General features: G+C 36.9%; 2 non-coding genes and 3 pseudogenes across 2 annotated transcripts; 1 reads left to right on the top strand and 4 right to left on the bottom strand.

Moving 5' to 3' along the window:
* Nucleotides 1-25801: 25801 nt before the first annotated feature.
* Nucleotides 25802-25875, bottom strand: TRNAD-GUC (transfer RNA aspartic acid (anticodon GUC)). The gene has a single exon. It is a non-coding gene; the product is annotated as a tRNA-Asp (tRNA).
* A 12803-nt stretch (nt 25876-38678) lies between these two features.
* TRNAW-CCA (transfer RNA tryptophan (anticodon CCA)) lies at nt 38679-38752 on the bottom strand. The gene has a single exon. It is a non-coding gene; the product is annotated as a tRNA-Trp (tRNA).
* Nucleotides 38753-39700: 948 nt separating this feature from the next.
* On the bottom strand, nt 39701-40319 carry LOC126670157 (NADH dehydrogenase [ubiquinone] iron-sulfur protein 3-like; annotated as a pseudogene).
* A 256-nt stretch (nt 40320-40575) lies between these two features.
* On the top strand, nt 40576-42303 carry LOC126668445 (DNA-directed RNA polymerase subunit beta''-like; annotated as a pseudogene).
* Nucleotides 42304-59797: 17494 nt separating this feature from the next.
* On the bottom strand, nt 59798-60247 carry LOC126668444 (ribosomal protein S7, mitochondrial-like; annotated as a pseudogene).
* Between the last annotated feature and the right edge of the window lie 11842 nt (nt 60248-72089).

Genomic DNA, 72089 nt, shown 5'->3' with positions numbered 1-72089 from the left:
TAAAATTTTAAAATACATGAATTTCATTTTACTGGCAAGATACAGAAAATAATATTTTAGGGTGTCGTGTCCGGACTACCTATTTGATTTTTTTTTTGCGTCAAAACATCGGTAAGGCCCAAAAAAAAATTCTTAAGGTAATTTAAAACCAATACGTGGTCAGCAACATAAATCACAAAACGTGATAAAAATGATTCTATCAAAATCATTTGAACCCGAAACAACGTCAGAGCCTAACAAAATTCCATCTCATCATATTTTTTTTCTAAAAAAAAAACAAGCTCTCGACCAAAATAATATTACTCACCAATAATCCACCGTAAACAATTTCATTAAAGGCATAGAAGCCAAAATATTATCACCTAGTAAAACGCATCAACAATATGATAAGGAAAATAACATCATGCCCAATCATGAATTAAAGCAAATTACCAAATCAAGATTTCAAAAACGCAAGAATTCCTCTTTACTAGAGACTTAACCAAAATCACACTTTTTAAGAATTTAAAACCAAACTTCTCTTCTGATTGTGGGTCAAAACACAAATTGAATAAACAAAAATTTCTTAAAAAAATCTTTAAAACAACACGTGGTCAAACAATGTATGACCACAAAACACGTTTTAATGTTTAACCCAAATATTTCTTTTACTAGAAAAACAAGGCTGACGCCCATTATACGATCATACTTTAAATCAACAATCGAGGCCAAAGTCAATATGTGCTTTATCAATAAGACAAAAGCAATCCAACGCATCATGTAAAATAACCGTAAACATAACGTATACTAAAAATCGTTTCAGGCATAAACGCCAAAGTTTATCAAACAACATCTTACCCAAGTATAAATTTAGGAAAATTACCAACATAAAATTTCCCGAGAAATCAAAAACAATTAAAATCATCCAAGGAAAATATCATCAACATGATAAAATATAGCAAGTAACATCCAAATGAAATTAATTGTCAGTCATAACATCAACATTAACTAAAGATTGACACACATCACCTATAGGATGTAGGTTGAACATTTGAAAACAAAAGATGACGTTATAAAAGACAAGATACAAATCATAATTCCACAGTAGTACTTTTGACTCATTAACGACTTAACAGAGTAAACACATAGCATGCAAATGACCTTTGTTTGAAACTAAAGCTCTGATACCAAGTTTGTCACGACCCTATTTCATGGATCGCGACCGGCGCTAGGGTATGGGTATGGTTGTACCAGAAACCGTAGAAAGCCTTGCAGATAACAAAAAAATACATATACCTACAAGAAAACTAATGCTCAGAGGCAACCTAGACTTCATCCTATTTCTAGCAGTTCATAAGATTCAACATTTTATATAAAGTGTTCAGCCAACTCTGAGTCTTAAACATGGCGGAAATACAGATTAACCCAAGTTAATAAAAGAATGCCAAAACAACAATAATCCATTGAATAAGTATATAACAAGTATTAGACATATAAGACTTCTAATTACTACTGCGATCTAAGAATAAAATCAGTTCAATAAACTTTATTAAATAAAGTAAAACCTCCGAGGAAATAAAGAATCGGAGAGCAGCTGACTCGCTCATATCATAACCCTGGAAAAATTGGAAAAACAACGAGGTAAGATATACTGAGATGAGTTCATACCACTATTTACATTTATCAAGTGGAAAACCATTAAAACATTTAACATAAACATTACATATAATAGTTGCAACCCTAATCCACAATACTAAAAATATCCATAATTCAATAGGTCTGGTCCCGAGAGCTGAGTTACACCGAGTTACCACCGACCACTCTTAATCCATAAAGAGAGTCCCGAGAGCTGAACTACACTGAGTTACTCTACTAGTTCCGAGAGCTATGCTCATACCGAGTTACCACCACATATCACATACCTTATCTAGATCAATACCGGTGCGCACGCAGTCCTAATGATGCCCAATAGGTAGCATGTTCCAACTAAAAGCGATAATGATGAAAACAGTTTGCAATATACATATACAGTACTATATAAATATCAAAATAACAATTTACTTAATAAAGCGGTAAATAGTAAGTACAAACTCACTACTTGCTAATCCACGTGAAAACCTGGCAAGCGACAACACCTGATTTGACTCCGAAACACAAATAGTCGACGAGTCTAAGAATAGGGTAAAACCGATATTAAAATCAACCCCTAACTCTAGAGAGTACTATACACCACAAAGTACTAGCACAATGTCAAGTCAAGCACAACATAGCTAGAACAGAACAGTCAATTAATTATATAATGCCCCGAGCCAGAACACGAACCACATAGCAACACAATACTCAAATAATTAACAAGTCAAGATCTACTGAGTTCCCGTTTTAAAATCTGATCCGGAAAATATTACAGAAATAATAACTTAAATCAATTCCTCAAATAGTGGGTTATCCGAGTTACCAATAACTAACAAGCTATTCACATGTCGGGTGACCCAAATCTAACCCAACCCAAAATATTTTATCAAAAATATAAACTAGAGTTTATAATTCCCAAAAACAACTTTGATAAAATAAATATATTTACATTCTATTATAAACCATAGTTTATAATTATAGAAACAACTTTGATAAAATAATAATCCAAATCTAACACGGAACTCAATATCTTAAAATCCAAGTAACTAATAGTTATTAACAATTACTTAATTAAGGTAAATTAAGAAACGTTTAAAATCTAAAACGTCAAATTGACACGTCTAGTCAGAGTAATTCTCCGATTAAAAGGTTAAAATAAAATATTGTTTCCTGATTATAATAATCAAACAAATTTAAATTATGATCGAATCAGTAGTATATTTTTATTAATAAAATAATGTTAACAAATAGGAATTTAGATATTATAAGATAATTGAAGTCTGGTTTAAATAATTGGTTTATAATAAATCAATGCCCTTTGAATAATAATAAAAAACTAACCAATAGAAATTAGAGAATTTAAAATGGCCCAATCAAATTCAAATAAAGGCTCTACCGCCCATTAATGAAGCCCACAAACCATAGCAATCCAATAAGCATAAGGGAAACCAAACTGAGCCAACATTTCCAGCCAATTTGAAATACATAAATTAAAAAATAAAGAAACAAACAATTTATTTTGAATATGAGCATGTTGCCGCCCACAATCAAACATTAAATCATAGGAAATCAAAACCAAAAGAAGAACCACAGAAGAGAATCGGGTGGCCAATGGAATTAAACATAAAAGTTTGCCACTGTAAGCAAATTAAGAATTCAAACTAAAGAGAAAGGATTTAAAGGATTCTTGGCGGGGACATGAGTAAACCAAAAGATTGCAGTGCATGAAAAACCATGGACAACGCAATTGTTCACACTGTCACGAACATAATCATGAACAAAGTACAACAGCAAGCTCCAAGGCAAAACGAGCAAACCAATTATGATCTCTCTAAATAACCATAACCTTAGGTAATTCTTAATAACACAAGAAGAAATCAATAAGAATAATGAACAAGAACAGTGAACCAAAACAAAGCATGGCATCAAACGATAGCACAAAAAGAGAACGATGATCAAACCAAAGAACAACATTAGATTATAGCCTAAGCATAACAAGAATTACATTAGATGATATTCCTAAGAACACACATGAAGTCCAAGCAATATATGAACCATTGGGAGAAAGTTAACAACAAAACAATCAACAATAACTTCCAAAAACGATAAATTGGCGGCGCGAATAACGAAAAGATTAACGTACCTAATAACGAAATTTGAAGCGTTGAATCGAAGAACACCGAGTTAGCTACGACATCAAACAAACAGATCTTCATTTGGTGCTAAAACGAATGAGAATGGATCAATGAACGGAAGTGTCGATTATGAATAAACCATGAACAAAAGATATAACTTACCCACTTTTTTGCAGTTAAAAGAAGGGATGAATTGAACGTAAGATTCAGTGAGTTTAAGAGTCTTTGAGACGGCTAGGCAATACTAATAATGATATGGAAATTTAGGGTTTGGAAAACACTTTATAAAATATGAAATAATTAAGGAAAGGAAGTAGAGTTGCAGTACGCAACAGAAGTAACAAATCGGGTAATAAATCAAACAGGTCTCGCCTGTTGTAGGAAAAAGGTGTGTGTAATACCCCAAAATAATTAAGTATTTAATTGGACCAAAAGTCTAGTTCTGATTCGCCAGGGTGGCAATATCGAAAATAATTTCCAAGAAATTAAAGTAAATAAGCCTTTAGTAGGTTGGTTTTGGGAAAGTAATTATGCGGAATTTAATATCATATTCCAATTCCAAAGTTGGAATTTTTATTTAAAAGGAAAAATGTCAAGAAAAGTCCCAAACCATAGCTCAGGGACAAAAGTGGTAATTTAACTAGTTAAGTACCGAAAAGGGAAATTATTTCCCCAAGTTCCGCGAAATGTTTTATAGTATATGTGGTAAAAGTTTCGGGTCAATCCAGACCTTTTAAAATTTGGACGCGGATGCGTTTTGGGCTAAATTGCAATTTTTGAAAAGTTCAAGGACCAAATTGTAAATTAGCCAATTAAGCCTCGAGAATAGCAATTGGAAGATTATTGACGAAAAGTACTAATCTTGTGCTAGTATTATTTATTTGAATATAAATAATACGTATGTAATTGAGTTAAAGAGAATAATTAACCATTTGGTTAATTATTAAAGTTTAAAAGAGAAATGGTTTAAGTGAAAGAAATGAAGGATTAAAGTGGATCATTGGCCATATATGTATATACAAGCTGATCACTCATTTGAATGATCCATAAGGTGAAGAAAGGGAGCATATGGCGAGAGAAAAAGAAATGACAATCGATTTGATTCGTCGCCGCTTCGCCGTTTCTCGTCCGTTTATGACGTTCCATAGCTCGAATTGATCGTATTTCAATGGCGAATCACGGTAAGCTTGACGTTTTACCTTTATAATGGATGAATTGGATTATATATCGAGTTAAAGTTTTAGGCCACGAAACGATTTAATCGTTTTAATGGTTTTTAGATTGAATTATAGTGTTCTGAACTTAAATTAAGTGTTATTAACACGTTTGGAGCGTTTTCACGCCGGAAGCACGTCGGAATGGCCGAGGAAGAATATTAGGCGGACGCGCAATCACGTTACGCGAGCGCGCAATCACGTTACGCGGGCGCGCAATCACGTTACGCGGGCGCGCAATCACATTACGCGAGCTCGCAACTATACTACGCGTGCGCGCATCAAGACTATGCGGGCGCATAGCTTATGTGAAGCACTTATAAGGTATTTTCACCCCGCTATGACCCCGTTTTCCGACTTTAAGAGTGTCGAACATCGAAAAGGAAATACGGACCCCGAAAATGATAAATTTGGATATCGAACATTACGTATTTGATTAGGGTTTCGAGATATAAGGAACCTAAGTTTAAGAATCGATGAATAAAAGATATAACGAATATCTCGACTAAGTATTAGAACACGAACAAAATTAAAAGACGTATTTAGAATAAGATCGTGTTAACCTAAGTTTATAACTAAGGGTTTTAGAACTAAGCCTACGTTTATGAATTAAACGTACAGGTGATTCAGATAAGAAACTGAAGTATCAACGAGCTACCAGGCCGACGAGCTGGAATAGCTATGTGATCAAACGACAAATGGAAGTTCATGGGATCTTTATATTATTATATTTCGGAAAGCGATTACTGTGAGTTTGTTTATTATGCTTGCGTATTATTGTTACAAATTGATTATCGTCTTACTGAGCTGTTGATTTCATTATTTATGATATGAATTGTATTATGATGTGATCGTGAATAGCTGACATTATGATATGATCGCGAAAAACTTATTTCTGATTGTGGTTGCGGTTCTAATGATCCGATGAAACGTGCTAGCTATTGGGCGTCAATAGGACTGGGTGATCACCGGTAGATATGTCAGTCTAGTGTATCTAGATTGTTATCATATTATGGAATTATATCGAATATCGAATATCGAATATCAAACATAGAATATCGTTTATCGTATCGTATTATATCGAAGTTGGAATATATATATCGAATTGGATACGAGGTTTAACTCGGTTGAACTATCTCGAGACCCGTATCCAGTGGGTTTAACTCGGTTGAACTATCTCGGGACCCACACATTAAGATTAAGAGACAGTAGTTGTTTAACTCGGTTGAACTATCTCGGGACCCTGCCAATTGGATCGATCGAATTGATTATTATCATAAATAAGTTATAGATCGCATCATGTTTCAGGATTAGGGTTTCTATCGGATCGGATTATTGATGTGCTGTGTAAACGCTTGATTTGTTGATCGAACAATTGTTTTGTTAGCCAGAAGATGGTTTCACTCATCGGTTAATGTTTTGATTGTTTAGTCATATGTTTTTTGAGTAAGCAAATTATATATTTAATACCTTCCATAATTGCAAACTCACTCAGTATTTTCCCAAATACTGACCCCTCACTCTGATGTTTTCAGGTAGTCGGAGTCGGATCAGACAGAGCACCTTCATTGTGCCTGAAGTCGTTGGACTTGCACAAGTATGAGTTCCTAGAGTTGCAGTAGTCAGTATGTGTTGATATAAGATTTGTAAATCGATTTCAAATAAGGGATTTTGAATGTAAACTCTGATACGATATTTTAATATATATAAATATTATCTAAAAGAGTTTCCTAAAAACATTTTATATATAATATTACGTTTTTAATTGCGAAAAATTTATAACTGTTTTAGGCTTGCTACGGGTTTCGGAGCTACCACTCCCATTCCCTAGCGCCGGTCTCAGCTCAATATTTTGGGTCGTGACAATTGTGGTATCAGAGCAGTTTGTCCAGTTACCTTTGCTAAGATGAGTTTGTTGGTTAAGTAACCTAGGAACTACTGCAGCTATAGAGTTGAATTTTGTCTGATCCAAGTCACTTATATGATGTGTTTTGGAATAAGTATGATAAGTTAAGTTGTGAAATGATTGTTTGCTTCTTGTGACATGTGTATATGAGATACATACACGTATTTCGTTTGCGATTGGATAGGCACGCATAATATGCCTATTCAGATGAAACTTCTAGGAGATGTAATGCCTCCTATGAATAGAACATAGTTGATATAGCTATAATTTGATAGTAATACGTACGTGGTTAGCATCGAATAACGGGAGAGATGCTATTGAAATCAATCGATAGAAATTTCAGAAAGAGTATGAAGAAGGAATGCAAAGTTGCAGAAGTGGAAAAACTTGCCAAGTACAGAGTTTAAAGGTCTAGAGAACTTACAAAACTCGAAGTTCATAATTTTTAAAAGTTGTTTGTTTAACGATTCTGAAAGCATAATTGTGCCTAGACCCGATACAAAAATACATGATTGCCACGACATTGATAGAAACGCATCACTACATACATCAACACATGTATTAATAGGACATGCATCATATGCATTATGTTCAGACGAGGAGGTGAGATGTGGCAACTCTTTGGGGATGAGAGACGTCATCACCCTAATGCACAATTTTGCTAAGATTTAAATGGAATTTTCAAATGAGTCGTTTTATTTGAAAGAGTTTTCAAGGAGTTTTGTTTTTAGAGTGAGTATATCTAGGCCAGAACTCTGTAACGGAAGTAAAATACTCAAGATCAAGTTACGATCAAGGCAATGAGAAGAACGAATACGTGTAGTCGCGAGAACATAGGATATGTGCCTCTAGTTAATGAACTTAGCCTTGATTGAACAAACTAGTACACGATCAGAATAGTAAATGTGTTCGGGTAATAATTTATATCTGATTAATAATGTATAGAACATGTATGATATGTTTTGATACTCATGATGTTTGATTAAGTCCATGTGAGCGGAATGCTCGCAAGACTTAAGATGCGATACGTAATCAAGAAAATCTAGGGGACACTGATTTTCTTTAATCCGGTTAATATAGATGCTTTAGCTACGATAGTAATATGCGTTTAACATATACGACGCGAGTATATGTTTTGATAATTTGCTAAGTCTACAATGAGTCAGGGCACTCAGAAGACTTGCAATAAGAGACGTAATCGTAGAAGGCCTAAAGGAAGGAGACGTTCCTAAAGTCCAGCTTACGTGGACAACGGTTAGTTGTGATGACTAGTAGGTGATATATTTTAAGGAATTCATTAGTATTCCTTTATATAACCGCTATACTATGAACAAAGAACTGCGCGAACACGTGTCGTTACACAGTAAGTGTATGAGGCGCGAGAAGAAGATCAAAGTGATGAAGGCAAACGCAACCAGTCCATTTGGACAGTAGGGGCCAGGAATGAGATGAAGGTCAATGGGAACCTAGCAGGACAAAGTAGGAATGTACAGGCATTGGGAATGTTGTAACAACCCAACGTCAATATGAATCAGTTAGCAGTAAAGGCAACTGATATATGGAATTGTATGCCAATAATAGCATGATGGATACAAAGACAGGAATCCCTATAGAGGTTTGATATTTGTATACATAAGTTAAGACGCAAAGAGTGTGATGGATTAAGTGGTATGATAGATCTTCTAGAGGAATTAAAGTAAGATGCTCGTATACATCGAGCGGATAAAGGACAAACAGTAATGTCGAATTAGGGTGTCGATGAAAGGTTCAACCCATGATTAGTTTCGACAAACAATTAGAGCAGTGATAGACCAAATAATATGAAATAAGTTTGTGACCCAATTTGGGAAATTCTTTTGACTATTAGCGCCGATAAAGGATAATCGAAAAGATCAAGGTAATTAGATCAGAAGATACGATGAGAATGAATAATTGAAGTATACGATAAGAAAGATCGAAACATAAACGACAAGTACAACAATAAGTGGATTAAGAGTTAAAACTTCCACCTCAATATTTCAATTATGAAATGGAATAAGTGAGACGTGAAAGGTATACATGAAGTAAACGATTAAGAGGTGGCGAACCTTAAATTTTAAGTTTGATTAACAAAGAGTCAAAGCGTAACGCGATCGTTATGGAAGGTTAGTAATGACCTTCAAAGGAATAACATAGATACGTGTGTGGAGGATTAAGACGCGCTATACAGTATCGAATGTACTTGATATGTGATTAAGAGTTTGTGCATCGAGATACATGAAAGGATGTGAAGAAGAAATTCAATATCAAAACTGAGCCGTACCAAAGAAAGTAATAACATATAGACCGAGACAGAAGATAAGAGATGAAGGTAAAGTATGCCAAAGGTATACGACATGCATGATAAGATAATAGGAGTTGAGAAAGTACGAACAACTTGCGTATGTCGCAAGAAACTTGATAAGAGTTATTGAGAAACGAAAAAAGAGAAAGTCACGTGGAAAGATGACGAGAGGATCAGATGGATTGAATTCTATGTAGTCGTAAACGCATAGAAACAAATAGGGATAAAGATGACAGAGTCATAGAATTGGATCCACTGACAGTTAAGATGTCAGTAAGGGTACAATGAGACGATATATATACGATTAAGAACGCACTACATCGGGAAATTCAGATGAAGAAGGCCACAACTCTCAATTAATGATCGATGTTGTGGATATTAAAAGCAAATAGTACACAATGTACAAAAGGCGCTGAGGAGGAAAGCAAAGGATGCAATAGATGATGATCAAGAAACACGATAAGAACGTGAATAAGGAACAAAAGAAGAATACCATAGGATCATAACATTTAGACTATTAATCCTATTGGTTAACTAAGGACAAGAAGTCAAAGAAAAATTACGAAAAAGTACGTCTGCGATATGGACAAAAGTAGAAATAACAAATGGAATAGCAAGATCGTGGATAGTAATGAGAAATAAGTTTAACACTACTTGATAGTAAAGAGAAATGATTTGGAAGCTAAAAGCCAAACTAAGATTGTGAATTGAAAGAAAGACACAGATGAGAAAGAATTGGATTATGACGATAAATGCAAAAAGCATTTTTGAAGGTCAAAAGACGAATAATGTCAAGAAGGTGATAGAGAAAAGAAAAACGTAGACGAAATGAGAAAGGATGATGAGTAAAAAGATCAAGCATGGAGCAAAGAAAGCTTATAGAGCATTGGTCACACGCTGTCTTATTAAGATAAGAATCCAGCGACCAATATAATAATCATATCAGGTTGAAAACCAGATTGATGAAACAGATCGGTGTGAAGTAATAAGGGATAAGGAGTTTCAAAAATAGCACGTTACGCTAAAGAAAAAGAAGTAGGCCAATAAACATCAAGATATATATTCACACAAGAAGTAAGGCAAGTAAGCCCTACAAGGAAAGTAAACAAAGACCTTATAAGGATACGTTATGAGAATTCACCTCATGGATAATCATGATAAGCGGCAATAACAAAAGAAATTTCGTACGAAAAGTGAAGTGACGAGACCAAAGAGGATAACAGATAAGGGATAAAGATCCCAGTGCCATGATAAACAAAGATCAAACCGTGATGACGGCCATATAAAAGAGGCTACACAAATAAAGAAGCATGAGCTAATTGAGTACTCACATTACTCAACAAGGAATGATAATGGGATTAGACGTATTGAACAAAAGTAAAGAATTAAGGACAGAGAATGGTAAATACATATGAATACTACTAGTTTCGTCATCTTTGATGATAAGACGTCATTAAGACGAACTACCATTGGGTATCAGTAAGGGACTGAAAGTTCAAAGAGAATAAATCAAAAGTAAGGTTGACAGTGTTAACTGACATCAAAGTGTAAGAAGTACAGAAATTCGAATACCGATTTCATGTGCTGACTAATGTCGTAGGATGAACACGGTATCCCTACGATAAAAAAAAAATCTAGAAGTAAAGGGGATTAAAGTAAGAAAAAGAATATGAAAATTCGAGTGCGAATTTTTATAAGGGGGGAAGAATGTAATACCCCAAAATATTTAAGTATTTAATTGGACCAAGTGTCCAGTTCTGATTCGCCAGGGTGGCAATATCAGAAATAATTTCCAAGAAATTAAAGTAAATAAGCCTTTAGTAGGTCGGTTTTGGGAAAGTAACTATGCGGAATTTAATATCATATTCCAATTCTAAAGTTGGAATTTTTAATTAAAAGGAAAAATGTCAAGAAAAGTCCCAAACTAGAGCTCAGGGACTAAAGTGGTAATTTAACCACTTAAGTCCCGAAAAGGGAAATTATATCGCCAAGGGCCGCGAAATGTTTTGTAGTATATGTGGTAAAAGTTTCAGGTCAATCGGGGACCTTTTAAAATTTGGACGCGGATGCGTTTTGGGCTAAATTGTAATTTTTGAAAAGTTCAAGGACCAAATTGTAAATTAGCCAATTAAGCCTCGAGAATAGCAATTGGAAGATTATTGACGGAATGTAATAATCTTGTGTTAGTATTATTTATTTGAATATAAATAATACGTGTGTAATTGAGTTAAAGAGAATAATTAACCATTTGGTTAATTATTAAAGTTTAAAGGCCTAATTACTTAAAAACCACCCACCTTGTAACTTTTTTTCATTTATACCATGACCTAGGAAAATTTTCAATTGTACCATATTTTCGATTTTTATGTTTCATTTGTACCCCAAAATTTAATAATTTAATTGATTTAAGGATGAAAATATTAAAAACAAGATATATAAATGATTAACATTAACGTTTTATCAGAATATAGGTTAAAAATGAAGGACTAATTTAAACTCTTTTTCAAAAGAAAATTGGTCAATTCAACTCATTAGGGTAGAGATGAATTATAAAAATCGAAAATAGGGTACAATTGAAAACTTTCCTAGGTCATGGTATAAATGAAAAAAAATTACAAGGTGGGTGGTTTTTAAGTAATTAGGCCAAGTTTAAAAGAGAAATGGTTTAAGTGAAAGAAATGAAGGATTAAAGTGGATTATTGGCCATATATGTATATACAAGCTGATCACTCATTGGAATGATCTAGAAGGTGAAGAAAGGAAGCAGATTGCGAGAGAAAAAGAAATGACGATCGATTCGATCCGTTGCCGCTTCGCTATTTCTCGTCCGTTTTTGACGTTCCATAGCTCGAATTGATCGTATTTCAATGGCGAATCACGATAAGCTTGACGTCTCGTCTTTTTAATGGATGAATTGGATTATATATCGAGTTAAAGTTTTAGGCCACGAAACGATTTAATCGTTTTAATGGTTTTCAGATTGAATTATAATGTTTTGAACTTAAATTAAGTGTTATTAACAAGTTTGGAGCGTTTTCACGCCGCAAGCACGTCGGAATGGCCGAGGGCGAATATTGCGCGGGCGCGTAAGCACGTTACGCGGGCGCGTAAGCACTTTATGCGGGCGCGCAGCTAGACTATGCGGGCGCATAGCTTATGTGAAGCACCTATAAGGTATTTTCACCCCGCTATGACCCCGTTTTCCGACTTTAAGAGTGTCGGACATCAAAAAGGAAATACGGACCCCGAAAACGATAAATTTGGATATCGAACATGACGTATTCGATTAGGGTTTCGAGATATAAGGAACCAAAATTTAAGAATCGATGAATAAAAGATATAACGAATATATCGACTAAGTATTAGAATAAGATCGTGTTAACCTAAGTTTATAACTTAGGGTTTTAGAACTAAGCCTACGTTTATGAATTAAACGTACAGGTGATTCAGATAAGAAACTGAAGTATCAACGAGCTACCAGGCTGACGAGCTGGAATAGATATGTGATCAAACGACGAATGGAAGTTCATGGGATCTTTATATTATTATATTTCGGAAAGCAATTACTATGAGTTTGTTTATTATGCTTGCATATTATTGTTAAAAATTGATTATCGTCTTGCTGAGCTGTTGATTTCATTATTTATGATATGAATTGTATTATGATGTCATCGTGAATAGCTAACATTATGATATGATCGTGAAAAACTTGTTTGTGATTGTGGTTGCGGTTCTGATGATCCGAAGAAACATGCTACCTATTGGGCGTCAATAGGACTGGGTGATTACCGTTAAATATGTCAGTCTAGTGTGTCTAGATTGTTATCATATTATGGAATTATATCGAATATCGAACATCGAACATCGAATATCGTTTATCGTATCGTATTATATCAAAGTTGGAATATATATATATCGAATTGGATACAAGGTTTAACTCGGTTGAACTATCTCGGGACCCGTATCTAGTGGGTTTAACACGGTTGAACTATCGCGGGACCCACACTTTAAGATTAAGAGACGGTAGTGGTTTAACTCGGTTGAACTATCTCGGGACCCTGCCAATTGGATCGATCAAATTGATTATAATCATAAATAAATTATAGATCGTATCGAGTTTCAGGATTAGGGTTTCTATCAGATCAGATTATTGATTTGCTTTGTAAACACTTGATTTGTTGATCGAACAATTGTTTTGTTAACTAGATGATGGTTTCACTCATCGGTTAATGTTTTGATTGTTTAGTCATATGTTTTCTGAGTAAGCAAATTACATATATAATACCTTCCATAATTGCAAACTCACTAAGTATTTTCCCAAATACTGACCCCTCACTCTGATGTTTTCAGGTAGTCGGAGTCGAATCAGACAGACCACCTTCATTGCGCCTGAAGTCGTTGGACTTGCACAAGTATGAGTTCCTAGAGCTGCAGTAGCCAGTGTGCGTCGATATAAGATTTGTAAATCGATTTCAAATAAGGTATTTTGAATGTAAACTTTGATACGATATTTTAATATCTATAAATATATTATCTAAAAGAGTTTCCTGAAAACGTTTTATATATAATATTACGTTTTTAATTGCAAAAAATTTATAACTGTTTTAGGCTTGCTACGGGTTTCGGAACTACCACTCTCATTCCCTAGCGCTATCTCGGCTCAATATTTTGGGTCGTGACAGTGTGCATGGGCCACCAACAAGGCCCATGGAAGGAAAAGATTATTCCTTGGGCCAACCAATGAGCCCCTGTCCGAGAAAATTAAATAAGACATAGGCCAAACCGACTCAACACAATACAAACACGAATCGATCCACGACCAAATCAACAAACGACTAAAATTTATTATGGAAACCGATAGGAAATTTTTTTAAAAACAAATACGGGATATTACACAAACGTTACGAAACAAATCAAAATGTTTCACCTTTTTAGAAATTTAAGCCAAACATTTACAAATATTATGAAACAAAGCCAAACGTTTGCTCTTTTTAGCGATTTAAGTCAAACGTTTACAAACGTTACGGAACAAAAACAATAGTTTCACCTTTTTTACGATTTAAGCCAAACGTTTAAAAACGTTATGAAACAATTCCAAAAGTTTCACCATTTTAGCAATTTAAGCCAAACGTTTACAAACATTACGAAACAAATCCAAACGTTTTACCTTTTTAGCGAATTAAGCCAAACGTTTACAAACGTTACGAAACAAATCCAAATTTTTCCCATTTTTGCGATTTAAGCCAAACGTTCACAAACGTTACGAAACAAATCCAAGCGTTTCACCTTTTTAGCAATTTAAGCGAAACTTTTACAAACGATACGAAACAAAAGAAAACGTTTAAAACATTAGGAAACAAATCCAAACGTTTCACCTTTTTTAGCAATTTAAGCCAAACGTTTACAAACGTTACGAAACAAAGCCAAACATTTATAAACATTACGAAACAAATCCAAGCGTTTCACCATTTTAGCAATTTAAGCCAAAACGTTACGAAAAAATCCAACTGTTTCCCCATTTTAGCGATTTAAGCCAAACGTTGAAAATGTTATGAAAAGAATCCAAACGTTTCCCCTTTTTAGCAATTTAAGCCAAACGTTTACAAACGTTACGAAACAAATCCAAACCTTTCACCTTTTTAGAAATTGAGCCAAATGTTTACAAACATTGCGAAACAAATCCAAGCGTTTCATCTTTTTAGTAATTTAAGCCAAACGTTTACAAACGTTACGAAACAAATCCAAGTGTTTCATCTTTTTAGAAATTTAAGCCAAATGTTTACAAACATTACGAAACAAATCCAAACGTTTCACTTTTTTAGCGATTGAAGCCAAACGTTTACAATCGTTAAGAAACAAAGCCAAACGTTTACAAACGTTACTAAACAAATCCAAGCGTTCCACCTTTTTAGCAATTTCAGCCAAACGTTTACACTTTTTTAGTGATTTAAGCCAAAAGTTTAAAAAATATTAGTTATTGAAGCCAAACGTTTACAAACGTTACAAAACAAATCCAAACGTTTCACCTTTTTAGAAATTGAAGCAAAACATTTACAACAGTTACAAGATAAATCAAATCGTTTCACCTTTTTAGCGATTTAAGCCAAACGTCTACAAACGTTATGAAACAAATCCAAACGTTTCCCTATTTTAGCGATATAAGCCAAATGTTTACAAACGGTACGAAACAAATCCAAATGTTTCACCTTTTTAGCGATTTAAGCCAAACGTTTACAAACGTTATGAAACAAATCCAAACATTTCACCTTTTTAACGATTTAGGCCAAACGTTTACAAACGTTAAAAAACAAAACCAAACTTTTAAAACGTTACAAAACAAATCCAAACGTATCACATTTTTAGCGATTTCAGCAAAACGTTTACAAACATTTCAGAACAAAACCAAACATTTCAAATTTTTAGTGATATAAGCCAAACGTTTACAAACGTTACGAAAAAAATCCAAGCGTTTCATCTTTTTAACGATTATAGCCAAATGTTTACTAGGAAACAAATCCAAAAGTTTCACCTTTTTAGCAATTTAAGCCAAACGTTTACAAACATTACGAAACAAATCCAAACATTTCACCTTTTTAGTGATTTAAGCCAAACGTTTACAAACGCTACGAAACAAAACCAAATGTTTAACCTTTTTAGCGATTTAAGCCAAATCTTTAAAACGTTACGAAATAAATCCAAACGTTTACAAAAAATACAGAACAAAAACAAACGCTTCCCATTATTAGCAATTTAAGCCAAACACTTACAAACGTTTCACCTTTTTAAAGATTGAAGCCAAATGTTTACAAACGTTACGAAACAAATCAAAATGTTTATAAACGTTACGAAACAAAACCAAACGTTTACCAACTCTACGAAACAAATCCAAACGTTTACAAACGATACGAAACAAATCCAAACGTTTCCCTATTTTAGCGATTTAAGCCAAACGTTTACAAACATTACGAAACAAATCCAAACGTTTCATCTTTTTAACGATTTAAGGAAAACGTTTACAAACGTTACGAAACAAATCCAAGCGTTTTCACGTTTTTAGCAATTTAAGCAAAATGCTTACAAACGCTATGAAACAAAACAAAATGTTTCCCTATTTTAGCGATTTAAGCCAAACGTTTACAAACATTACGAAACAAATCCAAACGTTTCACCATTTTAACAATTTAAGCCAAACATTTACAAACGTTAAGAAACAAAACCAAACGTTTAAACCGTTACGAAACAAATCCAAACGTTTCACATTTTTAGCGATTTAAGCCAAACGTTTACAAACGTTAGGCTAACAAATCCAAGCGTTCCATCTTTATAGCGATTTATGCAAAATGTTTACAAACATTACGAAACAAATCCAAGCGTTTCACCTTTTTAGAAATTTAAGCCAAACGTTTGCAAACATTACGAAAGAAATCCAAGCGTTTCACCTTTTTTGCAATTTAAGCCAAACGTTTACAAACATTACGAAACAAATCCAAACATTTCACCTTTTTAGCGATTTATGCCAAACGTTTACAAACGTTACGAAACAAAACCAAACATTTAACCTTTTTAGCAATTTAAGCCAAACCTTTAAAACGTTATAAAATAAATCCAAACGTTTACAAACATTACGGAACAAAAAGAAATATTTCCCATATTTATTAATTTAAGACAAATGTTTACAAATGTTACCAAACAAATCCAAATGTTTCCCCTTTTTATAGCGAGTGATCTTTTATACGAAACCGCTAAACGCTTCGTAAGCAAGATAAAAGCTATTATGTCAACTATATGGGACCTTGCCAATTATAAACTTGATTAAGTCTAGCTATCGGATAACAAAACAAATGGCTGAGAGGAGAAGAAAAAGAACGCATGCATGGAGTCTGTCGGAAATTAAAAAATCTATGAAAAGACATCTAAGGGGCGTAAGCGAATTCATGAAAGTCCATTGCTAAGAGAAGTGGTGATCTTGTCTTACTTCCTGGGAGAGAGGAAGCTTCCGGACCACCTTTTTCAGCCAGATAGCGAGCGATCACTCAGCAATGAACACTAACTGAAAGCGGCCAAGAATGATTACCTATCCCTTACAGGAATCGAACCCGTGTCTTCGACATGAAAAGACGATGTCCTAACCACTGGACGAAAGGGACCAAAAAGCCATTCTTCATATACCTCAGCTTCTAGAATATAAGTGGTTCTTTTTGTTTCTATACGCAATTCACGATTTCCTTAGTGTTCATGTTGGAAATTTCTTATGTCAATTCGGCGTGTCGTCCCCCCTTCCTACGAGTTCCCCACCGACCCAGTAATACACCAACCACGCTCCTTTCCTTTCTCCGATCATAAAGTCCCCTTCTCTCTTTCTTTGCCTTCCATCCCCCCGGAACAGAATAAATAAGGTCCCGTTCTTTCTAATTCAAAAAAGAATGAAATAGGGGCGGGGCGCCCGTTTGAAGTGTCGAAGGCCTATGTTAAAGTAAGAAAGAAAGTATGTTAAGGTTATGAAGTCCCTTTTTCGAACTATAAAGAAAGGGAGGCTAAGGGCATACTTTCTTTGTAAGGTCGCTGGTTAAGAAAAGTTGAGATTATGAAATCGCTTAGCCGTTATTTAATTAAGTAGTAGTGAGGCGTCAGTACGGAGTTGCGTCAGCTGTAGATATAGACTAGGCTAAGGGACGGACTTCATCTCTTCTATTCTCTTTACTTAAACCTTACACTTTCGCTGAGTCTAACGAGGCTCGGGAGCGGATCCTTCCACTGTGGACCGAGACTACGCAAAGATAAACTCCATAGAAACTTCGATGACTTTCTCATAAACCTTGATTTTTCTACGCTCAATAAGAATCCAGAATAGCGGAAATAGGTTTGTGTTCCGCTTCCAAAATAAGTCATCTTTGCCCAAGTGTGAACTGCAGACGACTCTCCAGTGATTCCATTCCTTCTTTCTTGACTTCTGGGTCAACCCGCATGGGAAGAAGAGGGTCATCCAAACAGCGGGCAGCTCCATTTTGTAAATTGATGAGGCAGACCAATTAGGAATTTTATAAAAAGGAAGGACACTTCTCACCAAAGGGGGAAATAGGAATGAAGGAGGCGGGAAGCTACTGCTTCTAGAATGCAAGCTTATACTTTACTTTACTTTTTTTAGAGCGTACCTGAAATTCAAAAAAATTGGATGGATGAAGTAATCGGAGTGACAAATGGTTACGGTTGCGGAAACAGTAGAAATTCGGGAACCGTTGGTTACACTTTGAATCAAAGTAGCGAATAGCCGAGTACTACTGGGGAAGCTTTGCTTCGTAGACAACTTCTCTTCCTCGTCGCTTCTTTTTGGCGACTAGCTTCTCGAGTGGGTGGCTTGGTAAGCAACAAGCTACTTTCAGCATCGGGAAAATCCCTATCAAAAAAGAAGAGGCCGGAATGGTGGGGAAGGAGGCCCTCCCTACTTCAATGGAAAGGGGGGAATCGCCGTTTCACAGCAGTTCCTCTACAACTACCTTTCGCCTAGGGGACATCGTCGGGAATAGGGTGAGATCCTTCCGTTGTTACGCCCTTTAAGTGTTGGTTCTTCCATATTTATATATCGAGATAAACCTAAAGAAGGAGGTCTATATCTTTCTATTGATAGATGGACATATTGAGAAATGGATCTTGATCTGCTTTCAAGATTTATGAACAAGAGAGATCCCTAAATATCCAATTGAAAAAAGAGATGAATAAATAGAAATAGATAGAGCGGAGCCAGCTGAAGGAAGGTCGCGTGAGCGCCTCTGCAATATTTCTAAGCGAGAAACTTGACTTTGAGAAAAAAGGGACTTAGATTCTAATATTAGTAAAGGCGCGTTAGCCTATCTGCGGTCATAGGGTAGGGGGGTTCACAAAGGATCTGATCGTAGATAGAGACGGAAATCGGGGGTAGGGGCAGATGTAGACAAGTGGATCAAGGCAGTGGATTGTGAATCCACCACGCGCGGGTTCAATTCCCGTCATTCGCCCATCAATAAATGGGCCATTTGTTACGGAGACACAAGACAAAGTAAACCAGATGGAGTTACGGAAATTACCTCCCGTTCCGAATTATGGTAAAAATCTTGTGCAAGAGTTGTCTCAGTCTAAGAATATATCATTCCCAAATCCTGAAAGTCCCGTCCAATATCATGGTCAATCGCAAAACCAAAACCATGGGGGGCATCCTATAAACCGAAGTGCTGGGGGCATCCAATAGAACCAAAGCGGAGTAACCCAACGAGGGAGACAACGAATGCTTGCTGGTCAAATATTAGCGGCTAATGGACAACATGTTCACAATTACATATTAGCTCATCTCAACAGGATACCTTAATGAATTGGAGATAACAAGAATCATGATAGATGGGGGATCGGCTGTTAATCTCCTACCTTTGAGAATTCTAAAATGTCTCGCGATTGCTACTCATCGATTGGCCCCAAGCAATGGGATACTCAATTGAGGAAGCCCAAGGGTTGTACAATGGAAGAGGAATGTTAGCACCGTTTGATGCCATTTGTTTCCAGCACAAACGAGAGATCTCTTTGAAGATCCAGTATACGGAAAAGTCTTAGGGTGTGATGAGAAGGTTGAGGTACCCGAGCAAGATAGTCAGATGTACGAAGTTGATAAAAAGAAGTATTCCACATTTTTGAGGAACATGATTCTGATGAGGATGACGAAGTTAAGAAAGAAAAGGAAGAAGAACTAGACTGAACAACACGAACAACTTTGACTCGTCTCACCAGCTACTGGATAAAAGCAGTCAAAGAAACTACTACTACTTGAATTGAAATAAACATGGTTTTGTTTCAATTCAATGCATCCGGCTAAGAGGAAGAGGATAAGTCTTTTGTGAAAGTGCCACATCCACAGTCTGACCAAGAAAACCTCCTTTCTCGATTCCGATCTCAGCCCTAAACATCGTATCGATCGTTTAGCGGCCTTCAAACGGCCTATCCGTTGCCTTTTGATTCAGAGGCTCATCAGATCTATTTTTATGCGCGCCCCAACTCTCGTAAACTCAGATTCCCCCCCAGCTTGGCTGAATTTACATTCCGACTTCTTATAGTCGAAGTAAAGGATGAGGCAATTCAGTAAGTCAATGCAGTCAAGCAATTAAGTATGGAGGTCCAGCTTTGTAGTCTAGCGAGTCAAGGGATGAGAGCGAAAAAGGCGGTTTTTCCTTAATTCAATAGATAGGCTCACAGTTAAGCTCACAAAGAAGACGAAGAGCTGCCCTCACTGTCTTATTCCCGGGCCTTACGACACAAATGCCCATTTATATGTTGGGTGATAGCTGTTCTTAGGAGCAAAAAAGCCCGAGCAAAAGACCCCATAGGTAAAATAAAAAACCCTGCTCGGGGGATAAGATCCTATCTAAATGAGTAAGAGCTCGTGAAAAATAGGTGTAAGGGTGACGTAGGCAGATGGAAAAGCTAGAATAAGTAGTAATTTTAGTTATAAAGAGAAGAATAGTGAAATTTTGAGTCGTAGAATGCATCCATGAACAGAGCTAGGAAACCTGCGCACACAAGAAGTACTACGGTCAAAAACCAAAGGAGGCCAACGACTAAGGAAAGAAACAGCCCCATCCCAATAGAACTACGACTCAGCATAGGGCGAAGAGATTCGCTCACAAAGGATGTTACGCACCCGTCGGCCTCAGATGGACGAGACAAAGAGCGCAACCTGGGGCGAGAACTCAGAGAGGTGGAGATGCGGACAAGGTTAGAGCCAAGCGGAGGGATAGAGTAGAGGAGGACTAAGGGAAGGCCGGTTGGGTAAAGTAGGCACGAGTGGAGAGGCAGGTATGGAAGTCAAGTCTAGTATTGGTTTCGTAGGCGGGTAAGAAGCAAGCGAGAGTACATGCTCGCCTCGAAAGCGAGCCGGGGAGCGATGAAAGGCGATAAACGATAGTAATAAGCCACAGCAAGAGGTACACGAGTAGGGGCTAAAGTAGGTAGTAGATAGTAGGAGCAAGAATAGGAGTCTTGGATGGTATGTCACTCTTCTTTCCCCATACTAACAGCTGCCCCCAACAATAGTAGCCTAAATTAAGTCGTGGTTAGCTCATGCCAATCTGAATAAAAAGAAAAGGCCAATAGGAAAGCAATCGATCGGTAAAGCAAGCAAGTCAAATTGGACCAAGTAAGAAAGCAAGAGGAGCGGGTGTAGATGATAGCACTTGAGCTGGTGTAGGAACCGCCTCTCCTCTCTGTCAACTAGGTAACAAGCACGAAAGCATTTAAAATGAGGAAAGAAAGCAATTGAGAAGACAAGGCAAGGCTCTGTAAGAGAAGAGCTAACTGGAGTACGCCAGAAAAGAAGAGCGAGGAGTATGAGAGGGCAGGCTTGTTTGGTAGTTGGCTTTCGAGCGAAGAGACCAGAATCTATTAGTAAACAGAGAAGATTGGTAACCTCTTTACTGTTGTACCAGTCTTAAAGTGCCTACTACTAGTAGAGCTAACCAGAGAGCCGCTTACTTGCTTGTGTGCCAGTTCATCTTCGTATAATGACAAAACCAGGAAAAGGAAAGAAGAGCTAAGCGTTCAACTCCTACTCTTATTCATAGTCCTCCCATTAATAGTACGAGAGGTAAAAAGCAAGGTATTGCAAAGCCTCAGCTCCTACACATTTGCTGCTATTCTCAACAAGAGACGAGTTTCTGTTGCCTTTGCTTATTTGCTTTCTTGCTTTCTAGCTTGTTATTGCTATTACCAGTACCAGTTTGCTTTCCCGATTGAAGTTACGGGACCGGTTGTTGCTTGCTTGTGCCTTAAAATGGTAAAGGACAGCGCCCACGGAGCGGTACGGAAGTCAGGGGTCAGGGAAAGAGGTAAGGAAAGGCCAGGCTGATACGGGAAATAAGAAACGTAACAATAGAGGAAAAACATAACCAACCTTTGCTTTTGTTGGCCCGTCCTGTTCCTTTCTATAATATAAGAAAAAAGAATAGGACAAATATGGTTATGAGTAGATGGAATCCACTGGATAATATGCGAGCCCTTAGAAGCTGCTATCACCTCTGAAACCGCCGGATTGGGCAAGACTTCCCGAACCAGGTTGGTGGTTCAAGAAGGCCTAAGACGAGTATGGGTTAGGGAAAAACGGGATGAGGAGTCCGTTTTCTGGGTCTTCCTTGTGCGGCCCGCCTATGGTAGTATGGCTTGAGAGAATTTCTCCATAGCCATAGAGCTTGACAGAGAGTTCATATGAGAAAGAGCTAAACGTATTATATGAGCAGAGCACCATTGGTTGATCGGCGATCTATTATATCGGATCATCGAGACTTTCCTATATGAGAAAATAGATCTTATCTTTTTTACGAGTGGATGACATCATAAGATAGGATCCGTTTGAATGATCCCTATATGTATGATTTTTATCCTAGTTGACGAGCTTGACGAATCCGAGCGAGCGAAGGCACTAAGGGAGACAAGCAAGCGAGCTTAACTTAATCATATTAAACCTGATGTAAAAAACATAAAAAATATAGCCAGATAATCAGAATTCATAAGAATGAGAATAATCCATATCTTCATATGCATACGCTGGAGAGTAATCAACATCAGAATTGGGAAAGGAAGCAACAGACCAAGCACATATCTCGATCTGTTCTACGAAAGACCTCTATGCTACTCGCCAGCAAGATTGTGACTTTTTTCCACTTCAAATGAGCCGCCCGAAAGAAAGAAATAGCTCGAAAGAAGCAAGAGAAGTCTTGGCCTCGCAATATGAATTTTCTACTCGTATTCGCTTTTCAAAGAGGTACGCTTATTCTTTTTATGCCTTGTTTTTCTTCCTTAATTCAGCCAGCGGACTTACTTTCTTTACTAATGTCAGTGCTAATTGCCGGTTCAAATTGATCGAATCCGACGGTGCCGGTTGTGTCGGTGGTGAATGCTAATACAATAACGAGAGGGGCCAGTGATGAATGGAACTTGCGATTGGTCAATCCTCATTCACACGTTCATCCGAGCATCACATCAATGGATGCAAAGATAGACACAAGGGCACCCCCGCATGAGCACATCAATGGGTTGGAGGGCTCATAGACGGGCACCTTCACTCGGATTTCCCATAGGTTTGGTCTTAGTCCACCATGAATCACATCCAGGCATCCCATATGCTTCCCAAGAGGATCTTTCTGCTTTCGTTGGTCACCTCCGCATACCGATCAACATATGACTCTGATTAGGATTCTTCCGATCGACAGACGATTGACGAACTTGAAGCTAGCGCATCAACAACAAGCTCCAAGAAAGATCATCCTGTTTACGAATCATAAGATAAGGACGAGGCCCTCTAGATTAAACCCATTTTTGGATCAGTAAAGAATGTATTAGAAATTCGGTGTCCAAGTGAAGCGAAACAACACCATTAGAAGCACAATAATGATCTCTCGAGTCGTCTTCGAGGGATGATGACTATTCATTGAGATAATATGATGCAGACTGGTAGACTTAATGGAGCTAGCGGTAATAAGATTTGATATACTGATGGCTTTAATAGACGAAGGAATTACATAATCTATAGATACAGAGTTTCCTTCATCTGATGGCATTTCAACAATTGGCATTGCCTCATATTCAAGGAGTATGCGCGAGAGTAGACATATAGAAATCCACAAAGTCAACGGTACTCGTCAGGTAGTATTCCTAATGTGAGCTTCCAATGCTAGGTTTTCTCCTAGGAAAGTTTTCCAGTCATTAGCTTTCCGGCATAGCGAAGGGAATAAGGACGTTCGATGATGGTTGCCTCGCGAAAGTTGGTGTGGCGTGGAGAGATCAAGCGCCAATCTCACAGGCTCTGCTGTTGGATCATTAATTGGTTCAAGGGGCGTAGCGCTGGAATTATACCTTGGTCCCGCCTTTCTAACTTTACGGCTCCTTATGGGTCTTGATCTCGAAATATTCCGGGTAGAAGAGCAAATTCCAAGCACAAATCCAGATGCAGAGGCGAGAGACGCGGATAAAGCAGCGGATCCCATTGGTGTTGACCCAGCAACGAAGCCAGGGGCACAGCCCATTGATTCAGTGGTTTACCTTGACTCATGAAAGCACCTGTTGATCCAGTTGCCCGAGCTTATGAACATGAACCAATATATCTATTAGAAGCAACATAGTAATAGGTGGAAGCAGGTCCAATTGATGGAAAAGTTTAATCATCATCAGTGGAAGCAGATCTAGTGCTAGCAGGTCGAGGAATTAAAATGTCTAGATTCATATTCAAAGTCATGTAGGTGCGGTCGAGCAGAAAAAGCCCAAGAGCTCCCCGCGTGGAGACCACCTACACAAGCATACAGCTGCACACCAGACGGGTTAACAAAGAAAGAGCGCATGTACACAACATAACAAAGCTTAACCTCCGTCTATTGAGACGGAATCAAGGCAGTTCAATATAGAAATCGATAGCCGGGGAAGGGTACGAGAAGTCATCATATAGAGGACCATGCCCATCAGTATCACACAACCCATAGTCCAGGAAACAGTGACTCGTAGCTCGATGCCAAGCTGAAATATCGTCTCTGGTAATATGCATGGGCAATGAGTGAAAGCACTCAATCTAGGCTATGATAAAGCAGGCGCAATCTACCAACCACGTAGACCCACAGAGCGGTAGGATTGGGACGAAGAAATCCCATGTCCTTGTAAACCCCTAGTGAACCGATAGGTGGGAGCAGAGCAACCTTGGATCGGGAAGCTCTAGATAATGATAAACAAGAGAAGTCAGGAGTGCGGAGCTTCGGGCTCAGGGAGCACTAGGTGCTTGTTTATGAAAGATTCACCGGACAAGTAAGGGAAGTCAAAGCCCTTGAGTGTAAGCGAACCTATCAGTGGATCAAGCAGTGGTGGCATCCCTTCCCTCAATTATGGATGCGGTTCATACATAATATGTATCGGGTTACAATACAGATATAGAGCATGTTGGAAACGAACCACCAATATCATATCCAAATGAAATTCGTTCTCCAGATCGAGATCCATAGCGCGTTTCAGATCCGGTTCAGTATCAAGGTGATTTTACTTCCGCCCGATCGATTCGTGAATTGACCAAAGATCACATCGGTTGCTTTCACATCTTCTACTTCACAACGAGGAAGTAGACACCTGCTCTCCTGCTCTGAATGAAATAAGGGTGGGTTCGGCCGAAACAGCTTTGATTCGATCTCTCTCCTTCCGGCCAGTCCCTATCCGAGGACGATTGGGGGGTGGCCAATCCAAGAGCAGGTTCTGTGGGTCGTCTGGCTTCCTTCGATAGAGATCCATCATCCGAAATTGGCAGCTGGTAAGATTGGAAAAATCAGCATTAACATGAAAGAACATTATATAGAGAGATCTCGTCTATTTGAGAGGCTAGATACCTTAGAGGGGAGTAATCATAGGAAATATAATGAACGGGATCCGTTCGGGAACGTGGAATGTTGGATGAGCTATGGTATGGGGAGGGCTGCAACCTCTCGCTATTTTCGCGATCATCCGAGGGGAAGGGTCTCATTTCGGGACCGGCCCGCGATGAAGAACTCAAAGGAACCCCCCACACTGATTGTAGAACTTCGCCTTTTTCCAACTATGACTTCTTCCATTTTTTGTTGGCATGATCGGGCGGGGAAAACAGGGTTCGAACCCGCGACTTCTGGCGTGACAGGCCAACACTCTAACCGATTGAGCTATTTCCCCCTTTCGTCGCTACTTTGATTCAAATGTAACTGGTAGTTTACCAAGGCCTATTAGTTTACAAAGTCAATATCAGAGAGTATTCTTAACAGCTGTACTAATGTCGTTCGCCTTTAGTACTGTCGTACTACGACAGTAGAAACAAACTGCTCTACTCGCAACGACTCGACTCAAACGAGGACCCGCGTTGCGCTCTATCTATCTGCTCTGTCTGCTATCAGTTGGCGCTACGCTACTTCAGTTGACAAAGGCTAACACTATCAAGTGATCGACTGGCTTGTGTAGCCAACGAGTTCAGTCGTTAAGCTACAGGTTCGGCGGAGCAAGCCTACACTAGGTGAACATCCGATTACTACTAAATGAAATAATAACTAGTGGTGAAAAAGTACCAAAACAACTTAAGCCTACATCCCACTATAGAAAGGTTCCCGGTTCCTATGAACATGAGTTTATTTTTTGTCTAACCTTAAGTCAATAGGGTCAACTACACAAAAGTGAAAATAAACAAAAAGCTATTAGTGGGCTTGTTTGTTCAACTACTATTGAATTACTGAAGGTCGCCCTACCACTCTCAAACTTACTACTAAAGAGTTGGGTTACGAAAGTCACTGAGCACGCCTTTGGTGCTTCAGTAGGGCTTGCATACGAAGTCGGGGCTAACGACATTCTGTTGTACTACTAACAAACACTAGCTGTACTACAGTAGTTTAATATCGCCTTTTGAATCAAATAGACGAAACCTTTCCGAAAGGCGAATAGCCGGCATTGCAAGCAAATAGAGAGCCTCTGCCCGTTATTCTAATTCTTGTTTATATATAGAATATTCTATATATAAACAATAAGATAATCCTTTTTTTTTCAAATTCTTCATTCCTGGCCCTACCGAACCAGTTATTTCATCCCTGGAAAGAGCAAGAAGCGGATAGAGCAAAGGCCCTCCAGCACGTCCGTTTGCTCTTCTCGAAGTGAGCGAATTGCATGTAAAGATCCGTAAGGGCTTATAGTTTAATTGGTTGAAACGTACCGCTCCTAACGGTGATATTGTAGGTTTGAGCCCTATTAAGCCTACCACCTCTTCTCTTCACCCGATACAAGGCAGTCGAAGTCCCCGCCACCCTGCAGATCTCAATGGCGCGACGGCACCTAGAACCACACTGCTTCCGCTGCCCTTCGGACACGCCTCCTACGCTTACCATTAACCCACGCTCTTGCAGCATGCCCTTCGGGCAATACGGATTTCGTAATACGCGAAGCAGCTGAGCGTCTTCGATCGCTATATTCTCGCGATACGAAGGTTTAACAATGAAGTTACGGCTTTAGGCAAAGAGCGAAAGCGAAACCCTTAAGTCTTATTGTTTTGTTCTCGAACAACGATCATTCATTAAGGCCGGCCCGACCAAAGACTTCAAGCCCGGCCCGGGCAAGCTAGATTATGGAACTGATATGACCAAACTGGGTCTAATGGATTAAAATCTCGATCTCAATATAGAATTGGAATCTGGAAGGGCCCGCAAGAATTAATACGATAGCTAGATTGAGCAGTAGCGAGGGGCGATAACGAAGGTGTGGTTAATCCTCTAAGAAAAAATAGATGCGAAGGTTCGGATCAAAGTGCTAGGCCTGTAAATCTCGAGAATCGAGCGTGGGGCTTGAAGACCCTACCGCATTCCGGCCAGGGGTGTCACGACCAAAAATATTGAGCCGCAACCGGCGCTAGAGAACGGGAGTGGTAGCTCCAGAACCCGAAACAAGCCTTAAACCATAATTAATTTTTCGCAAATCATAAACAAATAACATTAAACAACGGAAGCAACAAACATATATATAACACATAACCATATATTTATACTAACTGTTCAAAACCTCGCGAGCTCTAGTTACCGTACCCTGTACGAACTAGCCTCGCGGTACTATTTACACCAGTTAGCGTATCAAACATTTCACCGACATCTGGTGTCGTGAATAATGTACAAAACATGTAACTTACAAAATATAAACAGGACAGCAAGTAATATGTACAATCAAAATGTACTGCTGTCTAAGTTAATACTCTGCCGACACTGGACTACTACTGCAGCACTCACAGAAATCAGAAAACTATACATACACACCTGACTTCTGGACTTCAAAACTGGCTTCTAGCTAAGTCCACAAACTAAGCACCTGAAAACATCAAAGATGAGGGGTCAGTATTTGGGGAAATACCGAGTGAGTTGGCATTTACTAACGGTATTATCATAAAAACATAGCATCGCATTTCAAGAAACAATAATATAAAAGTAAAACATATAAACAGGTATTTGATCCGTACGAAACTGATATCCTAGCATGCGACATAACTTTCAAATAATCAAATCATACTAATCCAGATAGTCCGACCCGGGAGTGCTCACACTCTACCCGTCGATCGCGACCTATCTCTTAATCCCAAAGTGTGAGTCCAACTCACTAGATACGGGGACTCCAGACTACACCGTAGCAGAGTGCTCGATCGTATCGAATTCATTATCCAACTTTGAAATTTATATTCAAATCATACCATACATATCAAATCATTTCTCAAATGCAAACACACTAGACTGACTCGATACTGGTGATCACACAGCCTATTGAGACCCAATAGGTAGCTAGTTTCTTCGGATCGCATACTAGTTCTCGTATATAAACTTGATAGAAACATATATTTAATCAAATCATATATTATGTGATGCGTATAAACAGTATATATATCTATATAAAATAACTTTAATATATAATACACGAAGGTAAAGTGCAACTCACAGTGACCGTAATCCAATCAATGACGTGGTCTATGAAATGATATACCCTCGCTATCCCACGTCCACTGACCTCTCTACTTGCTGACACGTCTGATTCATAATAATTGACGTTTAATAGTTAGATATTTATTGTGTGTTTTTATACGTGTATTACTGTAAATTCTAGGGTTATATTTTTAATCTTAATGTTATTCGTGATCTCGATATTCCTTTATCATATTCACGACATATCGAACTCTATTTCTCGTATTTGAGAAACGTATACTATCTTTAGCGTTTTCCATTATCGTTGCCCACGTAAAAGGTCGAGCTAAAACTTCACTTTTTAAATTATCGGGGTCCTTAATCGTTTTTAGAGTCTAATATTCAAAAATATTGAAATTCCGCTCAATTAGGACTAAAAGCCCAATTTGGTCCCTATGGACCCACTCTGTGCGTTCGCACACCTCAGTGTGCGTTCGCACACGCACACTTGCACAAGTGTGCGTTCGCACACTGCAAGTGTGCGTTAGCACATTTCGGTGTGCGATCGCACACCGAGTGCAGCCCCCGTAAAATCGATTTATGGAGATTTCCGTCCATTCCGTCATGCTAAAAACACTCCCACATTCAAAACCCATTCCTTGGTTTTCATAAAAACGTTATAAAAACTTCAAAAAACGTCAAATTCAATCCTAAAACTCAATCTCACTAAAACAGCCATATATATTCAAATTTATCACCAATTCTCGAGATGTTTACTTTAAAACAAAGCTTAGGATTAATAGAGCTCTCGATTCTGAAGAAATCGCCGCGAAAACCGCTTGAATCGGACGTCGAACGGCGAAACGGCAGCGAAACGACGGTATCGTTGATAACTTTCCAATTCTCTCGATCCTTCTCTGATCTTCTTTCTTTGAATTTGGGTTTCTTATATTGAATGGCTAAAGGTTCACTTTGATCCTTGTTTTTCTTGTTTATTATCATTTATCCTTTAAACTTTTCTTTCGTACTATTTAGTCCATAACTAAATCAATTAATACTTTTATTATGACTTATACGTATTATTTATCTCCAATAAATAATACGAAACTCGATATTAATACTTTCCCGTCAAAATCCAAAATTTCCATTTTCGACACAAAGTGGCTAAATTACCACTTTAGTCCCTGTACCTTATTTTGGGCTTTTCTTGACATTTTTCCTTTTAATTCCAATTCTAACTTTAGAATTGAAATATAATATTAATTTCTCAGCAATAATCTTTTCCAAAACCGACCTGCTAAAACTTATTTATCTTTATGTTATCGGAAAACTTTCCGATAACGCCTCTCGGGCGAGTCCAATCTGGACATGTGGTCCAATTAAATAATTAAACATTATAGGGTATTACATTCTTCCCTCCTTATAAAAATTCGTCCTCGAATTTTCATAAAGCTTGCTGGGATTTTATGATTGTTCTTCTACTTTCTTTGCCGTCCATTAATACGTGTTGGTTGTATCTTTCCTTATACTTTTACTTTTACTTAAACTGTAGCTTCTTACTCATTGCTAATCGATCATCTATCTTGTTCCCAGTAGCTTCTTGCTGTCACTTTTGTCTTATCCGTTATCTTTTTTAATATAGTGTGGCTCAAGATGTATCGCTGATATCGTAATTCTGACGTCTTGTACGATTAATTGTAATCTTCATTCTGATCATAACTAGCGTCGAATAACCCTTACTTAATACTCTATTGATTTATTATCCTTGAAAATCTTCATTTTTAGTTATTATCGGCTCACGACTCATCTCTTCTGTACGCGACTAGTCACGATGTGTCGGTTACGTTCTTAATGACGTACTTACCTTATACATATTTCTGTAAGTATTTTCTTTTGTAATCATAATCTACGGCTTTTAATCTTTATTGCCATCTATCGTATCATCTTTCTTTTTTAGATGGTTCTTGTCACTTCTTACTCCTTTCTATCATTATATGACAATTCATTCCTCATCAACCAATCGCTTTCAACTTGCACCATGTCTAACACCTTCACTGTTTCTTAATATAGCTATGCCTGATACATTCTTTAGTATCTTCAATTTTCTCTTTCCTTTGTTTCTTTAAGCTATCGTGAACTTCACGTCATTCTGTTAATTGTGATTCTTCACTCGTTTATCATTGCCTTATACATCTCATTCCACGTTACTTTCTATGGTATGGCTTGTATGGTTGCCCTTGTTTACTAACACTACTTGTATCCTTATCCTTTTCACTTCCCTCTAGTTGCTTCCTTGAGGTTCGCCTCGAGTCTTTTATTGACTTTTCATTCAACGATGTTCTTTCTTTTGCGTTTCTATTCCTTATTTATGTTAACCGCATAAGAACCTCATATGTTTCTTAACATTTAAATTTCTTAAGAATCCTTCTTAGTGACTAATCTTCGCTTAACTTCACCTTTACCTTCCATCCTTAACGGATTCAATAGATCCTTAATAACTTATTTACTTCCTTTATCGTCATTCCTTCTTACTGTATAAACAACTTTCTCTTTCATCTCACACTTCTGTTTCTTACTTTCAAATAGCTTTACGACTTTATTTTCACTCTTCAAGGTACCGTCTTAGTACTAGTCATGATCATTTCTTAGCTTATCCTTAATCTGTCTTTCGTTTTCTTCTTAAAGTATTTCTAATCATTCATACTGCATAGGTTATACTTAACCTTATAAATCCCAAAATTAGGGAATAGTCTCAATTTTATCGCCACGTGCACTTTATGCTTCTTCAATACTCATATATGGTCCAAGTTATCTTTTAAACGACTCAACTTTTCTGTACTAATACTAACTTTTGTCCTTATAATCTCTTAACTCCTTATTCACTCAATGAAATATAGCTTTGTCTTTTTACTTTTTGTATTCCTTATGTCCTTTATCTGTTTATGACAGTTTTACTGTTACTGTATTTACTCTGACGATTCTCCCAACATATCTCTTGAAATTTCATTTCTCTAACCCTTCTTGCTAAATCTTTATATATACATGTACCCTTCTTCGTTTCCTATCAGCTTCGTGTCTATGCACACGTACATTTGTATGTGTTTACTTTGTTTCTACACTAGGATTCTCTTCTAACTCTTCTCCTTCCAGTTAATGCAACTCTTAATTCTCATACTGATGTTAGTAGCTTTACTTAATATCCATCATATAGCACTATGTATTTCTTGATTCTTAATCCTTCATATTCCTTAAGATCAATTTTCTGTCATTTTGTATCTGTTACCTTCCTTTCTCCTGGTGTGATCCTGGGTCGCCACATCTCTTATCTTGATATAAGATTAGACATTGTATTCACTAGACATTGCTAGCGCATTGTCTCCTGATCGCTTACACTTTCCGGCATTGACTTCTTATTCGTTTCCTTTTTTTAACTCTGTTAGCCTTTAATATTATTTATCGTTATTATGGCTTAATTCCGTTATTGGGGTTTCTTTTACAATTTTATTCTTATTTATTAAAAATCTTTTATTATTCGTCGCAGAGTTTCACATCTGAGTTCACTTACAAAACCAATACGATTTCGAAAATATCTTTTTGGCTAGCTAGCACTTTTAAATCAATTTTCATAAATCACTTGAAATCGTCAATACAATTGTAGCTCAGAGTGATGACACCTCTCATCACCAAAGAGTTGCTCAAAATCGCACTTTCTTTTCATTGTAAATATATGATGCATGATCTATATTTTGAAAATTATTTTGTTATGCATTCCTATCATGATTATGCAATGTCATATGCGATGTCTGAGCACAATTGTACTTTGAAAAATCATAAAAACTTCAAAATCTTTATAAAATCGCAAGTTTACTCTAGATTTGTACACTTTGCGACTTAACGACTTTCTTTATACTTATTGGTTGCATTATAAATTTTTATATTGCTGTCACTTTCTGTCATTTTACTGACTATTCTTCTATCACATCATTTCTTTCTCCATATCTCCGATATCTCAATTCAATTAAAAATTCTCTATTGCTGTAATCACCACATCCACCTCTTCAACTCTTTGTACCATGTCATATAAAAACGCAGGTACTGATGTTCTACGTCGATTTCCCCTTCTAGTAATCTATCGTTTCCTCTACAGCTTCTAGAACGTAATATAGGAATTACGTTTGCGATAATATATATTATGTGGTGTTTATTATATTATTGCTTTTGTAAATTATGATTATATATTCTTTTATTGGTCGCATATCTATTAACATCGCTTCCTATAGGTTCTCACTTTCTGAGGTATAATCCTATAGGTGTATCCTATTACTGACATTCTATTATGCAATGCGGCAAACATATACATAACAATGCAAACATATTAACACATTCACAAAACATATAAATCGCTGATACCTGGAGGTGCCTGATGCGGAACGCTAGGTTCCCTAATGACTACGCCTGTGTGTCGTCCCCTAACTGTTCTACCGGAGTTACTTCCGCCTCTTTGCAGAAAATAGGGGTTGGTCCGAACTCTAGAGGATGTGTTGACGTAGTCTGGATGGTACTCATGTCTAAAATAGAAGGGTCGTACTGGATCGCCCGCCCACTCGTGCTCAGTCTCGATCCTACGGGCCATCGTAGTGAGCGTGCCAAAATGTTCACCTACATGTTCATATAGCTCCCCAAACTCAGGTCCTAGACCTCTGACATACCTACGGTTGATGTTTCTGTTACCTTCATTCAGATGAGGTACTCCCTCAACCATTCGCAGAAAATCAGCAGAATACAGACCTACTGTTAGCATTCCTCGAGAGAAGGAGCGCATCTGTCTTATAACTTGGTCTAGAGCTATATGTGCCTGACCATTTGCTATATCTTCATCTTCTCTCAAATTGCGGTATCTCTGCACCCTAGACCAGAAATGTTCGCTTCTGTACTGTTCAACGTCTGACTCTTCTAACCGATCTTCTTCTTCATACTCTTCCTCCTGAGGATCTTCTTCTTCTGCCTCTTCTGGATCCTCCTCAGGATCCTCCTCCGGATCTTCCTCAGGATCCTCTTTCGGATCTTCCTCCGGATCTTCCTCATCTTCTTCGCTATATTCTATTTCTGGCGAGTGTGCTTTACCTCTATTGCCATAAGAGTTACCAAACTCTGATACAGACATATATCCGTTCTGATAAATTTCTGGCTATCTCCTATTATCTGCGTGGAATCCGTTCTGATGGATTCCATATAGTTCGCCTATTTCATTGTGAAATCCATTTTAAAATATAGGAGGCGCAGCCTCCCGTTCTTCAGCAGCATGTGACTGAGCGCCGTTCTGCCCAGACATGCTGAAAAGAAACAATTTCAAACATAAGCGACCATCTGAGCCCATTTCCACACGCAATTCCAATATTAACTTATAAAATGCTGTAAACATTTAGCATTTAATCCAGCCGCACGTAGTTTGCAAGCAGATAACCATTCAAAAAATTCCAGCGCGAGTAGTAAACGCCTAGTTATCTCAGTCGTTTGTATATACATATACCAATCACTTATTAACTTAATAATCCTGATTCGCGCGTGATGTACCATATGTTACTAATGCACACATCACATAAATGCAGACAACTAAGGTCCGACTCTCTGCTGCAGTAGTTCCTAAGCTTACTTACTTGACAGAGTATTCCAAATCAAACAGACACTCAGACATGACTAGCAGTGGTAACTAGACCAACTGCTCTAAAACAAACACTAAAACAAGCTTGCAGTGGTAACTGGACCAATTGCTCTGATACCAACATTGTCACGACCCAAAATATTGAGTCGCAACCGGCGCTAGGGAACAGGAGTGGTAGCTCCAGAACCCGTAGCAAGCCTTAAACCACAATTAATTTTTCGTGAATCATAAACAAATAACATTAAACAACGGAAGCAAACAAACATATATATAACACATAACCAAATATTTACACAAACTGTTCAAAACCTCACGTGCTCTAGTTACTGTACCCTGTACGAGCTGGCCTCACGGTACTATTTACACCAGTTAGCGTATCAAACATTTCACCGACATCTGGTGTCGTGAATAACGTACAAAACATGTAACTTAAAAAATATAAACAGGAAAGCAAGTAATATGTACAATCAAAATGTACTGCTGTCTAAGTTAATACTCTGCCGACACTGGACTACTACTGCAGCACTCACAGAAGTCAGAAAACTATACATACACAGCTGACTTATGGACTTCAAAACTGGCTTCTAGCTAAGTCCACAAACTTAGCACCTGAAAACATCAAAGGTGAGGGATCAATATTGGGGAAATACTAAGTGAGTTGGCATTTACTAACGGTATTATCATAAAAACATAGCATCGCATTTCAAGAAACAATAATATAAAAGTAAAACATATAAACAGGTATTTGATCCGTACGAAACTGATATCCTAGCATGCGACATAACTTTTAAATAATCAAATCATACTAATCCAGATAGTCCGACCCGGGAGTGCTCACACTCTACTCGTCGATCGTGACCTATTTCTTAATCCCAAAGTGTGAGTCCAACTCACTAGATACGGGGACTCCAGACTACACCGTAGCCGAGTGCTCGATCATATCGAATTCATTATCCAACTTCGAAATTCATATTCAAATCATGCCATACATATCAAATCATTTCTCAAATGCAAACACACTAGACTGACTCGATACTGGTGATCACACAGCCTATTGACACCCAATATGTAGCTAGTTTCTTCGGATCGCATACTAGTTCTCGTATATAAACTTGATAGAAACATATAACATTCAATCAAATCATACATTATGCTATGCGTATAAACAGTATATATATCTATATAAAATAACTTTAATATATAATACACGAAAGTAAAGTGCAACTCACAGTGACCGCAATTCAATCAATGACGTGGTCTATGAAATGATATACCCTCGCTATCTCACGTCCACTGACCTCCCTGCTTGCTGACACGTCTGATTCATAATAATTGACGTTTAATAGTTATATATTAATCGTGTGTTTTTATGCGTGTAGTACTTTAAATTCTAGGGTTATATTTTGAATCTTAATGTTATTCGTGATCTCGATATTCCCTTATCGTATTTACGATATATCGAACTCTATTTCTCGTATTTGAGAAACGTATACTATCTTTAGCGTTTTCCATTATCGTTGCCCACGTAAAACGTCGAGCTAAAACTTCACTTTTTAAATTATCGGGGTCCTTAATCGTTTTTCGGGTCGAATATTAAAAAATATTGAAATTCCGGTAAATTAGGGCTAAAAGCTCAATTTGGTCCCTACGGACCCACTGTGTGCGTTCGCACACTTCAGTGTGCGTCCGCACACAGCAAGTGTGCGTTCGCACACTTGCACAAGTGTGCGATCGCACACCGAGTGCAACCCCCGAAAAATCGATTTCCGGGACTTTCCGTCCATTCCGTCATGCTAAAAACACCCCCACACTCAAAACCCGTTCCTCGGTTTTCATAAAATCGTTATAAAAACTTCAAAAAACGTCAATTTCAATCCTAAAACTCAATCTCACTAAAACAGCCATATATATTCGAATTTATGACCAATTCTCGAGTTTTTCCCTTAAAACGAAGCTTAGGATTTATAGAGCTCTCGATTCTAAAGAAATCGCCGCGAAAACCGCTTGAATCGGACGTCGAACGGCGAAACGGCGGCGAAACGACGGTATCGTCGATAACTTTCCAATTCTCTCGATCCTTCTCTGATCTTCTTTCTTTGAATTTGGTTTTCTTATATTCAATGGCTAAAGGTTCACTTTGATCCTTGTTCTTTTGGTTTATTATCATTTATCCTTTAAACTTTTCTTTCGTACAATTTAGTCAATAACTAAATCAATTAATACTTTTATTATGACTTATACGTATTATTTATCTCCAATAAATAAGACAAAACTCGATATTAATACTTTCCTGTCAAAATCAAAAATTTCCATTTTCGACACAAAGTGGCTAAATTACCACTTTAGTCCCTGTACCTTATTTTCGGTTTTTCTTGACATTTTTCCTTTTAATTCCAATTTTAACTTTAGAATTGAAATATAATATTAATTTCTCCGCAATAATGTTTTCCAAAACCGACCTGCTAAAACTTATTTATCTTTATTTTATCGGAAAACTTTCCGATAACACCTCTCGGGCGAGTCCAATCTGGACACGTGGTCCAATTAAATAATTAAACATTTTGGGTATTACAAAGGGCCTTAAATTGGTCCTTTCTCTCTCCTTTTTCACCAATGAGTGGTGAGTTTCCTTTCTCTCCTCTAGGTAGGTACCTCTTGGATGTAGGACTTTGTTCCAACAGCTGCCACACGTGAGATCCTGCCTGATCTTCTTATTCCCAGTGTTGTTGCCTGCTGCTGAGGGAAGGAAAGATTCAAACCAGGACAAAAAAAGATCAAACTCTGGGCGGGCTGCCAGGTTTAACAAGATTTAACCTTTTTTGTGAAACCGAGTTCCAGAGCACGAGGGAATGGGCTTTCATTCCCGGGATCGCCTCGTCTATGTACTCGTCGCCTCCCTTGATTGCTTCAAGAAGCACGCGCAAATAAAGGGCCCTGGAGAGGAACCAATGAAAAGCCAGGGTAGAGCCTCGGAGCAGGCCCAAGCGAAGATCGACATGGGGCCTGTTTGCTTCAGGATCTTCAACATGTCAGACCACAACCGGGCAGGAACCCCCCATTCTGCCTAAAGCTCGTCTTCAAAATGGATCTAATTGCACTTTCCGCTCCGCCTTCTTTACGTCTTTTGGTCCGCCACCCAGAACATGGCTGAACCATCAAGATACATGGAAACCGTATTCACCGACGTCTCCTCGGACTACGTCCGACAAGCCGCTTCATATCCAAAAAGTCTTCGATCCTTAGCATCTCGGATGCCAACGAATGCCTTTTCTTTCTCTTGATTCGAACCATCTCCATCGAGCCTCTTCGACGGCACTAGACTACGGGTTCTTCCCACTAGCCATGACTTGTCCTAACCTTCGGCTCATATACCACTTGTCACAACGTTAAGTCCTTCAAGCCCACAAACCGCGGCACCCTGTTAACGGCCCGTTGTAGCAGAGTAAGCTGAAAAAGCCCTTTCTATCTTATTAGAAAAGCCTAAGCAAACATCCTTATTAAAAACGGATGCGCTAACGAGCAACGGCTTTTGCGCAGCTCAATCTGTTGCTTGTTCTATAGAAAGGGGCCTTTTCTTCCAGGATGTCGGGTGCGCAGGAACGCCCAACCTATACAAGGAGTTTCCACGCCTTTATTTGGTCATGTTGCTATGATGTAACGTGCAGTCGTCTGTATGGTGTAGGGCCCCCTATTTTATCTCCCTTAAAGTCCTTTATAGATTTCGAGTCTGGAATAGAGTAGTGGCTTATTCGGCGCTATATCACAAAGAATTGAGCCTCACTTACCACTCTTTCAAGTGCCTTGCTTTCCTTTCGGGCATTGGAAATAGCCTTTGTTCCAGCGGATCAAGTCATTTGAATACTAGGACAGTTACATCTCTTTTTGGTTGGTGATTCCTTCTTCCGTAACATCTCTCTCTAGTACTAAAAAAGCTTTACTTTCAGGGAAATTGACTACCTCTTTCGTGATTGGATTGCTTTCTTAGTGTGGCATCTTTTTGTTTGCTGTCCACTAGTGATATTATCTTATATAAATATATATAGAGAAAGAGGCATCACAGGTCCAAGTCGAGTGCCCCTTGAGCGTACTCCGATTCAAAACTAAGGATGTGGGTCTCGCTCATGATATCGATGAAGTCTTAGAGCTGAGCAGTAGCATCAGAGCTAGCTTGGCAAGAGATGAGTCATCATTATCTGAGTCGAGCGAGAGCGCAAGACTTTTTTTCTTCTCATTCGAGATATTATGTGCAATTAATGTTTCTGAATCTAATAAGTTAAAGTAAAGTTAAAGTGTTAGTTGGTCGTTGTTCGTTCCAAAATAGAAAATAGATTCGATACATTGGCTACTTCTTTAAAAAAATAGTTGTAATATCTCGGTAATGGGGTTTATTGATTCAGAATCACGCTATGTAGGATTTGAACCTACGACATCGGGTTTTGGAGACCCACGTTCTACCGAACTGAACTAAGAGCGTTTTCTTATCACAGTAGATAGGACTGTAATGAAAAAAGGATGATTTTTGTACCCCCAATACATCTTACATGCATATAGTATCATTAAATGAAAGATTTTGTATGTCCAATTTGAATTGATCTTAATGGATTCCTCCTTACTGCCTAGAGGAGAAGTAATAGGTAGGGATGATAGGATTTGAACCCGTAACATTTTACAAGGGCACTACCAAGCTGCGCTCCATCCCTTTCAATTGGTCTACGGTGTCATTGTAAAGAATCCATGCCCTATTTTCGACATGGTTCTTTTATCTATCTATATAAAATTGATCTTGCCATTGAGTCTTTTTGGTCTTTATTGATTTATATACTCATCATCATCCCGCCCCCTCCTACCAACGCTTATGAGAAAAAAAGGGTTATAAATAATCTACCCTTTGAATAAGCGAGGCTTTCCCAACAAAAATAGTTGTATACGAGAAGAGATCCAAATTCCGCCAGCTTCCACCCAGACAAAAAACGTGAGCGCCTAGTGCGAAAGGTTGCTTTACTAAAAAATAGTTGGCGCATTAGCAGTTTAGTCTTTAATAAGGGGCGGAGCTTGAAGAAACGAAGTGACCCTAGAGTAGCAGCCTACTACGTTTTTTAGGCCCCTTAACTTGATATTTAGTAAAGCGCTAGCGCCCCTATATAGTCAGGCTTTTCTACTATCAATGAAACCGAGAGAAAGACAAAGCCCTAGTGCATTTTGTATAGATCGAGACTTGTAGCTTGATTCTTTACTCATTCCATACTGGGAAGAATTGCAGGAAATCGTTCGATAACACTTCTTCCTATTTCTCAAAAGAGGATATCTGACGATCAAGATAATTCCCGTGAAACTCTTTCATTTCATATAAGTGAATTCTTTTTCTTACGAAGCAAATACCATTTCCTATTGATTTGTCCCATGGACCTATTCTTATTCTGAATTATCTGTCGCTACGCTGTTCCCAAGGACTAGCAAAATCGAAATAGCGAAATTCTTGAGTCATCTCAATGGGTTAAAAAACTACACGTTTCTCTGGATCATCATAGCGTACTTCCACATATCCACTCAGAGGAAGGTATTTTCGTAGTGGATGACCCTCGAAACCATAATCTATTGATATACGGTGTAGATCCGGATGTTTGATGGAAGAAACACCAAACATATCCCAAACTTCTCGCTCCCACCAGCCGGTTGATGGAAATAGACTGACTACCTGAGATATTCGTGTTACTTCGTCTGCACTGGTTTGTACACGAATGTGTCAGTTATACCGAGTACTCAGTAAATTATAGACCACTTCAAATCTTCGTTTTCGAGAGGGGTGATCAACTCCACAAATATCGATAAAAACTTGAACCATTGTGTAGGTGTGCAATTTAAGAAAACACAATAATTTAAATAGGTAATCCGAATTGGTATCAGATCTATTCCCATGTTCCAATTTTCCATTTTTTACCCATTTCTTGGGGAGAGTTCCCCAACTATATTTGAAAATGAATTGGTTATCCATAAAGATAAAGAAAGCTTTCTTTATGTTCTGCTTCTTTATGTTCCGCTTCTTGCTCTAAAAATTTAGAAAGACTTGTAAGAAATCACCAGTTGGGTTGGTGCAACCAAGAAAAACATGGGAGTCTTTGGGCATCAGATTCCTTTTCTTCTCTTACGATCTTTCTAGTTGGATGAAAAGAGCGCTCCTAAATGAAGCCTTTTCTCTTGAGAAGGTGAAACGTCAGGAAAAATCACTTCTTGCCTCAGTCAAAGACAGGGGGATAGCCAATCCGTCATCCGAGATGTAGCGTATTAATCTCGGGAGAGATGGGGGATGCCAGGATAGAGCGGCAAGATAAGGCTGGACCAGAGGGCTGGCCTGGAAGAAGGAGAGGTTCACAATGGGTAGGCCACAGCCTATAAGGAAGTTCGGAGTAGGCCGATTTACATTAGCAATCCCTTACTTAAGAAAATACGTAAAGATCAATTCAACCACACACACCCCCAGTGTTTTTGACTAGTCCGCTATTCCACCACTGAGAGAGCGTTTAAGAGGTAACAGCTCGCCGAACCTAGCTGTAAACATTAAGTGCTTGAGTGCAAATGGGTCATGTTGATATGCCCTTGCCGTGATGAATCTATGTCTTATAGAAGGACTCGGCAGCTTCTCGCGTAAGGGGAAAAAACATAAAGATGAGAAAGAAAGGCGCTATACAAAATGTGTCATTGCCACCTTGACACTAACCGCAAAACGAACGGTACCAAGACATTCAGTCCTAAACGAAATCGGGGCATACTGTCTATGTGGTCCTAATAATTTGAGTGGAAGGCTTTGTCTACCTTGGGCGACCTCCTCGCTATTCAAACCTCAAAACGTGCTTTGTTCACATTCTATCCCATACACAGGACAAAAGATCCAACTTATATTCACCCTGTGTGTTTTCTTGAGGTACCCCTCTTCTCAAAAGGGGTACATGTGTGAATGATCCTTCGAAAGCCTTTCTCGACATGTCATGTTTTTCGACCCTTAGTAGCGAGCTCGGGGCTTTGAGATTCCCTGTAATGGTGGGCCATTATGTTCTCTTGTCGAACGAGGGGAGAACTATGGAGTAGTTTCTATGAGACAGTATCTGAATTCTCCGATTCAATAGAGTGAGCAACTTTATTTGTGAAAACAGCCCAAGGTTGATTATTGATCATAAAAGAAAATCAGGTCAAGTTCTAATTCTTCATCTTGATTCCTTAGTAATAAGATCAGCTAAGCCTTATTTGGCCACTCCAGGAGCAACTGTTCATGGCCATTATTGAGAAATCCTTTACGAAGGATATACATTAGTTACATTTATATATGAAAAATAGAGATCGGGTGATATAACGCAGGGTCTTCAAAAAGTGGAACAAAGTGCGTTCAATTTTCTCAATATCGATATCGAGAAACCTAGAAAAGAGAGTTGAGGATTGGAAAGAGTATAACCAAGAATTCCTGGGATTCCTTGGGGATTCTTGATTGGTGCTGAGCTAACTATAGTGCAAAGTCGTATCTCTTTGGTTAATAAGATCCAAAAGGTTTCTCGATCCCAAGGGGTGCAGATCAATAATAGGCATACTATTGTACGTCAAATAACATCAAAAGTCTTGGTGTGTCAGAAGACGGAATGTCTAATGTTTTTTCACCCGGAGAACTAATTGGATTGTTGCGAGCAGAGCGCACGGGACGTGCTTTGGAAGAAGCCATCTGTTACCAAGCCATATTATTGGGAATAACAAGAGCGTCTTTGAATACTCAAAGTTTCATATCCGAGGCCAGTTTTCAAGAAACTGCTCGCGTTTTAGCAAAAGTCGCTCTACGAGGTCGTATTGATTGGTTGCATGGAATAAAAAGATGTTGTTCTGGGGGGATGCTCCCTGTTGGTACCAGATTCAAGGGATTGGTTCACCATTCAAGGGAAGATAACAAGATTCCCTTGAAAAAAAAAGAATAGTATATTCGAGGGGGAAATGAGAGATATTTTGTTCCACCACAGAAAATGCTTTGGTTCTCGCATCCTTCTTTGATATATAATTTGTTTCTTTCGAATCCTTTATTCAAAAGAAATATTAAAAATTAAAACATGTAGGGAGTTTATAGGATGAAGTAATTCATTCAATATATATCAGGTAGGAATGGGTTCACTTACCCAGCTTCTAGACTACGGAGGAACTACTAGGTTTGGAAGGTCTCTACCTTATTTATTCCATATTTTACTAAGAGTAAATTGCTTTGTCTTCCAGAAATACTTGTTTTACAACTCCTTTATTTTGAGTTTCCAGCTAAATTGCAAAGTAAGGGCCGGCCTTTGCTTTCTTTGAAAAAGGGAAAAAAATAACTCAAAGGAGTCAGTTAGGGCACAACTGCTGGTTCCCCCAGCATCTCAAGTGATTAGGCGGGGACAGTATTTGAACCTGCAGTCTTCAGGTCGTGGGCCTGATGAGTCGACCAATTCATCTACCCTGCTTCTTCCCCTTCTCTTTCTTTCACTATTCCCATCGAGGTCCCCTTGGTTGCTTGGCTGGGATAGGTAAGCAGGGGATGTCGCCCAGTTTGAGCTACCTTATTATTATGAAAAGGAGAAAGGGCTTTTTCAGCTTGTTGACTAGGGTTGGCAGCTAAATTCAGTCTTCGATACCCCATAACATAAGAGAGTCGTGGAGTGCATGAGACCCCTTAGAAATAGAGGCTACTTTATTGTGGTAGTAATTGCGAATGAGCAAGTAGGGGGCGGCAACTAAAGAGGTAGCGAAACTAACCGCGATTTCAAGAATAGGTTGACTTCCTTTCATTTTTGTTATGGAAAGTGAAAGTAGTTTCGTTTAGTACGAGATTGCTTCACACCTCGCGGTGCTTACACCTCTTGCCTATCGAAGTTCTGTTCAAAAACCTCGTCCGAGAACTTGTATAGAGAAGGATTTCCAGCGGCGCAACAGTTCTTCCATACCAACTTAGCTGCCCGGCGCTGCTATTAGCATAACAACCGGTACACCATAGGTTGGCCCAACCCAGTCCTCTCGTACTAGGGTTGGCTCCTCGCAGTTCTCCCTTTAACACCAACGGTAGATAGGAACCAAACTGTCTCACGATGTTCCAAACCCAACTCACGTACCACTTGAATCGGCAAACAACCAAACCATTGGGACCTTCTTCAACCCCAGGATATGATGAGTCGACATCAAGGTGCCAAATGACTCCATCGATAAGAGCTCTTGGGAGTCATCAGCCTGTTATCCCCGGCTTACCATTGATCCGTTGAGCGAGAGCCCTTCCACACGGGACTCTCAGATCACTATGGCCGACTTTCGTCTCTGTTTGACCAGTCTGTCTCACAGTCAGGCAGGCTTATACCGTTACACTCACGAGCATAATCTTTGCTTGAGCCTACCTTCGCACAGCTCCGTTACTCTTTAGGAGGCATCCGCCCTAGATAAACTACCCACCTCACAGTCTCCCCCCTAGATGTTTCGGTGCGGCGGCTAGGCATCCTTAGACGAAAGAGTGGTCTTTCAGGATTGGTCGTTGTGTGTCACCACCTCCCACATATCCTACACATTTGATCAAGGTTGTCACTGCACAGCTGAATTTATGGTGCACAGGGTCTTACCCTCTAGCCGTTGGTACTTCGTATCTTCACGGAAAATTCAATTTCACTGGGTCCATGTCAGAGACAGCGGGACAGTCGTTACACCATTCGTGCAGCTCGTTACTTATACGACAACAAATTTCGCTACCTTAGGACAGTTAGAGTTACTGCCGCCGTTTACCGGGGCTTCCATTCAAAGTTTATAACATTTTTCCTTCCGACCTTCCAGCACCGGGTAGGTGTCAGACTCTATACATCGTATTACCACATAGCAGAGTCCTGTGTTTTTAATAAACAGTCGCTACCCCCTGGTATGTGCCTCTATCCTAATCAAAAGATAGGAGAGCACCCCTTCTCCCGAAGTTACGGCGTCATTTTGCCGAGTTCCTTCGACATGGTTCTCTCAAGCGCCCTAGTATACTCTACTTGTTCACCTGTGTCGGTTTGGGGTACGGTCAGTTCACCGGGAGGATCTCCCTCCCAATTAGAAGTTTTTTCCTGGAAGTTTAAACCTTGTTGACTATAACAACTGTCGCGACTATAATATAAACAGACTCGCGACTGGGCCAAGCCGAATCAGAAAGGCTTTGATGACTCAAGGTTCATATTAGGAAAGGAGAGTGAGGGGAAGAGGGGGCTGTCCTCGGCCCGATCATCCAATTCGCTTTAATAGACAGGCATGGTTCTGTAGTCAAAGGAACTTCTTCACTTTCGTGTACCCATCGGACGACAGCCCTTTCGGGGCTTCCTTAAGGACCGATTTACTCTGCTTAGATTGACTGAAAGGAGAAAGCCTTCCATTGGCAGGCGATCGTGTTTTTCACAGGATTTCTCGTTACTCATGTAAGCATTCTCACTTCTGATATCTCCAGGTCTTGTCACCAAAAACCTTCCCCTATTGACAGAACGTCCCGCTACTGACACTTGAAAAAACAGCTTTCAAGGTCTCGTCGCTTTAGTGAATCACTTGAGCCCTGATACATTTTTGATGCCATGGAGCTAGACCAGTGAGCTATTACGCTTTCTTCAAAGGATGGTTACTTCCAAGCCCACCTCCTGGTTGTCATCGCTCGATCACTTCCTTTTCCACTAAGTGATTGCTTAGGGACCCTAGCCAATGATATGGGCTGTTTCCCTCTCGACTTTGGATCTTAGCACCCCAAAAGTCTTTCTGTACAAATGATATGGGCCTGTATTCGGAGTTTCCCTAGGGTTTGTAAGGCGAAATGGGGCCACCCTAGCCCATTGAGTGCTCTACCTCGGGTCATCGACATCATACGCTCTACTGAAATAGATTTTGCGGAAAACCAGCTATATTCGATCTTGGTTGGCCTTTCACCCCAAGCCACAAGTCATCCCCGTATTTTGCCACATACGTGGGTTCGGTCCTCCATGGCCTGTTAGAGCTCTCTTCAACCTGCTCATGGCTAGATCGATCTGTTTCGGGTCAAATAGGAAGAACTACAAGATTCAACCTCTGGAAAGCGCCTACACCTAATGGCTTATGCCGCTGTTCTCATTTCCTCGATGACCCATCATTCAAACGGTACGCCGTTAGAGTAACTGCGCTTTACTAATAGAATATTAAGTAAAGGCTCTGCTTAAACAGCTCCTTCGACTGATTGTTCGCATCGGATCTCAGGTTCTCTATTGCACTCCCTAAATAGGGTTCTTTTTACCTTTTCCTCACGGTACTTGTACGCTATCGGTCATTGAGGTATACTTAGGCTTAGAGGGTGGTCCTCCTTTCTCGTGTAAAAGCGATTGGAATTCGAACACGCCGCGTTTTACTGGGAAGGATCGAACCATGGGAACGAATCTACAGGGTTATCACCTTCTTTGGCCAGATCTTCCAACCTTTTCACAATTACAGCTCACTGCGCCCTTTACTAATAGAATATAAAGTAAGGGACTTGTTTGGTTTTTCCATCATCCAAAATAAATCGAATGAAACCTGGCGAAAAAGAAGTTAACACTTTGCTGAGTCTCTGACAAGACGTCTTTGTTTTTCTTCAATCCCCCAATTAGCTCTCACTCGCCGCCACTAACGGGGTCTCGGTTGATTTCCCTTCCTTTAGCTACTCAGATGTCTCAGTTTGCTAAGTTTTAAAAGTCCAAAGAGCGCAGACTAGCCACGGAGCTTGGATACGGTTTCCTGATCGGAGATCCATGGATCACAGACGTTATCTCCCTATTGCCTTTTGCCTTTGAAAGCGTCCTTCCTTCTCAATGCCCGGGCATCCATCCAATGCATTCTTTTCGATCTTGTACCCTATGTAGGCTTGCTTCGCATAGGCTACACAAGTGCTTCAGTGCGGTACACTTAACACCAAGCCAATCTCGAAAAAAATAAAAGTACAAGCAACTACATCAACAATTACATTGCTTGACGTGAACGAATGCTTTCTCATCAGACCCCGAGAAAGTTTTTTTTTGTTTACTCAACTTGTAAAGGCAAAGCCTCGAATCAAAACCCTTCTTTTCTATGCTTTCTTCTATTATGAAATTTCGTCTAAGAAAGAAGTAGTCCCTTCTAGAGGAAATAAAAGGGCAAGTTGATTCCAACTGACTGATCGACCAGCCCTGTCTCTTTTTGAATGAGATGGGGCTTACCTTGCTTAAGATGTTTTTATCCATTGCGAGAAGTTCCTCCAGCTCTTCCCTTTTCTGCTAGCCCTTCCCACCTTATCTCTTCCATCCCGCGGTTAAGCTCTCGGCCCGGACCTTGCTGACCTTTATCCCTCCGGCGTTTTCCTAAGTTCTATCAAGCCTAGATCTCCCGACCCCCCGCCACTTGCTGATCTTGCTCCTGACTCCTCTCTTTGCCTTTAGTGGGAGCTCTTATCAGACTGGCGAATTGGTTAATCAAGATTTCTTTTCTTATTAGGGTAAGGTCATCCAAGTAGAATAGATAGCATAGGCTATGCCTTTGACTTATCTCCGCTAAAGCAGCTTTTTCTAAGACTGCCTCCACTGGGATTCGTTAAGAGCTCCAAGAGGTTGCTGCTTTACTATCTATCCTCCCTCACTAACACTAAAGAGCATATAAAAAAGAGAAAAACCACTTATTTGAATGCATTCAAATAAGTGGTAAATACTTCTCTGTCCTAAAATAAAAGGAATAATTTCAGGGCAAGAAAGCATACATGCCTATTTAGCCTACTTACTGCTTTACCTTCTTACTGAATGCTAAAGCAAGGAAAGACTCTCTTCCATAGCTTCTGTTTGTCCTCGCTTGCCCATGCTTAGCACGCATACATGTGATTCTTCTTCTATCTCCTATAATCTCCATAGGTAAAGGAAGACTATCTAGAAAGAGAATTGGCTACTTTCTTCCTTCGAGTTCGATCCCTGTACTGTGCCTATTCACTCTTCCTCAGGCTATCGAGAAGGGATTGATTCTATTCACAAACAACTTTCCTTCTTATCCACGCTTTGACTTGCCTTAATGATTGGTCCCACAAGTATTGCTTCAATGCCCTTGCTATCTTCAAAGGTAGAAGAAGGTTAAGGAAGAGCAATTCTTACCTTACCATACAATAGTAGATTGGTCCATTGGGAGCTACTACTGATTCAGGCTTGGGATTCTTAGAGCTCCAAAGAAAAGTCAAAGAAGGCAGGGAATCAAAGACATGCAATGAATTGAATAAAGAAGACCAGCAAGGTAAAGATAGAGCTCCACACATTGTTTTTAGTTCAGCGCAAGGCTAACTCTCATATATTATATGCTTGAAAACTGCCTGCCTTTAGGGGACCTTGTGATTCATCTCGCGTCCTATGTACACACGTACTTGTCTCGTTCCGAGTGCTAGGACAAATAAAATAGAAGAATTCTACCAATAAGATCTTAACCAACCATTTAGTAGTAACTCTTGTTTATTCTGTCGGGCGACGAGAGAGGCCATTCTGCAACCTGACCTTATGCGCTTTATTTTCTTCTTCTCTTTGCATACGTCTCGAGAATCTTTTAGGATAGCTTCCATGCCCATCTTATACAAACCTGTTGGAATCTCATCTGTGACTATCTTGCCTACATCTTCACCATCATCCACCTGAGCAAACCAACCTTCTCTTGCCCGGCTAGCTCTGCTGCTGATAAGGCTAAAACGCATAGTAAGCGTTGGTGCAATATAGCATGGTAGTAGCACATTAGATTAGGGGTAGTTAGCATGCATTAGCATTCGTGCATTAGATTAGAGTGTTGCACACTGTCTTGCTAGTGCCTCTCTCTAGCGCTAATTGCCTTTGTATTTTAGCCCTTCTCCTTCTCGTGCTATAGCTTAGGGGCCCCTTCCTAGCTTATTCTTCTCTTTCTTCGGCAGGCAGGATCGAATGAGGATGATGGGGGGAAGCAGAGGATCTTGAGGGAAATGAACGGGTTGGTGTTCCCTAATAGGAGGGGCCAATATCAACTCAAGACAAGCAAAGGGATAATGAACATGTCACGAAGTTCATTGCAAGGTGACGAGCCCTTACTTTTGCCTGTCCTTGACTCAGCAAGAGCTCCTCAAGATGTGCATGAACAACTTCAGACACGACTTGTCGTCTATACTCCTGCCCAAAACCTTTAAGGGATTCGATGATTTGTGCACTAAAGCTTACGATGTGGAAGCACATCTTAGCAAACGGTGCCGTCCTACGATGTACTTGAAGTTCATTCCCTTACATTATTAAGAAAGTAGACGAATCTCCCTCTTTCTCTATTAGAATAAAAAAGTGGACTTCTTTTTCACAATCTATATGCATTTGCGGAAAACGAGAGTGTCAAGACCCAATTTCATGAATCGTGACCGGCGCTAGGGTATGGGTATGGTTGTACCAAAACCCGTAGCAAGCCTTGCGGAAATCAAATAAACATTTAAACCTGCAGAAAACTGCTCGGGGGCAACCGAGACTCCAACCTAAGTCTAGCAATTTATAATACAGTTCTAATATAAATAACTTAAGTAGCTGAAAAATTCCACAGCATGCCTTAAATATAATAATAAAATATTCCAGTGTAATTATGCCAATAATAAATAATCGGTCTAATCGACAATCCCAATGCAATAAGAAATGTAATATATAAACTAGTTCTACTGCGGTCTAAGAGTTTGAAAACAGAAACTAGTTAAATAACATAAAAACCTCCGAGGAATCAAAAGAATCGGAGTGGACCAGCTTTCAAATCACAAAGCTGGAAAATTTGGAAAAAACAACGGAGTCAGATATACTGAGATGAGTTCGCAATACTATTTACATTTATTAAGTTTAAAACCCTTAAATCAAAACATTTTTATACTAATATAATATGATTATGGAAAACAGTATTGAAATGATCCCAGCGTAAGTATGACATAGCATACCGATAAACCCAGAGTGGACGGGAACAAATTCTCGTCATATAAATATACCAGCGTAAGCAAGACTTTAGTCTGCCGTTTCCCAGAGTACTTACCGGTGCACACAGTCTCGATACAAGCATATCGAGTAGCTCGTTTCAATACAGATCCATAATCCGTAAAAACAGTTCACAAACATTTATAATATTAAAATATGATGTGGTACTTAATAAAGCGGTAAATAGCACTACAAACTCACTGCTTGCTTATCCACGTGATCTTGGAAAACAGCTAATCCTGGTTCGACTCCGGAGCGCGAGTAGTCGAAGAGTCTAAAAATAAATCATACGTTAAAATTGCTCCAACCCCTAACTCTAAGAATACTAGACGCCACGTAGGACTAACACATATAATAAGCCAGACAAGTCACAGAGAAACATAATCTCGAATAAATTATATTTCCGTAAATAAATCAAGCTTATTGAGTTCATATTTAAAAATCACCCAAAAATATTAATTAAATAATATTTAATTAATAAATAAAATCCTTTCCTCAAATAGTGGGGTAGCCGAGTTTCTTAAAACTACCAAGCCAATCCCACATGTCGGGTGACCCAAGTCTAACCCGACCCAACCATAAAGCCAGAGTTATAAACCACAGTTTATAATTTATTATTTACTAAAATATTGATCAATATCAAAATAGAACTCAATAGCTTGAAACCCAAGTAATTAAATATTACCGGCAATATCTTAAATAATTAAATAACAAAATAAAGCTAAAATATAACTTTAATCCCAAAGACATTCTAAATCAAAAATCTTAATTTATCGATTAAATAATAATTAATAATAATTATTAATTTAATTTTTAAATATTCAAATATTATTTTTATGTCTTAAAAATAATATAATTAATTTGACAAAATTTTAAATAAAATAAAATCCCCAATACTTATTTAATATAGTCAATATATAATTTTACGTATAACTATAAGAAAATTAATATTTAATTTAACTTAGAATATTAATGCCCGGAGTAATTTCAAATTATAAATAATATTATTATTTGAATCGCTAATTAATAAGTCGAAACCAATTTCGTAAATTAAAATTAAAAAATCAATTAACAATAGTTAAAAGATAAGTTTAGGAATCAAAAGATTTAAGACACAATAATTCAATAACCAAAGTCACCATTTAGCCAAATCCAACTCAAATGGGCCAATCAACTAATGCCACACAATCATCTTCCTTAATTAAATACCCAAGGATGCCAATTTCAGAATCATGCACAGAAGCTATAAACACGCCATTCTTAACCAATCTAACATTCAATTTCTCTTAACTCCTTAGCAATCTATCACAATCTTACAATCACTAATCACTTAATCACGGTTTTAACAACCCATAGCCTATGAAGATTTCCGTAACTCAAGCTAATCAAACAATGAAATCAAATTCTCGAAAAACAACAACGGGTTCAAGAACAATCAAAGGTTTAATCATTCCTAAATCAAAACGACAAGCTATTGATTATACTAAACGATTAATAAATCATTAACATACGACCTAACAATCATAAGAACAGCAACTCCCTCTTAATCAATATCAATAATTCGGCAGAACAACTAAACAATTAGAACCAATAAGCACGTGAAAAACGATGAAACGACATCGATTGTTACGGGTTCGTTTACGTACCGTTTGACGAACGAAAGGTGTAGAAACGTAGATTCGTGAGTCTACTTTCACGGGAATCAAACGGAATTGATTTCGATCTCCGAACGGCTGTGGAACGAATTAAAATAGTAAACTGCCGATTTAAACTTAAAACAGAATTTCCAGAAAACGGTAAAATGGCGGCGATTGGTACGGGTTCGTTTACGTACCGTTTGACGAACGAAAAGTTGGGATTTGTAGATACGTGAGTCTTCTATCACTGAAAGGAAGCGGAACCTATTTCAGTTCTGAAACAAAAGAGATATCAGCTATGAACAGGGATGTCGATTAAAGATATTAAAACATAATTTAAGGCTTGATTACTTACTGAACTTCAGAGCAAATTGGAGGAGGATTCAGGACGATTTTTGAGAGGAAAAGAGAGGCTAGTGTTTGATGGATATGTGGTGAACAATTTTGGTGTTCAAAACGTTTTAAAATAGAGGAAAGATCACGAGGAATCCGGGGCTGAAGTTGAAAGAATCGTGCCTCTGCACGTTAAGAGCTGGCTGTGTGAAGTCTCGTACGAGACTTCACTGTCTCGTATGATACCTTGCATTTTCAGCAAGGGTCTCGTACGAGACTCTAGGTCTCGAACGAGACCTTGCGTGAAAATGCAGGTCTCGTTTGAGACCTGCTGAAACTTTGGCTATAATATTTTTTTTCTTTTTTTTCTTTTTTAAAATCGAACCAACAAACGAACCGAACCACGAACTACACCCCATCCCGAATTTCAAAAACGTAACGACTTAAAAATATTAAGAAACTCGCCAATTAAATATTTAAATTTTACAAATTAAATATTAAAATTTTACGGGTTATTACATTCTCCCCAACTAATTAAAAATTCGTCCTCGAATTTAAAACAAAACCTAATTCACGAAGTCATATAATAAAATTATCTACTGTCCGAACGAAACGCATAAAACCAACGCAAAATGTATAACAAGATACCCAACTATGATGCAAACAACCTCTGTTTTTTCAAAACAATCTCAACGGCTTACGCACTTGCATAAACAATACCCAACCTGAACGATAACTCAATAACACCACTTGTACAACCCGAACACGCTCAAAAGTCACCAAGTACCGACACCACTTCCGCTAGACATAAACGATAACACGACTCTTGCTGAGATCAACTAAGATAAAACGGACTCTTTTACACAACATTCGGCTGATATACTTAGCATAAAAAAAAACGAACCTCAAAACTCAAAACTGACACTGGTTTGCAATATAAGCGGTCACAACACATATTTCTAACAATTAGGTGTTCCAACTAATAATAACACAATTATTCAACTTAGAGTCACAATTACTCTATACCGGAGTGACTTCCAAAACCAGCTCGAAACTCAACTATTATAAATTTCCTCAATGTCAAATACAAGATTAAGCGCTAAGCTCAACTATAATTCTACAAATTCCAAAATCCTCAGGTAAAACAATAACACTGCAAACATAACTAATAAAATCTATCCTTCCACTTATAGCATCTCTACATCAAAATGACCGACAACAAAACCCAATAACTTCAGATAATATTTCGGTTTCGAAACAAACATTATAAACATCATCTAATCCTAACGATTAGTACCAGCTCGATAATACTATTAACTTGTGAATCAATCAACACAAACTCATAACGCAATTTAGAGAAAAGCGAACCTCTTTCATGATAACAAAATAAATTTCTATATCAATGATAAACAATATCCATCATAATGATTCTTCCAATCACTCAGAAACATAATGCCACGTCTACTCTGAACATTGACTGCATCTAACAACATAAAATTTTGTCGCCCTTACCAAGGGTTCAACAACTGACCCAACTATATCCATTATTACGATAATACCCTCTATAACAAAATCGATAAACCGATCATGGTTGTCGAATCCTTTTAACCGCGACTCTCGATTCTCAAATCAAATATCTCGTATAACTAAATCGAACTCAAATTTTCAAAATTATTCAATTTATTGACTATAACCTCGTATACAATGAAAGATCAATACGACCAGTTGCTACATCCGGATTGTCAGTCATGCTCAAAATCAACCCATGTGGGTATGAAATCTTTTAATACAAAAATATTTTATACACAAAAATTTCCCACTATGTTTAAAAGACTCAAAGTCTTACACTTCCTTTTGCAATCAAAATCGAAATACCTTTATCGTTGAAACAAGCATCGGTTTTGTAAACCCTTGAAAATTTTCAAAATCTCCACATTTAGAGTCTTAAGTTTTTCCATACTTCCAATACATTTTCAAATTTATAAAGCAGTTCAACTGTCAAAATTGGTGTTCTCTTAAATCGAATTCGTTAAAACACGTTTTTAAATAGTTTATGCTTTAAAAGTTAATTGTGGCAAAAATTTCGTATTCAAAATACATATTGATGTTTCAAACATCCCAAAATTTTAAGTCGCTTCTAAATTTTTTCAAACAGAAACACAATTGAAGAAATCGTTCAAGCGAAAATTTACTACCCCTTTTTGAATCAATTTTGACAAAATTTCTCCCTTTTCTAAGAAAAGTAAAATCAGCTATATAAATTTCTTGTCTATAAACATTCCTTATATCAATACACCAAAAATACTTTGGACGATTTTCAATCTGTAAAGATAAGGTTTTTTTTTAAAACAAAAATATATTGTATACATACTCATGGAGCATAACCAACATCCTTAATCCACAAATCCTTAATTATCACGAAGGCTTTTTATTCTAAAATACACTATGCCGCACTGACCACAACTATATCTCGAGCGCAACCTCAAAATCATTTTTACTCATAACCACGAGATTCTAATTCAACAGATCAATATCTCACAACATAAACGTCCAATATCCATCACCATCATCACAGAGTATTTGTCTAGCTACCTTTCGGTAACAATTTCAAAATCATTTGAAATTTCACAACTTTATAAATACATTTACCCCAAAGGAACTCGCGAGTTTGTTTCAAAACATCTTTCTCAAAACACTTTATCGATAAAATCCATTTTACATAATTGTGCGCCAGGGTGATGACATCTCTCATCCCCAAAGAGTTGCATCCAACCCTAATAATTCCTATGCACGTGATGCATGTACTATTATGCATGTATCAATTATTAATTTATCTTATATTTAGTGAACATACTCTGTGTTCAATGCAAACCTATTTGTGACATTCAAAATGCATGTTTATGATATGTCTGGGCACAATTACGAGTTGAAAATATTTTAATATTTCAGCAAATCAATCTTTGAAATCCATTTCTCAATAAAACATTTGCTAGACGTTACACTCTGTGAGATGTGCACTCGATAACCTCAGAATATTTCTCGAAATTCCTTACTTGTAACCTAGCAACATTCGATGCTATAAAAGAACTCATCCAAAAATTTCGCTACAACTCTTCCGCATAAATTTCAAACTACCCTAAACCCTAGTCGAAACTTATTCCCAAAGAATTAACACATCAAAACATTCCTACCAAATTTACCGCCAACTCCCGCATCACATCATTAGACTTGATGGAAACACCAGTGCATTAATACACCGATCTATCTTCTCGGTTCAGAGTCTTCCAGTATCCAATCCAGGATAATCAGATATCATCAGCCAATCCGAGGGAATACTTCCCTCGTATTCCTCGATATTAAAACCCAATGATTTCGATCCACAAAACAGAAACAGCAAAAATCCGCGCAATCCTAAACCGAACAAGGAAACAAGGTCTAAAGGAAGGTCTTACTCAAAGGTCAAACTATAAATCGAGGTAAACCAATCATAACCACGTGATTAAGTCATCTCGCGTACTACTCCGCACGAAGAGACAAAACAAAAACAACTAACTTAGCCCAACAGACAAGCGAGTCAAACAACGTAAATTATTTTCACATGAAACAAACTGAAAAATAGTAAACTACGTAAACGTACCATTGAACACAATTAACTCAAACATACTTAAAACAAATCGGGATATGTCACAACATATCCTTGAAATCTCATTACAAATTCACCATGTAATTATATCGTCCTTTAATAGTACGCTTCAAAATACGTTCTGAAATTTAAAGTCAAATACGAAAACATTGAAATTTTGTTGAGCCCCACGGTTAAAACAAAATCACAATTTGTAAAAAAAAATCTCTTTTTATTAATCAGTTGCTTTAAAATGGACACCCAAGTATCTCAAATCATAAAATCATCGAGGTAGTCGAGTCATTACAACTACCAAACTCAACTCCTAAATTTGGATGACCCAAGTCGAACCCAAAACAATCGTTTATAAAACGTATTCAAAATATTTGTAGAACTTGAAAAATATTTTTAATCAAATTTCTATCCTTTCAAAATTGAGAGCTCAACATAACCCAACTACTAAACGGCAATCTCAAATCTCAAATGAGAAATCTTTGATCTCACACCTACATTTTGTAAATTTCCAAAATCTAAAATGTTGATATACCACAACATGGTAAAATAAATTCAACGTTAAATTCTGAAAACAATGAATCATCACATAAAAATATCATTTTGAAATCATCGCTTGTTAACACCAAGCCTAACATAATATTTTAAAATACCGGAATTTCTATTTACTGGTAACTTAACCAAAAATCAACTTTTAAATTTTTTTTTTTAAAACCAAACTTCTCTTATGATTCTGTGTCTACACACAAATCAGATAAACAATTATTCCCAATGAAAATTTTAAAATGACATGTGGTCAAAGTAATGTATGACCACCAAAACACGTTTTAAAATTTAACCCCAAAAATTTATAGAAAACAAGGCAAACGCTCAGCATACGATCACATTTGAAATCAACAATCGAGGCCAAAGCCAAAATGTACTTTATTAATACGGCAAAATCAATTCAACACGTCATGTAAAATAAATGTAACAATACCATATATTCTAAATCGTTTCAGGCATAAACGCCAAGGTTTATTAAACCACATCATACCCATGTATGAGTTTTAGGAAAATTTACCAACCTACGATTTCCCGAGAAATCAAAAACATTTATAATCACCCAAGTGAATTAACCTCAACAAGATAAAACACAGCAAGTAACATCCAAGTGGAACTAATTGTCAATCATTGCATCAACATCAAATAAAGACTGACAGACATCACCTATAGGATGTAGGCTGAAAGTTTGAAAACAAATGATGACGTTTTGAAAGACAAGACACGAATCCTAATTCCGCAGTAGTTCCTAAGACACGACATCAATTTATCATGCCAAAAACACATAACAATTAACATGCATAAGGCCTTGGTTTGAAAACAAAGCTCTGATACCAACTTTGTCACGACCCAATTTCATGAATCGTGACCGGCGCTAGGGTATGGGTATGGTTGTACCAAAACCCGTAGCAAGCCTTGCGAAAATCAAATAAACATTTAAACCTGCAGAAAACTGCTCGGGGGTAACCGAGACTCCAACCTAAGTCTAGCAATTTATAATACAGTTCTAATATAAATAACTTAAGTAGCTGAAATATTCCACAGCATGCCTTAAATATAATAATAAAATATTCCAGTGTAATTATGCCAATAATAAATAATCGGTCTAATCGACAATCCCAATGCAATAACAAATGTAATATATAAACTAGTTCTACTGCGGTCTAAGAGTTTGAAAACAGAAACTAGTTAAATAATATAAAAACCTCCGAGGAATCAAAAGAATCGGAGTGGACCAGCTTTCAAATTACAAACCTGGAAAATTTGGGAAAAACAACGGGGTCAGATATACTGAGATGAGTTCGCAATACTATTTACATTTATTAAGTTTAAAACCCTTAAATCAAACAATTTTTATACTAATATAATATGATTATGGAAAACAGTATTGAAATGATCCCAGCGTAAGTATGACATAGCATACCGATAAACCCATAGTGGACGGGAACAAATTCTCGTCATATAAATATACCAGCGTAAGCAAGACTTTAGTCTGCCGTTTCCCAGAGTACTTACCGGTGCACACAGTCTCGATACAAGCCTATCGAGTAGCTCGTTTCAATCCAGATCCATAATCCGTAAAAACAGTTCACAAACATTTATAATGTTAAAATATGATGCGGTACTTAATAAAGCGGTAAATAGCACTACTAACTCACTGCTTGCTTATCCACGTGATCTTGGCAAACAGCTAATCCTGGTTCGACTCCGGAGCGCGAGTAGTCGAAGAGTCTAAAAATAAATCATATGTTAAAATTGCTCCAACCCCTAACTCTAAGAATACTAGACGCCACGTAGGACTAACACATATAATAAGGCAGACAAGTCACAGAGAAACATAATCTCGAATAAATTATATTGCCGTAAATAAATCAAGTTTATTGAGTTCATATTTAAAAATCACCCGAAAATATTAATTAAATAATATTTAATTAATAAATAAAATCCTTTCCTCAAATAGTGGGGTAGCCGAGTTTCTTAAAACTACCAAGCCAATCCCACATGTCGGGTGACCCAAGTCTAACCCGACCCAACCATAAAGTCGGAGTTATAAACCACAGTTTATAATTTATTATTTACTAAAATATTGATCAATATCAAAATAGAACTCAATAGCTTGAAACCCAAGTAATTAAATATTACCGGCAATATCTTAAATAATTAAATAACAAACTAAAGCTAAAATATAACTTTAATCCCAAAGACATTCTAAATCAAAAATCTTAATTTATCAATTAAATAATAATTAATAATAATTATTAATTTAATTTTTAAATATTCAAATATTATTTTTATGTCTTAAAAATAATATAATTAATTTGACAAACTTTTAAATAAAATAAAATCTCCAATACTTATTTAATATAGTCAATATATAATTTTATGTATAACTATAATAAAATTAATATTTAATTTAACTTAAAATATTAATGCCCGGAGTAATTTCAAATTATAAATAATATTATTATTTGAACCGCTAATTAATAAGTCGAAACCAATTTCGTAAATTAAAATTAAAAAATCAATTAACAATAGTTAAAAGATAAGTTTAGGAATCAAAAGATTTAAGACACAATAATTCAATAACCAAAGTCACCATTTAGCCAAATCCAACTCAAATGGGCCAATCAACTAATGCCACACAATCATCTTCCTTAATTAAATACCCAAGGATGCCAATTTCAGAATCATGCACAGAAGCTATAAACACGCCATTCTTAACCAATCTAACATTCAATTTCTCTTAACTCCTAAGCAATCTATCACAATCTTACACTCACTAATCACTTAATCAAGGTTTTAACAACCCATAGCCTATGAAGATTTCCGTAACTCAAGCTAATCAAACAATGAAATCAAATTCTCAGAAACAACAACGGGTTCAAGAACAATCAAAGGTTTAATCATTCATAAATCAAAACGACAAGCTATTGATTATACTAAACGATTAATAAATTATTAACATACGACCTAACAATCATAAGAACAGCAACTCCCTCTTAATCAATCTCAATAATTCGGCAGAACAACTAAAAAATTAGAACCAATAAGCACGTGAAAAACGATGAAACGACATCGATTGTTACGGGTTCGTTTACGTACCGTTTGACAAACGAAAGGTGTAGAAACGTAGATGCGTGAGTCTACTTTCACGAGAATCAAACGGAATTGATTTCAATCTCCGAACGGCTGTGGAACGAATTAAAATAGTAAACTGCCGATTTAAACTTAAAACAGAATTTCCAGAAAACGGTAAAACGGCGGCGATTGGTACGGGTTCGTTTACGTACCGTTTGACGAACGAAAAGTTGGGATTTGTAGATACGTGAGTCTTCTATCACTGAAAGGAAGCGGAACCTATTTCGGTTCTGAAACAAAAGAGATATCAGCTATGAACAAGGATGTCGATTAAAGACATTAAAACATAATTTAAAGCTTGATTACTTACTGAACTTCAGAGCAAATTGGAGGAGGATTCAGGATGATTTTTGAGAGGAAAAGAGAGGCTAGGGTTTGATGGATATGTGGTGAACAATTTTGGTGTTCAAAACGTTTTAAAATAGAGGAAAGATCACGAGGAATCCGGGGCTGAAGTTGAAAGAATCGTGCCTCTCACGTTAAGAGCTGGCTGTGTGAAGTCTCGTATGAGACTTCATTGTCTCGTACGAGACCTTGCATTTTCAACAAGGGTCTCGTACGAGACTCTAGGTCTCGAACGAGACCTTGCGTGAAAATGCAGGTCTCGTTTGAGACCTGCTGAAACTTTGGCTATAATATTTTTTTTTCTTTTTTAAAATCGAACCAACAAACGAACCGAACCACGAACTACACCCCATCCCGAATTTCAAAAACGTAACGACTTAAAATTATTAAGAAACTCGCCAATTAAATATTTAAATTTTACAAATTAAATATTAAAATTTTACGGGTTATTACAGAGAGTCCTTACTTTTCTTTCTCTTACCCTGACATAATTCGGGGCTATCGATTCCGTTTCTCTTCTCTCTCTTTACCTCTTTTTTTGACCTAACTTCAAAATCTTTTATGCTCGGCCATACCAACATGGGAAACCTAGCTTCCCTCCCTTTGAAGTGCATTTACCTGAGTCACTAGAAAGAGGGTGAAAGGCCCACTACTTCTTCATTCATGGCCTTTTTTTTGTTTTGATTGATCTGATCTCCCTTTCGTATTCATTCGACCTGAGGCAAAAGAGATGTCATACAAATAAAGGTTCTTTCATGAAATGCATAACGGGCAGGCCTCCTATGGATTCCTCCAACTCAATGAAGGAAGGAGTGTGAGGAAGGCCGACTTTCTATATGAATAAAAAAACAAAAAGAAAAATGGTCAAACCATATCTTACTAAAAAATTTGAGTGAATGAGGAAAAACTCTTTATGTGGTCTCACTTTACCACCATCTGAAATGCGCGAAACTTCGATTGGTGGAAGCTAGTCCATGAAGATTATCCCTTTTCTTACGTGCAATTCCCCTCTTTCGGTAAGAATCCAATATCTCAGCAAATGAACATTTCTCTAAGCTTATCCTATAGCTTATACATTGTTTGAAAGCTGCTTCAAGGATACAACAAATAGATAAAGTTTGTTGACGATCCCTGGCTACAATCCCAGGGACATCATAAATAGTACCTGCTACTCCTACTTTTTACACTTCGCATATGGGCTTTATATTCTCCATGGCGTCAACCATAAGTTTGATTACATCGCGTTCAGTTCGAGCTAGGCGATGAAAAGTTTGATAAACAATAGCACGAACTCTCGTTCTTTTACCTTCTTTCATGCGAAAGTTGACCAACTTCTTGAGCAATTGTTTTTGCTCACCATCCAAGGTGTTGGCGCAGCGGGACGCGCAGGTCCAGATCGTATATTTCAATTCAAAATCGAAATTCCAACAATCTGAATCCTGAAGTTGATCATATCAACAACAAATGGATCATCGTATCATTTAGTAATTAAAGCACGCATCTAGGAATCGTAAGAAGAATACCTATGTCGATTCTCCAACAATTCTTGTAGTCCCGAAAGTACGGTGACCTCAAGCTCGTCCACACGAGTATACGTCCGATTGAATCCTCGCCTTGAAGTAATCTGCAAGAGTTCCTCTTGCCGAGCAGCCCTAAGATCAAACTCTCGCCGGGATTACGTCCTTGCTCGAATGTATGAAAAACATCGCCAAGTTTTTCCCGTGATTGATGACTACTTGAACTCCTTAAATTGCTAAAAAGCCGAAACGTTTGGATTTGTTTCGTAACCTTTTGTTAACGTTTGGCTTAAATCGCTAAAAAGGTGAAACGTTTGGATTGTTTCCTAACATTTCGTAAACGTTTAGCACAAATCGCTAAAAAGGTGAAATGTTTGGATTTGTTTCGTAACGTTTGCAAATGGTTGGCTTAAATCGCTAAAAAGGTGAAACGTTTGGATTTGTTTTGTAACATTTGTAAACGTTTGGCTTAAATCGATAAAAAGGGGAACCTTTTGGATTTGTTTCGTAACGTTTGTAAATGTTTGGCTTAAATCGCTAAAAAGGTGAAACATTTGGATTTGTTTCGTAACGTTTGTAAACGTTTTTCTTAAAATGCTAAAAAGGTGAAACGCTTGGATTTGTTTCGTAACGCTGGTAAACGTTTGGCTTAAATTGTTAAAAAGGGGATACACTTGGATTTGTTTCGAAACGTTTGTAAAGGTTTGGCTTAAATTGCTAAAAAGGTGAAACGCTTGGTTTTGTTTCGTAACGTTTGTAAGGGTTTGGGTTAAATCGCTAAAAATCTAAAACGTTTGGATTTGTTTCGTAATGTTTTAAACGTTTGGTTTTTTTTCGTAACATTTGTAAACGTTTGGCCTAAATCGCTGAAAAGACGAAACGTTTGGATTTGTTTCGTAACGGTTGTAAACGTTTTGCTTAAATTGCTAAAAAGGTGACAAGTTTGGATTTATTTCGTAACGTCTGTAAACGTTTGGCTTAAATCGCTAAAAAGGTGAAACGCTTCGATTTGTTTCGTAACGTTTGTAAATATTTTGCTTATATTACTAAAAACGTGAAACACTTGGATTTGTTTTGTTACGTTTGTAAATGTTTGGTCTAAATTGCTAAAAAGGTAAAACGCTTGGATTTGTTTCGTAACGTTTGTTAATGTTTGTCTTAAATTGCTAAAAAGGTGAAACGTTTGTCTTAAATCTCTAAAAATGTGAAGCTTTTGGATTTGTTCGTAACGTTTTAAACGTTTGGTTTTGTTTTGTAACGTTTGTAAACGTTTAGCTTAAATCGCTAAAAAGGTGATACATTTGGATTTGTTTCGTAAAGTTTGTAAACGTTAGGCTTAAATCTCTAAAAAGCTAAATGTTTGGCTTAAATCGCTAAAAAGGTGAAACGTTTGGATTTGTTTCATAACGTATGTAAATGTTTGGCTTAAATCGCTAAAAAGGTGAAACGTTTGGATTTATTTCGTAACGTTTGTAAACGTTTGGCTTAAATCGCTAAAAAGGGGAAACGTTTAATTGGTTCGTACCGTTTGAAAATGTTTGGCCTAAATCGTAAAAAAAGGGGAAACATTTGGTTTTGTTTCGTAATGTTTGTAAACGTTCGGCATATATCGCTAAGAACGTGAAACGTTTAGATTTGTTATGTAACGTTTGTAAACGTTTGGCTTAAATCGCTAAGAAGGTGAAAAATTTGGATTTGTTTCGTAAATTTTTAAACGTTTGGTTTAAATTGTTAAAAATGTGAAACTCTTGGATTTGTTTCGTAAAGTTTGTAAACGTTTGGTCTAAATTGCTAAAAAGTTGAGACGCTTGAATTTGTTTCGTAACGTTTATACACGTTTGGCTGAAATCGCTAATAAGGTGAAATGTTTGGTTTTGTTTCGTAACGTTTGTAAACGTTTGGCTTAAATTGCTAATAAGGTGGAATGTTCGGATTTGTTTCGTAACGTTTGTAAATGTTCCGCTTAAATCGCTAAAAAGGTGAAACGTATGGATTTGATTCATAATATTTGTAAACGTTTGGGTTAAATTGCTATAAAAATGAAACGCTTGGATTTGTTTCGTAACGTTCGTAAATTTTTAGCATAAATTACCAAAAAGGTGAAAGGCTCGGATTTGTTTCGGAACATTTGTAAACAATTGGCTTAAATTGCTATAAAGGTGAAACGCTTTGATTTGTTTCGTAACGTTTGTATACGTTTGGCTTAAATTGCTAAAAAGGTGAAACGGTTGGTTTTGTTTCGTAACATTTGTAAAGGTTTTGCTTAAATTCCTAAAAATGTGAAACGTTTGGATTTGTTTAGTAATATTTTAAATGTTTGATTTTGTTTCATAACGTTTGTAAACATTTGGCTTAAATCGCTACAAAGGTGAAACATTTGTATTTGTTTCGTAATATTTTTAAATGTTTGGCTTAAATTGCTTAAAAGGAGAAACATTTGGATTTATTTCGTAACATTTTGTAATGGTTTGCCTTAAATCGCTAAAAAGGTGAAACGTTTTGATTTGTTTCGTAACATTATTAAACGTTTGGCTTAAATTTCTAAAGAGGCGAAACATTTGGATTTGTTTCGTAACATTTTGTAATGGTTTGCCTTAAACCGCTAAAAAGGTGAAACGTTTGGATTTGTTTCGTAACGTTTGAAAATGTTTGGCTTAAATCGCTAAAAAGGTCAAATGTTTGGATTTGTTTCGTAACGTTTGTAAACGTTTGGCTTAAATCGCTAAAAAGGTGAAATGTTTGGATTTGTTTCGTAACGTTTGTAAACGTTTGGCTTAAATCACTAAAAAGGTGAAACGTTTGGATTTGTTTCATAACGTTTGTAAAAGTTTGGCTTAAATTGCTAAAAATATGAAATGTTTGGATTTGTTTCGTAACGTTTGTAAACGTTTGGATTTGTTTCGTAAAGTTTTAAATGTTTGGTTTAAATTGCAAAAAATGTGAAACTCTTGGATTTGTTTCGTAAAGTTTGTAAACGTTTGGTTTAAATTACTAAGGAGTTGAGACGCTTGGATTTGTTTCGTAACGTTTGTACACGTTTGGCTTAAATCGCTAATAAGGTGAAACGTTTGGTTTTGTTTCGTAACGTTTGTAAACGTTTGGCTTAAATTTCTAATAGGGGGGAACGTTCGGATTTGTTTCGTAACGTTTGTAAACGTTCGGCTTAAATCGCTAAACAGGTGAAACGTATGGATTTGTTTCATAACGCTTGTAAACGTTTGGGTTAAATTACTAAAAAAATGAAACGTTGGGATTTGTTTCGTAACGTTTGTAAATGTTTGGCATAAATTACTAAAAAGGTGAAAGGCTCGGATTTGTTTCGGAACATATGTAAACATTTGGCTTAAATTGCTATAAAGGTGAAACGCTTTGATTTGTTTCGTAACGTTTGTAAATGTTTGGCTTAAATTGCTAAAAGGGTGAAACGCTTGGTTTTGTTTCGTAAAGTTTGTAAAAGTTTGGCTTAAATCGCTAAAAATGTGAAACGTATGGATTTGTTTCGTAACATTTTAAATGTTTTATTTTGTTTCATAACATTTGTAAACGTTTGGCTTAAATCGCTACAAAGGTGAAACATTTGGATTTGTTTCGTAAAATTTTTAAATGTTTGGCTTAAATTTCTTAAAAGGCAAACATTTTTATTTGTTTCGTAACATTTTGTAAAGTTTTGCCTTAAATCGTTAAAAAGGTGAAACGTTTGAATTTGTTTCGTAACATTTTTAAATGTTTGGCTTAAATTGCTAAAAAGGCGAAACGTTTGGATTTGTTTCGTAATATTTTGTAAAGGTTTGGCTTAAATCACTAAAAAGGTGAAACGTTTGGATTTGTTTCGTAACATTTTGTAAAGGTTTGCCTTAAATCGCTAAAAAGGTGAAGCAGTTGGATTTGTTTCGTAACGTTTGTAAATGTTTTGCTTAAATCGCTAAAAAGGTGAAACGTTTGGATTTGTTTCGTAACTTTTGTAAACGTTTGGCTTAAATCCGTAAAAAGGTGAAACGTTTGGATTTGTTTCGTAACGTTTGTAAACGTTTGGCTTATATCGCTAAAAAGGCGAAACGTTTGGATTTGTTTCGTAACTTTTGTAAACGTTTGGCTTATATCGCTAAAAAGGTTATACAGTTGGATTTGTTTCGTAATATTTGTAAATGTTTGGCATAAATCGCTAAAAAGGTGAAATGTTTGGATTTGTTTCGTAACTTTTGTAAACGTTTGGCTTAAAACGTTTGGATTTGATTCGTAACGTTTGTATAGATTTGGCTAAATTGCTAAAAAGGCAAAATGCTAGATTTGTTTCGTAAAGTTTGTAAACGTCGGCTTAAATAGTTAAGAAGTTGAGACGCTTGGTTTTGTTTCGTAACGTTTGTAAACGTTGGCTTAAATTACTAAAAAGGTGAAACGTTTGAATTAGTTTCGTAACATTTATATACGTTCGGATTGCATTGCTAAAAAGTTGAGACGCTTGGATTTGTTGCATAATGTTTGTAAACGTTTGGCTAAATTGCTAAAAAGGTAAGATGTTTTGTTTTGTTTCGTAACGTTTGTAAGCGTTGGCTTAAATCACTAAAAAGGTGAAACGTTTGGATTTGTTTCGTAAAGTTTGTAAACGTCGGCCTAACACGCTAAAAAGTTGAGACGCTTGGTTTTGTTTCTTAACGTTTGAAAACGTTGGCTTAAATCTCTAAAAAAGTGAAACGTTTGGATTTGTTTCGTAACGTTTGTAAACGTTCGGATTAAATTAATAAAAAGTTGGGACGCTTGGATTTGTTGCGTAATGTTTGTAAACATTTGGCTAAATTGCTAAAAAGGTAAAATAATTTTTTTTATTTCGTAACTTTTGAAAACGTTGGCTTAAATCACTAAAAAGTTGAAACGTTTAAATTTGTTTTGTAACGTTTATAAACTTTCGACTTAAATTGCTAAGAAGTTGAGACGCTTTGTTTTGTTTCGTAGCGTTTGTAAACATTGGCTTAAATCACTAAAAAGGTGAAACGTTTGGATTTGTTTCGTAACGTTTGTAAATGTTCGGCTTAAAATGCTAAAAAGTTAAGACGCTTGGATTTGTTTCGTAAAGTTTGTAAACGTTAGGCTTATATTGCTAAAAAGTTGAGACGCTTGGATTTGTTTCGTAACGTTTGTAAACGTTTGGCTAAAATTGCTAAAAAGGTGAAACGCTTGGTTTTGTTTCGTAACGTTTGTAAAGGTTTGGCTTAAATTGCTAAAAATATGAAACGTTTGGATTTGTTTTGTAACATTTTAAATGTTTCATTTTGTTTCATAACGTTTGTAAACGTTTGACTTAAATCGCTAATACGGCGAAACATTTAGTTTTGTTTCGTAACGTTTGTAAACGTTTGGCTTAAATTGCTAGCACGAAGGAACGTTTGGATTTGTTTCATAACATTTGTAAAAGTTCGGCTTAAATCGTTAAAAAGGTAAAACGTAAGGATTTGTTTTATATGGTTTGTAAACGTTTGGGTTAAATTGTTAAAAAGGTGAAACGCTTGGATTTTTTTCGTAACGTTTGTAAATGTTTGGCATAAATTACTAAAAGGGTGAAAGGCTTGGATTTGTTTCGGAACATTTGTAAACATTTTGCTTAAATTGCTATAAAGGTGAAACGCTTGGATTTGTTTCGTAACGTTTGTAAACGTTTGGCTTAAATTACTAAAAAGGTGAAACACTTGGTTTTGTTTCGTAACGTTTGTAAAGGTTTGGCTAAAACTGCTAAAAATGTGAAACGTTTGGATTTGTTTCGTAACATTTTAAATGTTTGATTTTGTTTCATAACGTTTGTAAACGTTTGGCTTAAATCGCTACAAAGGTGAAACGTTTGGATTTGTTTCGTAACATTTATAAATGTTTGGCTTAAATTGCTAAAAAGGCGAAACCTTTGGATTTGTTTCGTAGCATTTTGTAAAGGTTTGCCTTAAATCGTTAAAATGGCGAAACGTTTGGATTTGTTCCGTAACATTTTTAAACGTTTGGCTTAAATTGCTAAAAAGGCGAAACGTTTGGATTTGTTTCGTAAGATTTTGTAAAGGTTTGGCTTAAATCGCTAAAAAGGTGAAACGCTTGTATTTGTTTCGTAACGTTTGTAAACGTTTGGCTTAAATCACTAAAAAGGTGAAACGTTTGGATTTGTTTCGTAACATTTGTAAACGTTTCGCTTAAATCGCTAAAAAGGGGAAACGTTTGGATTTGTTTCGTAACGTTTGTAAACGTTTGGCTTAAATCGCTAAAAAGGTGAAACAATTAGATTTGTTTCGTAATGTTTGTAAATGTTTGGCATAAATCGATAAAAAGGTGAAATGTTTGGATTTGTTTCGTAACGTTTGTAAACGTTTGGATTTGTTTCGTAACGTTTGTAAACGTTTTTCTTAAATCGCTAAAAAGGTGAAACAATTAGATTTGTTTCGTAATGTTTGTAAATGTTTGGCATAAATCGATAAAAAGGTGAAATGTTTGGATTTGTTTCGTAACGTTTGTAAACGTTTGGATTTGTTTCGTAACGTTTGTAAACGTTTGGCTAAATTGCTAAAAATGTAAAATGTTTGGTTTTGTTTCGTGACGTTTGTAAACGTTGACTTGAATCACTAAAAAGGTGAAACGTTTGCATTTGTTTCGTAACGTTTGTAAACGTTCGGCTTAAATCGCTAAAAGGGTGAAACGTTTGGATTTGTTTCATAACGTTTGTAAACGTTTTGCTTAAATTGCTAAAAATGTGAAACGCTTGGATTTGTTTCATAACGTTTGTAAACGTTTGCCTTAAATGTATTATTCCGTATTTAAAAATATTTATATATATTTTCCGTTGAGTTCCGGTAATAATTGGAGTAGGTTGCGGATTCGTGATTCAATTGGTGGTTTAAATAATTGTTTGGTTTGGTTTTTTATTTAATTAAATATACTTTTGGCTCATGCTTTTCAAGGCCCAAATTCTCTTTTCCTTGTTGGCTTACACTCTTCCTCTGAGTATATCGAGCCACTGTTATAGATTAAGTTATAGTTTTAATCTCTTCCTTTCCTTAATTCTTACATGTTATACCTTATATAAGTTACATTTTTATAAACCTAAATTATCCCTATTCACTAAACAAACCCTAGCCGTCATCTACTTATTATTTCCTCTAAAAAATATCATTCATCTTTCAATCTTCGTTGCTAGAAATTCTTGGTAAGTTTCTGAACCTTACTTACTTTTGTTCTTTTGGCGACACTTCGGTTCTTGATCGATATTTCACTTGTTCTAGAATCAAGTTGAAATCTGTCTCGTCCCAATTGTTGTAGACACACGCCTCCACGATTCTACTCCTCGTTTTTGTCAATCGGTACGTAAACTAATCCGTTTTAGTCGCCGCCGTTACCTCGTTTTTGCGTGCTTTACGAACTAATTGTTCTTTATGCTTCCTTGTTAATTCGAGTTTTGGTTATGCCTATGTTATTTCGGATTCTTTAAGATCAAGTCTTATGTTCTATTAGTTATTTGTCAATTTTTTGTTTGGATCAATCTAGTTTGAATATTTTTGGTTCATCGTTCTTGTAATTTATTAGTCACGGTTTCTTAAACTGATTTTCTGCCTATTGTTCTTTAGCTTGCTACTGTGATTCTTAGATTATTTAGTTAGTGTGTGTGGTTTTGGCAAGCTATTGAGTTATGGCAGCATGAGGATCTTGTTTTGGTTTCTGGGTTTGGTTGATTCATTCTTGTTGTTTTTTAATGGTTTCTGTATGCATGTGTTTGGTTTCTCATGTTCATAATAAATAATTCTTGGCGGGAATGTGTGCCTTGCAATAATGTTTAAATTGTATAGGTTATTACTTTGTTGCAGTATCAAATCCTTATGGCTTTTGGATTCTTAATCTTAATTATTATTGATTAAATACCAATTCTTGAAACCAGATTTTCAAATATCATTTTAATTTCTAAATTGCTAATTGATAACATTAGTTTAAATCTAAAAAATAATATTAGTATCGATTAATAATTTAAATAGTTTTTATTATTATTAGTATCATTATTATATTTTGAAAATGATAATTTATATTATAACACTTTAAACGAATAATTACTTGGGTAATTGTCAAGTAATAGGCTTAAGCATGCAAATTTGGCTAAATGACATTTTAGCTTTTAAATTATTTTCTTAACTATTTTAGTTAAGTAATTTTTGTCGGTAACTATTGGTTACTTGTGTTTTAAGCTATTTAGTTCTGTTTTAATATTTAATTATTATTTTATCAATAAATATTATTTTGGAATTATAAACTATAGTTTATATTTTTGATAAAATATTTGGGTCGGGTTAGACTTGGGTCACCCGACATGTGAGATAACTTGATAGTTATCGGTAACTCGGCTAACCCACTATTTGAAAATTAATTATTATTTAAAATTTATTAAATAATATTTATGAAATGGATTTTAAAACCAAAACTCAATAGACTTGTATTAATTGGGCGTTATTACCTTGGGTATTTGGTGTTACTCTTGATTGTTTTATTCCGACGTGTTATTTGTGCTAGTCCTATGTGGTGTCAAATACTCTCTAGAGTTAGTGTCTGTTTTTAATAATTATTTTATTTGTCTATACTCGACTACTGTTCGTGCTTCAGAGGCGAATCAGGATTAGTTGCTTGCCAGTTATCACATGGATTAGCAAGCAGTGAGTTTGTACTTACTATTTACCGCTTTATTAAGTAAATTGTTATTCTGCTATATATATACTGTATACGTATATTTCAAACTTGTTTTATCATTATGGCTTCTAGTTAGAACATGCTACCTATCATTAGGACTATGTGCCCACCGGTAATAATCTGGGTAAGGTATATTGTGAAATGTGGTAACTCGGTGTGAACGTAGCTCTCGGGACCAAGTAGAGTAACTCGGTGTAGCTCGGCTCTCGGGACTCTGTATATGGTATAAGTGCGGTTAGTGGTAACTCGGTGTAATTTAGCTCTCGGGACCAGGCCTATTGGATTATGGATTTATTTAGTATTGTGGATTAGCGTTCCAACTATTACTCGTAATGCTGTTATAAAATGTTTTAAACGTTTTTAAAGGTTTTCAACTTAATAAATATAAATAGTGGCATAAACTCATCTAAGTATATATGACCCCGTTGTTTTCCTAATTTTTACAGGCTTATGATTTGAGCAAGTTAGCTGATCTCCATTTCGGAGGTTCCATTTATTTTAGTAAAACTATCAAACTGTTTTACTCATAGACCGCAGTAGTAAACTAGACGTCTTAATATTTTGATGTTGTCGGATTGGTCCGACTGTATTATTATTGTTTTGGCATTTTATATGGTTATTCAGGATTATTTATGCTATGCCTATTTAAGACCCAGTATTGGAAAAGCATGTTATATACATATTGGATATTATAAACTACTAGAACTAGGCCGAAGTCTTAGTTGCCACCGAGCATTGGTTTTCTAGAAGTTTGTTGTAATTGTATGTTATAAAGGAAGGCTAGCTACGGGTGTTGGTACTACATTACCCATACCCTAGCGCCGGTCACGATTCATGAAAATGGGTCGTGACATTAAATTACTAAAAAGGTGAAACGCTTGAATTTGTTTCGGAACGTTTGTAAACGTTTGGCTTCAATTTTTAAAAAGGTGAAACGCTTGGATTTGTTTCGTAACGTTTGTAAACGTTTGGCTTAAATTGTTAAAAAGGTGAAACACTTGGTTTTGTTTCATAACATTTTAAACGTTTGGTTTTGTTTCGTAGCATTTATAAACGTTTGGCTTGGTCAAACGTTTGGTTTTGTATCGTAACGTTTGTAAACATTTGGCATAAATAGCTAAAAATGTGAAACATTTGGATTTGTTTTGTAACGTTTGCAAACGTTTAGCTTAATTCGCTAAAAAGGTGAAACGTTTAGATTTGTTTCGTAACGTTTTAAATGTTTGGCTTAAATCCGTTAAATGGGGAGATATTTAGATTTTTTTCGTAACGTTTGTAAACCTTTCGCTTAAATTGCTAAAAAGGGGAAACGTTTGGTTTGGTTTCATAACGTTTTTAAACGTTTTGCTTAAATTTCTAAAAAGGTGAAACGCTTGGATTTGTTTTGTAACGTTTGTAAACGTTTGCTTAAATTGCTAAAAAGGTAAAATGTTTGGATTTGTTTCGTAACGTTTGTAAACGTTTGGTTTTGTTTTGTAACGTTTGGATATGTTTTGTAACGTTTGTACACGTTTGGCTTAAATTGCTAAAAAGGTGAAACATTTAGATTTGTTTCGTAAGGTTTGTAAACGTTCGGCTTAATTTGCTAAAAAAGGGAAACGTTTGGATTTGTTTCGTAATATTTGTAAACGTTTGGCTTAAATTGCTAAAAAGGTGAAACTTTTGGATTTGTTTTGCAACGTTTGTAAATGTTTGGCTTAAATAACTAAAAAGGTAAAACTCTTGGATTTGTTTCGTAACGTTTGTAAACGTTTGGCTTAAATTGCTAAAAAGGTGAAATGCTTGGATTTGTTTCGTAAGGTTTGTAAACGTTTGGCTTAAATTGCTAAAAAGGTTAAACGCTTGGATTTGTTTCGTAACGTTTGTAAATGTTTGGCATAAATTGCTAAAAAGGTAAAACGCTTGGATTTGTTTCGTAACGATTGTAAACGTTAGGTTTTGTTTCATAACGTTTGGATTTGTTTTGTAACGTTTGTAAACGTTTGGCTTAAATATTCTAAAAAGGTGAAACGTTTGGATTCGCTTCGTAGCGTTATAAACGTTCGTCCTAAATCGCTAAAAAGGTGATACGTTTGGATTTGTTTTCGTAACGTTTGTAAACGTTTGGCTTAAATTGCTAAAACGGTGAAACGCTTGGATTTTTATTGGAACATTTGTAAATGTTTGTCATAAATTACTAAAAAGGTGAAACTCTTGGAATTGTTTCGTAACGTTTATAAACGTTTGGCTTAAATTGCTAAAAAGGTGAAACGCTTGGATTTGTTTAGTAGCGTTTGTAAACGTTTAGCTCAAATTGCTAAAATGGTCAAACTCTTGGATTTGTTTCGTGACGTTTGTAAACATTTGGCTTAAATTGCTAAAAAGGTTAAATGCTTGGATTTGTTTCGTAACGTTTGTAAATGTATAGCTTAAATTGCTAACAAGGTAAAACGCTTTGATTTGTTTCGTAACGATAGTAAACGTTTGATTTGTTTCGTAACGCTTGTAAACGTTTCCCTTAAATCGCTAAAAAGGTGAAACTTTTGGATTTGTTACGTAACATTTATAAACGTTCGTCTTAAATCGCTAAAAAGGTGATACGTAAGGATTTGTTTCGTAACGTTTGTAAACGTTTGGCTTAATTTTCTAAAAAGGTGAAACGCTTGGATTTGTTTTGGAATGTTTGTAGATGTTTGGCTTAAATTACTAAAAAGGTGAAACTCTTGGATTTGTTTCGTAACGTTTGTAAACATTTGGCTTAAATTGCTAAAAAGGTGAAACGCTTGTATTTGTTTCGTAGCAATTGTAAACGTTTGGCTTAAATTGCTAAAAAAGGTGAAACGCTTTGTTCTGTTTCGTAATGTTTGTAAAGGTTTGGCTTAATTCGCTAAAAATGTGAAAAATTTGGATTTGTTTCGTAACGTTTTAAACATTTTGTTTTGTTTCGTAACATGTGTAAACGTTTGGCTTATATCTCTAAAAATGTGAAATGTTTGGATTTGGTTTGTAACGTTTTAATTTTTTG

The sequence above is a fragment of the Mercurialis annua genome, linkage group LG2 (assembly GCF_937616625.2).
Source record: "Mercurialis annua linkage group LG2, ddMerAnnu1.2, whole genome shotgun sequence".
In the NCBI taxonomy this organism is placed as follows: Eukaryota; Viridiplantae; Streptophyta; class Magnoliopsida; order Malpighiales; family Euphorbiaceae; genus Mercurialis; species Mercurialis annua.
This window is presented reverse-complemented; position numbering and strand designations above follow the sequence as displayed.